Source organism: Stenella coeruleoalba, assembly GCF_951394435.1.
Source record: "Stenella coeruleoalba genome assembly, chromosome: 7".
Taxonomy (NCBI): domain Eukaryota; kingdom Metazoa; phylum Chordata; class Mammalia; order Artiodactyla; family Delphinidae; genus Stenella; species Stenella coeruleoalba.
In genome coordinates this window covers 11,105,787-11,177,875 of record NC_137153.1, presented here as the reverse complement: position 1 = coordinate 11,177,875, position 72,089 = coordinate 11,105,787, and the positions used below count along the sequence as shown (strand labels likewise).

Here is a 72,089-nt window from a genome sequence, read left to right as displayed (position 1 = left end):
TTTCTTGTTTCAGTGTGCATCCCTAAGACGAGCATCTTTTGCTGTCTTCCTACTCTCATACGTCAGTCATGTCAATTTCCTGACTTTAACACGCTCATCACCGTTATTTGAGGACTGTGAGAAACAAAAAACCCTGCTGTGTTCTTCCTCTCGCTTTCCACAAGAGCGGCCTAAAAAACCCCGTGCCTTGACTGCCATCTAGAGAAGGCTGGAGATACTGAAATTAAACAAGCTAATCTAGTATCTTGGTAGGTTTACTTTTCTCTAACCCTTTGACGAAAAACCATAAGGAAAAGTCTTTTAAACAAGACGTGAAGAAAATATTTTAATGTTATATTGTGGCTTGGGATGGTGTCATTCACCTGTTTTTTACAAAAATATATGCAGCAACTGTATTGTTCCCAGGGAGAAATGATACTGTTAGTGAGAGCCATCTGCTGGCCTTTGAATTTATTTTATGGAGTCCTTGTGGAAATACACATCAAGGTAATGCAATTATTGTATCTGCACATTTGTAATGCTGTAATTAAAACTGAGAGGTTGTTCTCATTAAGTTCTCCAGATTGTTGGTGGCTTCTTTCCTGCTGGCATATGAATTTTCATCTCAAAACAGACTCCAGACCTCTCTATGCTGTTCCTATCATATTAATACTGATATCGCTAGACAAAAAAACTTATCCAGCTTTGTAAAATGTCTTTTGAGCAACTGTATCATGAAATGGCTTTAAGAAAACTTAAAGACATGGGGAATTTAAAAATGATTTTGCCAAAGTTTCCTCTGTTCATATACAACAAATCTGTTGATTTTCTGTGGGCTTCTATTACCTAGAAATCTAAAGGAATTGGTGGTGTTCCTTTTCTTTTACATCACCCTAGGAAACAGCTGTTATTCTAGTGCCAAGAAGTCAACACTTGAGCTCATCGAGATTCTCAACCATTTTCACAACGGGGTTGTTATTTGTCACAGCTTGCAAATAATGGTGATGGGAGTGTTAATGTCAGGAAATTGGCAAACTGAAACGTAATATGATGAGTTACAGTGAATGAGGCACACCTGAAGGCTACACAATGAAACAAGAAGGAAAGAAACATGAAGAGTCCACAGAGTATTAATTTAAAAGCCACAGACTAAATTTTGATCCCATTCCACGTTGCCAGGTATCACCTTTTTGTGCGTACCGCATCCTCTTTGAAGATTTCAGATTTAAAAACTGAGACCAATTGAGTTTCTGTGAAAGAAAATGCAATTTGGAAGCCGATGGATGCAAATTCGGGGCAACAGAAAGTCCAGAGAGTATGACTACTCCATTCTTAGTCTTCTATATTCAAAGGACTTTGACTTATTTCAAAATAGGACTAAAGTGTCATTAATGCAATATTGGTTTTGCAAAGCTCTAGTGCAATACAACGTATTTTAGGATTGCGTCCAGGTAAGTATAGATGAAGGCTGGATGCTCCCAACCGGGGCCAGGAAACTTTTTCTTGAAGGTCAGGCAGTAAACATTTTTTTACTTTCCAGACCACAGAGTCACGATCTCCACTGTAGCATAAGAGAGGCCAGGGACAGTATGTCAACAAATGAGTGTGGCCGTGTCCCAGGAAAACTCTACTTATAAAAACAGGCCAGCCCCTGTGTCAGAACAGGACCTTGGGTTTGCCCGATGGAAACGACTCTCAGACGGCGGAGCCTGGAATCATCGATACTCAAGTGTCCAAGGAATCATCGATACTCAAGTGTCAAAACTTCACGTAGGAGCCTAAGCCCAGCTGACACCAGCTCCAACCTCCTGGAACTAGTGCCTTTTTTTTTTTTTCCATATAACTGGTACATCTTCTACAATAGGGGTCCCCAACCCCTGGGCCACAGACCGGTACCGGTCCACAGCCTGTTAGGAACCAGGCTGCACAGCAAGAGGCGAGCGGCCAGCGAGTGAGCGAAGCTTCATCTGCCGCTCCCCGCTGCTCCCTATCGCTCGCGTTACCGCCTGAACTACCCACTCCACACAAACCTCCCCCCGGTCCGCGGAGAAACTGTCTTCCACAAAACCAGTCCCTGGTGCCAGAAAGGTTGGGGACCACTGTTCTACAATATCAAACTTAAAATACTCTCAAGAATAATAACTTTTTCTCAGATAGCAAAGAATTCAACACACAAACTCAGGCAGACACACACACACACGGTTTTCTCAGATTAATAATGGAAGCAGAAGGCGAAAGACAAGCAAACTGGGGGCAGATGAATTTTTATGTATTTTGTATGTTTTGACGCCTGTTTTAGATTGCCATGTCACCCTAGGATGGGATTCCACAGGAGGTATCAGATGCATTTTCATTTTAAAATGTAGCTTCTATTTCATGATTGGTGTTCTCCTAAAAGTCATGCCTGTAAAAAGGACCGCGGGAAAGAATCTTTGCCGTGAAAATCTAAAACGTAGCTGTACTGCACGGGGAATTTCCATGTAATTCTGTGTCCTCGCATCTGAAGAGCTGTTGATATTAGATGGAGCACATTGGAAGAGGCGAGCTGTGGAGAAATAGAAATCCAGCAGAGTCTGAGATGTTCTAATCAAGCACGAATGTTTTTCCACTTCTTTCAGTCTATTTCACCATCTCAAGGAGAATGTTTGATCTCCATTTCGATACATTATCATTTTCACCTTTAGTTTTCCGAGTACTCTTTTTGTAATGACTTCCTCGCCCACAAAGACACATGACCATGAACTCCCATAATCATTCACTGCCCTCGTGCTTTTTTTCCTTCTGCCTATGAGTGGCCCATGCAGGGGGCAGACAGAGCATGGGCTGGAAAGACGGACCTGAGTTGAAATCACGGCTTCTACTCACTCTGGCCCCGAGACCCTGGGGATGTTACTCAACCACTCTGAGACCCAGTCTCCTCCATATAAAATAGAGGTAACACCAGGTATATTGCAGTACTGTTGTCACAATTAAAAGAGGACATCTGTGTGGGGTCTTGCATGTCGCTCAGTAAATGTTAGTTCATCTCTTCTCTCTCTCCCCGCCCCTTCTCTAAGACGCAGACTGCAAAGTCGGGAACTGATTCATCCACATCCCACCTCCCTACAGTGCTTGCCGCTGGATTAGACACAGGGGCTGCATATGTGTTTCTGGAATGAGCAGTGGGTTCCCACGTTTTCCTTCGTTATTGAAGATCTTACCTTTTTTTTTTTTTTTTTGCAATACACGGGCCTCTCACTGCTGCGGCCTCTCCCGCGCAGAGCAGGACGCGCAGGCTCAGCGGCCATGGCTCAAGGGCCCAGCCGCTCCGCGGCATAGTGAGATCTTCCCAGACCGGGGCACGAACCCGCATCCCCTGCATCGGCAGGCGGACTCTCAACCACTGCGCCACCAGGGAAGCCCGAAGATCTTACCTTTTAAAATTGCTATGAGGATGAGCCAAACGTGTTCTCTGAGTCATGAAAAGAAAATGTTTCATAAATTAAAAAAACAGAAGAACCCACTCATGTTAACATATCACACTACTATGTACAGAATAGATAACCAATAAGGAACTACTGTATAGCACAGGGAACTATAACTATTACCTTATAGGTTAATATCTTGTAATAACCTATAAGGGAAAAGAATCTGCAAAAGAATACATATATATATTCTTTTTGTGTGTATATATATATACGTGTATATATGTATAGCTGAATCATTTTGCTGTATACCTGAAACTAACACAACACCGTAAATCAACTATACTTCAATAAAAAAATACAATTAAAAAAAGAAGGACCCACCCATGACATTGGAATGCTACACATCAAGAAAGCATTCAGGGCTTCCCTGGTGGCGCAGTGGTTGAGAGTCCGCATGCCGATGCAGGGGACGCGGGTTCGTGCCCCGGTCCGGGAAGATCCCACATGCCGCGGAGCGGCTGGGCCCGTGAGCCATGGCCACCGAGCCTGCGCGTCCGGAGCCTGTGCTCCACAACGGGAGAGGCCACAACAGTGAGAGGACCGCGTACCGCAAAAAAAAAAAAAGAAAGAAAGCACTCAAGTATCTGCTGGAAAATAAGGACCCACAAGTGTGTGAACCACATTCAAGAGATACGGTCACGATATTACACTCTGCTCTTGAGGGAGATGATTTGACTCACAATGATATTCAAATGGTGGAAAAACAAGGTGCTTTATCACAAGGTTTTATTACTATTGTTAAGTCCTGTGATTCTCATCACGATTCATCAGTCAGACTTAGACACTTCTTAGCACTGCCCAGGGAAGAATCTTGCTGTCAAAACAAGCTTCACATTTTAATGTTTTAAACCAAACAGAGCACTGCCTGCTGATAACCGCATGGAACTGTCATTCAGGGAATCATCAAGATTAGATGTGACTAATTCGGAGTCACCCAGGCAAAGGCGTTTTAATCAGAAGAGGAAATAAACTAACAAATCATCTGTAGGGGATAACAGTGGAAAGAGGACATGGCAGTTACTTAAGGGCTTTGAGGAAAAGAAATAGAGTTAGTGAGAATGCTAAAAAAAAAAAAAAATCATGGGGGACATAAACAGAGCAGATAAGATGCCAGTAAAAACAAAATGGGATTCGTGAAATACCAAAAGGGTACATACAAAGAAGCCAATTAGATAGGATGTCTCCTTTGTTGTTCTGTATCCGTTCTGGCTCTGAAGGGGTAGGCGCTACAGAGTTGTTCCTCCCCTTTGTTCTATAAGACACAGGACAGGTAATTATGCTGAGATTTAAATTTTTATTAGTCACTTTCAAAACTAGAATTTTCCTCATGAAACATAACTACTGCCCATTCTACCTATCATGGCACCTATGATGTCCTAGAATATATGAGCGTGACAAGAAGGCAAGCTGTCATATGTGTTCTGATTATATCACCAGACCTACAGAACTTGTATAATGCATGCTGTACAATGTCCCTGATAAGTTATCAGTCAGTCTGGCCGTAAAAGCCCGCAGATGTCTGCAAGAGTGATTTCACTTATCAACAAGTAAATATCATTGCATCGGTTTTAAAGATCAATGTTTGTAAGGATATTTATGTACACAGGAAGGAAGTCTCCACTCTAGCCAGGGAAAAATCCTAACTGTTCCTGCATCTCCCTACCCAGCTATGAGTCATTGTGCCGGTGAGAGCTGACCCACCCGGTAAAAATCTCATCCTCTTCCATCATTTAAAAACTAACTAACACTGACAACTCTGCTTAGGAGTAGTGATTGTTCCAGAGAAGCAAAATTCCATTTATGCAGCCAAAGACAGTCATCCGAGATTTGTTAATGGTACAAGATTCTTCTGAACAACTTGATGCACCTGCACAGTTCTCATCTAAGATGATAAGAGCTAACACTTACAAGTGTGAACCATGTGTCAGGCACTGTTGGCTTTTTGTTTTTGTTTTTTTTGCGGTATGTGGGCCTCTCACTGTTGTGGCCTCTCCCATTTGCGGAGCACAGGCTCCGGACGCGCAGGCTCAGCGGCCATGGCTCACGGGCCCAGCCGCTCCGCGGCATGTGGGATCCTCCCGGACTGGGGCACGAACCCGCGTCCCCTGCATCGACATGCGGACCCTCAACCACTGTGCCACCAGGGAAGCCCAGGCACTGTTTTAAACACTTTGCATATCATTAAATCATCCAGTCCTCGCAACAATGATGTTATAATGAAACAGGAGGGAAGGGGGCAGGGCACAACGTTTGAAAGAATGACATAACCCGAGGACATGACATAAACTGATTAGAACCAAATGGGTCCAAGACGAAAGACAAGTCGACTTCCACTAGACCTTGAGCCTCGGTATAGGCTCATTGTAACACATCAGCTAAATGACACACCCACAGGTGCCATGACAGTTCCAAGGCTGACCCTAAAGGTCAAAAAGCAGGCGGTGGCTCAATTCCTGGAAATCCCCACCCCTCTCCCCAGATAGCTGGAATACTCCTCCACTCATTAGCCTATGAAATTACCCACCCTATAAAAACTGACAACTCCATGCCCTGGTGCCGCTCTTGCCTTCTGAGATGGCCCACACTCTTATCTGTGGAGTGTGTTTCTCTCTAAATAAATCCACTTCTTACCTATCACTTTGTCTCTCACTGAATTCTTTCTGTGATAGGACATCAAGAACCTGAGCTTCATTATTAGGTCCTGAAACCAGGCGTGTGATCTCAGTTGGAAGAGCATGGGTTTTGTCTGGGTCTGAGTCCCGGCCGCGTGGGTTCAATTCCCAATCTGAGGTGCACGGTTTCAGTATTACTATCCTCACTTTTGCACATGTGGAAATGGGGGCAAAATGGTTAAGCGGCTCATAGAAGGACACACAGCTGGTAACAGAGCCAGGTTCTAACCCTCGCCGCCTGGCTCCGAAGTTCACATTCTTAACACTATGGTCCCAGGCAGCCTGCTGAGGCGGGATCTAAGACTTAGATTCTTAGAAAATGGTTTAGTATAACCTACTTATTATCTTAAAAAAAAAAAAAAAAACAGCAAGTTAGCTAGATGGAACGTGTCTCTTCCATGGTCCTATAGAGAAAGAGCCGTGAGTGGATGGAAGGGGCAATAGCCCTTATCACAAAGACCCTAAGAATACACACCCACACTTCCCCCAAAGCCTGTGCATATTTTGCTCCAAGGAAGCAAAGTCAAACGTCTGTGTTTCTTTAGGTTAATCTATGACTCAACATAATAGAAAACAGAACACAATTCAGCGTCCTTAATAACAAAACATTAACCAAAAACACAGAAAGAGAAACTCTACATATGGCTTAAGCAATGCAAGAAACGTTTGAACTGAGAGGGTTACAATTAACCAAAGGCCTTAACTCATATCAGTTAATCAGCAACTGTAAAGCTTTTTTAAGTAAAGAATCATGAGTACAAAAGAGTAAATCATGGGGAATGGTATATCTGCCGTTCTCGGTCAGGCATGAAACCAGTGTTACATAAATTTTTTTCAACCAGTTCACCAAGAATTTAAAGAAAGAACTCAGGCAGGACAACAGAATGTATTTCCCAATTTCATCATTTTGAAGAGCTACACCTCAGTCATAGGTTCTGTTTTTCATTTACGCCCTCTTCTTGTAACAGGTGATATCTTTTTAGGAAACGACTGCATGCAATGTTCCAACAATAATGATCTTGGATTGCCTTGAAACCCTAAATGATATTTTTGGTCTTGTTCACTACCGTCTTCCAAGTGAATCGTATTCTGGGTGGTCACACAACGAGAAGGCAGGGCAGTTGACCCCATGGAAGCCACACAACCCCGCGATGCCCTGACCTGGGGCTTGCTGTCAGATTGAACTCTACTAACTCCAAGAAAACAATCCTTTGAGCAAAAAACTTGGCTGGATTTCCCCTTCCTGCAGAATGAAGTCAAACTCCTCCTCTTGGTCTTCATGGGATACCAGGATCCCTCATTCAAGTTCAATTTCCATCAATCCCTTCCTCGCTCCCTTCACGCCAATCAAAGGAAACAATAATTTTCTACACGCACCCTGTTTTTTTCACATTTCCATCCTTATTTTCACGCTGTGCCTTCCATTTCAAATATTCATACTCATCTCTTCCTTCAAAGCTCATCTCAAATACAATTTCTTACACACATACACACGTTTCTCTCAACTATTTTTATGTGTGACGGTTAATTTTCTATGTAAGCTTGTCTAGGCCATGGTACTCAGTGTTGTTAGGTCAAAGAGCAGTCAAGATATTGCTGCAAAAGAATTTTTAGATGAGATTAACATTTAGATCAACAGACTTCAAGTAAAGCAGATTACCTTCCATAATGTATGTGGGCCTCATCTAATCAGTTGAAGGAAGGCCTTAAGAGAAAAGACTGTGGTCTCCCGACTCAAGATGCAAAATCAGGTTTTCCTGAGTCTCCAAGCTATTGGCCTGTCCTGCAGACTTCAGACTTGCCAGCCCCCAGAATCATGTGAGCCAATTCCTTAAATTAAATCAGTAGATAGATAGATATAGATTCTCCGGAGAACCCTAACTAGTACAGTATGATGTCTGATTTCCCTACTGGACTGTAAGCCCCTCAAAAGCAATCCTTGTCTTTCTAATCCTCAAAGAACAATGCTTTAAAAATGGAGTGTGTTTAATAAATATTAAATGAATGACTGAATTTTGGGTCCATGAATGAATAAATCTTTCATCAGATCCACCTGGGAAATAACTCAACTTATATTTTTATTCTCTCTTTCCTTTGTCAGTACTGTAGTTCACACACTTACCCCCTCTGTCTATACTATTTCAGATTGCTAATGGGTGTCTCTGCTTCCAGACCCTTCCAATCCCTGCCCAAGTGCTTCTTTCACATTGCCACGTGGATTTCTCCACAAACCGCACACACACACACACACACACACACACACACACACACACACACTTCAGAGAACTGCACCGAAACCTGTAATGACTCCCCGTTGCCCAGAGCCCCTTTACAGCCATCATCTGTATCCACTTTGCCTTCGTGGCAAGTATTACCACACTAATCTCTCTTACAAAAATGCTCCTAAGAGGTTACTTGGTTAGAAACAAGTTTTCTGTGTGTATTACTTATCTTTTAACTATCAAAGGTAACTGAAGAAAAAAATGATTTTAAAGTTTCAAGCTATTTCTACTTTCCAGAAGATGGCCTTTATTATATAGGGTCAAGAGGCTGGGCATTTGGGCTGCGTGCCCTGGCATCTTGGGACCTCTATCTGCCTGACGACTGCTCACTTATCTTTGAGGCTCAGAGGTCACCTCCTCTGTACAAGTTTCCTCTCCCCCCCAGTCAGGCAGTCGTTCCTCCACCTCCCATACATATCTCCACGTATTTTGGGTGTGTTTGTCTGTATCATTAGAACTTGAGTTCCTCCCCGGCTGTGTTCTTATCTCATTCATCTCGTGCTCCCAGACATCTAACCGTTGCCTGAGATCCCCAGCCTCTCTCTAAAGTACACTTTTATGTTTTATAGGTAGGCATGCGGGACACTGTTGAAGTCAGCAGCAAAGCATAAATTATTGGCTTTTCTTTGGAAATTCTTTCCTAAAACCAGGGGGAAAAGAAAACAAAAAAAACAGGCACCATGAAGCAGAAACTGACGCTGTACTCTAACAGACACTGCTTTCCCTTTTTCATCTGGGCATTTCGACATGGCACAGAGCCAGCTGGTCATTCTGAAATTACAACCTCTGGGCTGCCCAGGGTTACCCCTGCAAGAAGCCAAGTACTGCCTGGTTTGAACCTAAGACGAAGGGCTATTAGTCCTACACAAAGTTTCAGGAGTTGTCTGTGGTACCATCCAGGCAGTAGCCATGAGTCTGCCAAGTGACTAGTTTACATCACCATTCGTTAGAAGCTCTGCATTGACTCTGTTGACGGCTGCCTAACTTGGAAGACAGCTGAGCACAAACAAAGCTGGGGGGGGCTTCCCTGGTGGCGCAGTGGTTGAGAGTCCGCCTGCCGATGCAAGGGACGCGGGTTCGTGCCCCGGTCCGGGAGGATCCCACATGCTGCGTTGCGGCGAGAGGCCACAGGAGTGAGAGGCCCGTGTACCGCGAAAAAAAAAACAAAAAAAAAAAACAAAGCTGGGGCAAAGCTGAAACCTTTTGCTAAACGTTGAGCTGCCGTTAGAATGCTGTTCATAGACTGTAGGGTACAGACGTCATTGTTCTCACCAAAGAAGCAATTGCTTCCTCTGAACACACTGACAGGCCTGCATGCGTCCATAGACTATCACCGCCCTAGAACACTTTACCATGTTTTAAATCTGTTGAAGAATGAAAAAAAAAAATCAAATGTGCTTCACAAAACTGGATCATAAAAATGAAATTGGCTAGAGCTGGCTTTGATGGAAGATTTCAAATCATGCCCTAGACAAATCAAAGAAATAAAAAAAAAAAGATTGGGAAGTTAGCTGAGACATCATTGCAGAAATGCTAAATACAGCAGGGTGTTAAGGGCAGGAAGACTTGACTTCCTGCCCTTAACAGGAAACTAATGCAAAATTAAACTTAAGGGAAGAAGAAACTAATGCAAAATTAAACTTAACCTTTGGAAAAAAATTGCTGTACAACAATATCTGTGTAAATTAATACATATTTGAATATTATATACACTAAAGACAAATGATTGGGGCTTCCCTGGTGATGCAGTGGTTGAGAGTCCGCCTGCCGATGCAGGGGACACGGGTTCGTGCACTGGTCTGGGAAGATCCCACATGGCACGGAGCGGCTGGGCCCATGAGCCATGGCCGCTGAGCCTGTGCATCCGGAGCCTGTGCTCCGCAACGGGAGAGGCCACGAAAGTGAGAGGCCCGCGTACAGCAAGAAAACAAAAAAAAAAAGACAAATGATTAATTACTTATTTTCGTTCCATATGCAAAAAGAGATCTCTTAACTGCCTGCTGCTTTACCTACTCACTCAAATACCTGAGCTGTATTTTCTTGTTAGAGCAGGCTGACTGCCCATGACACATGGGTGTTTCCCAACTGTATCCCCTAGACTTTTCCTTTCATCCACCACTGCTTACCCATTTCATTGGTTCACAAAATTATATGTGTCACTAGACCTTGTTATAACTAACATTTTATTAAACATTATGTGAACCAATAACATGAAAATGTAAAAGGAAAGGGTTTCTTCTCTCATTGAAAGCCAAGCTGAGCATAAGAAAAATCAGTAGAATTGAAGCCCTAAACATGCTATTATTTGATACCTGGCGGAGGCCACTGACAGGGGCTCCACTCCACTTCGCTGTACGGTAGAACGTAACACAACACTGTAAAACAACTCTACCCCAACAAAAATCAATTAATTAACTAATTTTTTAAAAAGCCAAACCAAACAAGCTGGCTGCCAAGGTGCAGAAAGGGCAGGACTGCAGCCCTGCCCAGTCGCAGTGCTGTGTTCAGGGTGTTAACTCTGCCCCCATCCTCCACCAGCTGAGCTGTTCATGACTAATCTTTCAACTGCTCCCTCAAAACTATGCAAAACCTGCTCTGAGGGCCTCCTCACCTAATTTCCCATCAAAGAAATAGAACTCCAGCCACTTGACTAACTTCTCAATCTATTGAATCTTGAGACATCAGAGTTGCTTCATGTATCTGCAATACTCAGGGAAATAAAACAGCTCACACTCGGTCATATTTGATGTTTCTATTAACAGCCCTTCTATTTTTAACATAATTCATGTCTTTGGTTGCTATCTGATTTCCTCTGGTCTTACTTCGGAGACCAGGATTTCTCTTTTTTTTTAACCTAAAAAATTAACCCACTATGACAATTCCAAGTATATCAAAGTGTAAAATTAATGCCAACCTCATTTACTGGGGGGTGGGGGGAGGTGTATGTTTGTATATGTGTATTATGTTTCTGGTTCAAATTTGAATTTTGCTGGGTGTTGTTTTGACAGTTTTGGAATTTGTGGGGTTTCCCAGCGATTTCTGTATAATTATGCTTATGAAAAAACCCTTAAAACACTGCAGATTCACAATCATAGATCCTGTTATTTCTGAAATGGAAGAAACCTACTATCCTTACACTTGGGGAAAAGGAACCAAATGGGACTTGGTGAGTACACGTCACTTGATGACATGGCTATGGGAAAGAGGAACCAGGGCAGGAAGGGAATCATGGTCGATGGGGTCCACGTCACACATCCACAGTATTGAAAGAAGAGAGTGTGGCTTCCTTAACTTGGGTCTACGAAGAAATAATGCATTTCTGATAACAGACTGGGCACATCTAACATAAATTGAAAGAGGTATTTGCCTAGAGACTCAATAATCTACTCAAGGAACTCAAGGTAGATTTTAAGATGAAAAAGGAGAAACAGAGACTGGGTCACAAAAGAGCTGGGATTTGTACTCAGACAACTCAGCTCCAGGGTCTGTGCCTGTAACCACGAAACTAAGCTGCACAGAAACATAGGGCCTGGTAAGTAACAAAGTAAGACCATAAGCGCCATTTCAGAAACCCCATAGTTCAAGGAGAAGAGGTATCAAGAATAACACCAGGAATCCAGACAGGCTTCTTTCCCCAGAGAAATTACAGGCAGACCTTGTCTTATTGTGCTTTTGCTTTACTGCACTTGGCAGATACCGTGTTTTTTACAAACTGAAGGTTTGTGGCAACCCTGCATTGAGCAAGTCTATCTGCACCATTTTTCCAACAGCACTTGTTCACTTTCTGTCTCCGGGTCACACTTTGGTAATCCTCACAATATTTCATACTTTACCATTATTATTATAAGTGTTATGGTATCTGTGATCAGTGATCTTTGATGTTACTACTACGACTCGCTGAAGGCTCAGATGATGGTTCGCATTGCTTAGCAAGAAAGTATAATTAAGGTCTATGTATTGTTTTTTGAGACATAATGCTGTTGCACACTTAGACTACGGTATAGTGTAAACGTGACTTTTACATGCATTGGGAAACCAACAATTGCATGTGACGCGCTTTATTGCGATACTTGTTTTACTGCGGTATCTGGCACTGAACCTGCAGTGTCTCTGAGGTCGGCCTGTACTAAGCCCACACCCACACCTGGTCCATCACAGAGCACTTACCTGGGCTCAGGAACATAAAGTAGCTGAACCCATGATGACTGCCATGGCTTGAGAAGAACGTTCAAAACCATAAATCCTGACGCCAGAATCTGGAGAGTTTTCAGGTAACAGTCCCCAGAAAGGTTGTACAGAACTTCTCTGACGTCACAGAGACCACACAGCAAGGCAGTTCCCAGCCGGAACCTGCAGTCCCGAGTGATCCCGGCACACAGCACACCGGGAAAAGGCTAAGGGTAGAAGTGGGAAAGCTCAGGCGCCCATTTCTTTGTTTCTCCAAACTCACGGAGAGAAGTGAGCATCACAGCCTGCCTGCAGGTCATAGCTGCACATGTACGTTATTTACTCCCAGCCTGCTTACCTTTGTGGATTTTCTTTCATCACCCTTTGCAAATCCTCTACGGCCTGCAACGCTCACCTTAACTGAGATCCTTACCTCTGGGAATCTGCACTGGACACCCTCACCTAAACTTCCTACTTATATTCGTCTGTCCAGTTCCCACCCAGCCTTCAAGGAGAGTTTCAAATTCTCTCCCATCTCAAAGTCGTTTATGATAATTCTGGAAGTGATTCTATGGACTTAGAATCAAATGGACTTAATCAAATTAGCGGTGGACCACATCTGACTCTATACGTGACTTATGACGTTTAATCACGTACCTCATAGGGTAGTTGTAAAAATTACATGTGTTGGTTAAAATAATTCATGTAAACTGTTTAGCACAGTTTGTGGCATATAGCAAGTGTTCAGTGTTAGCTATTATTATGATTATTTCTGATTTTTTATCATTATTACATTATTTTATGCTATTATGAAACCATATTTTATTTAATTTCATTCAACGTATCCTTGGCCTTTCCACCAAGGATAAAGGCAATGTTATATCTAGTTCACCCCAAATTCCAGAAACTCCTAACCCTGTACTAAACATAGAATGTATTGCCAGTAAATACTTAGATGATTAAAAACGGGGCCCTAAAATTGTTAACAAATACTGCCTTTTTACACTCTGCAGTTTCTGAATCACGTTCAGGTAGTAAAACAGGTGGGACCATTCTTACCAAAGATTTACAGGACAAATAGTTGTTAAAAATCTCTGTCAAGGCAATCTGTCACTCTAAGAAAAAAACGAGGTGGTCTTGACCCCAAGATCTCAGGTGAGCTGTAAATTCTCGGGAGAAGATGGCTTATAGCCGACCATCAATGTGCAGACACGTTTCCACATACATTTCAGAAGCTTGTGTCAGCTCACAGATCTCCTCGTCAGGTGCAGCCCAGAAGATTCCAAAACCCTAAGTTAGCAGATCCATTCGACAATGTATATATTTGTGTTTGAGAAACGTCACCCTGGAAGCAGCTGAGAAGGAATGAGTTGCATGTGACGGGTGAAACAAGGGTCGAATTAGAGGCTGCAACCAAGGCCAGAGGAGGAAACTGCAGACCTGATGGAAGCCACGCAGGGGAGGACCCAGAGGTCCGGTACAGCCGCCCGCTACGACTTCCCCAGGGCTAGCTTCTCTGTGCTCAGCCCCCTCCTGCATGAAGCCCTCCAGTCTCTGGATTCTTCAAATGCAGTGAATTCTACCACCATGGAGGTTGCATGCCTCCTATCACAGATCTCACAATTTTTCTCACAGCTTACAAATTAATTTCTCAAACCTAGAGTTCGTCGTTATTACTCAAAGCACAATTCAGCAGCCTGAGAATTTCCATTTGATCTCTTCTCTCTTTACATTTTCAGCCTAGATTTCTCTTTTATTTTCATTTATTCTTTCTCAGAAGGCAAGATAAAATTAATTTATAAATAAACGTACGAGGAAAATATTCCATGCTGCTAGTAATCGAACAATTTGAGGTATCATTTAGGTGTGGAGCAAAAAGACAATTCTTTTCCAAATGACAACCAGTACTTCCAAAGGTGAAGTAAAGCTGCTAAGTTCGCAGCGGCTGAAGGCACTGCAAGTTGATATAAACATTTTGGAAAACAGGTTAGAAAAAGCTATTAGGAGCCCACCGCCCCCCCCAAAAAAGAACTAAGCAGCATGTCCTTTGACCTTGTAATCCCACCTGTAGAAAATTATCCTTAAGAAATAATCAAAATGGAGGGAAAACATTCACAGAATATGTTCACTGCAACATCATTTAAAATAGGCAAATATTGGGAGAAATTTTAATGATTAGTTGAATTACCTGTTTCATGATAAAATAGCACCTGTGTTTTCCCTGACATCTCTAACTAAATATCTATATAAAATTTTCAAAGTAAAAATGATCAAGACAATGAAAAAATAAGTAAAAACAGATGTGTAGTGAACAAGACGCATGTGAACCCAAGTGTAATTGCTGTTGCTGAAGATGACATTGCACAATCCAAGATAAATTAATGGTACGTGTAGAACCCAGAGCTATGCCGCAGCTTGTCTGCTCCAGAGGCCGGGTGTTCAACCACTTCTTTCTACTGCCCACCCATTATATGCCTTCAAATTGTTCCCTATTTTAAAACATGACAGCTCAGTGTGATTCTAGATGCCAGACAGAAATCCCCATATACTGAGGTGGAAGTACAAAGTTTAAAACGTTTCTAGAAAGTAATATTTATCAAGATCCATATTGTTCAAGCAGTGAACATTCGCCTCTAAAAATCTACTTTCTAAAAGAAGTATCACATACTGAGGAACTATGGCTAATTTTTTTAGGTGTGATATGATACAGTTGCCACAATTTTTAAAGAGTCCTTCCTTTTCAGCAGCACCTCCTGGCGTGTTAATGATGTCTGGGATTTGTTTCAAAACAACCCAGGGACGAGAGCGTGCAGATAAAACAGGATGGGCCGTGAGTTTTTAATTGCTGAAGCTGGTGATGGGAGAAGAAGATTCCTGTAGTCAAATATTCTCCCCTCTGTTGTATCTATTTGACACTTTGCATAATAAAATGTTAAAAACTCATCAGAGATGCACTGACGGTGCAAGGATGAGAACTGCTGGGCTACGTGAAATAGTCACTGCTGCCAGTAACTAAAATACCCAGCCACAGGGAAATCATCATGTGAATTATAGCGTATCTATAGGTTCAAATATTATGCATCCATTAAGAATTCCTGTTTCCAAGGGCAAATTCATGATATTACAAAAATGTTCATGATATACTAAGTGGGAAAATCTTGTATGAACACTAAAAACCAAGTACAATATGGTTTTTGTAGGGAGGACTCCTCAAAATCTGGGGGGAAGACCTTTTCCCAGAGAAGAAAGTTGGAAAGAAATTGTTATTAGAATATTAACAATGGTTATCCCTTTGTAGTCTTGGGTGGTTTTTATTTTCTTTAAAATTTTTTTTTCCTTTTCCAGTATTTCTACCATGACAATGAATTATTTTTATATTCAGCAAAAAGTCAGCGTTTTCAGGAACTTAAAAAGCAAAATGAAACCTGAGTTTGCGCAGAGAGTAAAAGACTCTTGACCGGTGACACCCCATCTTGGGTCACTGGTCAACCACTAGAGCCCTTGCGGTGGAGGCCCATGACCTCCCTGGCTGACGGGGCTGGTAGCCACTCACCCATGGGCATTCTGGAAGCCGGGGCTCAGAGGCACAAATTGGACCCTCATCTATATCCCTCCCACATGTGGGAAGACATGCACAGTGGAGTAATTATAAGAAGAAGAACTATAAAGAGAAATGAACAACTGAGCAAAGTCATGAAACACAGAGGGGTATTACATGCTGTGTACAGAGGTAACAGCAGAGGTAAGTCGTGCTGATTCCAGGTGTCCCCAGGTAAAATAGAAAAACAATTTGAAATGCGCCAAAAAACCCCACAACTTAGGTAGAAGATTTAGTAATTGTCCAAGGGTCATTATGAATTTTCCATTAGTGTAAAAATTCTTGAAACAAACAAAATTAAAGAAGTCTCAAATAAATGGAAAGATATCTTGTGTTCATGGATCAGGAGAATTAATATTGTTAAAATATCCTTACTATCCGAAGCCATGTACAGAGACAATGCAATCCCTATCAAAATTCCACGGCATTTCTCACAGAAACGGAAAAAAAGCAATCCTAAAATTCACATGGAACCACAAAAGACCCTGAATAGACAAAGCAATCTTGAGAACAAAGCTGGAGGTACCACATGTCCTAATTACAAACTATGCTGCAGACTAACCCCTGTATTTACAGTCAACTAATATTTGATGCAGAAGCCAAGAATACTCAATGGGGAAAGAGTAATCTCTTCAATAAATGGTCTTGGGAAAGCTGGATAATCGCATGCAAAAGAATGAAGCTGGACCCCATCTTACGTCACCCCCAAAAAATAACTTGAAATGGATTAAAGACTTTAAATGAAGAACCTGAAACTGTAAAACTCCTAGAAGAAAGCATAGGAAAACAAATCTTTCTTGACTTTTTTTGGATAGAACGCCAAAAGCACAGGCAACAAAATCAAACATCAACAAGTAGAACTACATCAACAAAAAAGCTTCTTCACAGAAAAAGAAACAACTGACAAATGAAAAGGAAACCTGTGGAATGGGAGAAATATTTGCAAACCATATATCTGATCAGGGATTAATATCTAAAATGTATAAGGAACTCGTTTAACTCAGGAGCAAAAGGACAAGCTAATTTAAAAATGGGCCGAGGACTTGAATAGATGTTTTCCTAAAAGAGACATTCAGATGGCCAACAGGTACATGAAAGCATGCTCAACCTCACTCATCACTAAGAAAATGCAAATCGAAACCACAATGAGACATCACCTCCCACCTGTCAGAATGGCTGTTATATGGAGGTTCCTTAAAAAACTAAAAATAGAATTACCATATGACCCAGCAATCCCACTACTGGGCATGTACCCTGAGAAAATTATAATTCAAAAAGAGTCATGTACCACAATGTTCTTTGCATTTCTATTTACAATAGCCAGAATATGGAAGCAACCTAAGTGTCCATCGACAGATGAATAGATAACGATGTGGCACATATATACAATGCAATATTACTCAGCCATAAAAAGAAACAAAATTGAGTTATTTGCAGTGAGGTGGATGGAACTAGAGTCACTCATACAGAGTGAAGTAAGTCAGAAAGAGAAAAACAAATACCATATGCTAACACATATATATGGAATCTAAAAGAAAAAAAAAAAAAGGTTCTGAAGAACCTAGGGGCAGTACAGGAATAAAGACACGGACGTAGAGAATGGACTTGAGGACACGGGGAGGTGGAAGGGTAAGCTGGGACAAAGTGAGAGAGTGTCATGTACATATATACCCTACCAAATGTAAAATAGATAGCTAGTGGGAAGCAGCCGCATAGCACAGGGAGATCAGCTTCGTGCTTTGTGACCACCTAGAGAGCTGGGATAGGGAGGGTGGGAGGGAGACGCGAGAGGGAAGAGATATGGGTATATATGTATATGTATAGCTGATTCATTTTGTTATAAAGCAGAAACTAGCATACTATTGTAAAGCAATTATACTCCAATAAAATGTTAAAAAAAAAAAACAAAAAACAACAACAAATAACAAACGCTGGTGAGGGCGTGGAGAAAAGGGAACCCTTGTGCACTGCTGGTGGGAATGTAAATTGGTGCGGTCACTGTGGAGAACAATATGGAGGTTCCTCAAAAAAATTAAAAATAGAACTACTGTATGATCCAGCAATCCCATTTCTATATATATATATACCACATACAATGAAATATTATCCAGCCATGAGAAAGAAGGAAATCCTGCCATTTGTGGCAACACAGGTGGATCCTGAGGGCATTATGCTGAGTGGAGTAAGTCAGGCAGAAAAAGACAAACACTGAACGATCTCAGTTGTATGTGGAATCTAAACAAGCAGAACTCATAGAAACGGAGAATAGAGTGATGGTAGCCAGGGGCTGGGGGCAGAAGAAATGGGGAGAGGCTGGTCAAAGGTTATGAACTTCCAGTTATATAAGATGAATGAGTTCTGGGGATCTGATGTACCACATGGTGCCTCTAACCAATAATACTGCATTATCTACTTGACGGGGGCTAAGAGAGTAGATCTTAAAAGTTCTCACCATGAAAAATAATAATAATAATTATGTGAGTTATGGAGGTGTTAACTAACCCTCCCATAGTGATCACTTCACAATATATACGTGTATCAACTTATCACATTGTATACCTTAAACTTATAAAATGTTGCATGTCAATTATATCTCAATAAAGCTGGGAAATAAGTAAATAAATAGGTCTCTAATGCCGGGGGAAAAAGACAGCTCAGGCTGAAGACAGTAACCGACACAAGAACAATGTCAGTTTCCTACCAGCTTAAAAATTCCCCGTCCAAAATCTTCGTCATTCATCTTCACTTCCGTTCATAAGCACATCAAATGGAAGCTCCTTGCCAGGGTCCAGGTGACGGGGCTCATCTGATTGTCGTGCTACCAGGAAGGACACCACGCACGGAGTTGTTCGCACGCACCCTTGCTTGGGCATTAACTCTCAGACAACGTGAGTATTTGCTAATGCTGGATGCATCCTTGGACTTAAAGTGCATGAAAAAGTCCTTGATCCAAATGATTCTCTGGCCTATGAACATGTGAACTCAGCCAAAAGTTTTTTAAGTCTAATCTCAAAACAGTAGCTTTCTTAAGAGCGTGGACTTCACAATCCGTCTCTTGCTAGGTGTGAAAAACTTCACAGTGTCCCCACCAAACAGAAACAGCTCCTCCTTGTATATCAGTGCCTCGGCCCCTCAGAACACACTCAAGTCACATCCACAAACCATCTGGAATCACGAGAGGTAAAAAGTATTCTTAGCTTTCCTGATTCCTCAGCTTACAATCTTGATGTCTTATCATCTTTCTTTGATTTTTTGGTCAAAAACATGTAACATCCCTATGCATTTTTCTCACCTGCTTTATAAAACTTCTAGTTCAATAAATTCTGATCTTCAAGGAACATTTCCATCTCCTATGCTCCTCAGGGAGCTACTGTCCAACGGTGCACATGATAATACAAGCGTGCACACTTCTGAAGAATGAAGCTTTAACTCCCCTATTGGCTGCTGTCTGTATGCATCTGTAGCAAATATAGCCCCAAAATATATTTATTTTTACCAAATGTCTTCAAATGGAATAATCTCAGTTTGCAGGTGATGTTTTTAATCTTGAAGGCTTTCTACGAGAAGAAAAAAGAGAGGAAAAAACCTACCTAATTATGGTTAACCTTTGAAGTAAAAATGAGAATTCTAGAATTCTAAAATAAACATCCTTCTTAGTCACATGTGTGAGTTCCAGGAAAATTTTAAAAAAGAAACAGATATCTGAATCAGTAAATGAGTCAGAAATGCCCAGAAATATGCTTCACGTCATAATACCCAGCACCTTTGGAAATCATGAACACCTGTGCCACAGAAGATTTATATATTAAAGTTCACACTGTAACTAGAGTTTCCCTACAATATCAGTTTCAAATGACAGCCTGAGGTTTTTTGCAACAGCATTTGTCAGAAGAAGTCAGCTCATTTCTTATTATTAATTCCATTTGTACTATAGTGTATTCGCTGGAAACTTCATTGATCCTTGCTCCATCTAATTTTGGCTTTCACAACACAGGCGACAAAACTTTAGTTTGCAAGAGAAATCAGTATTATAACCTACTCACTGCTAACGGTGACGACATTGACAAAATCATGGCTGGAGAGCTGCGGAACTGAGGCCAGCTGAAAAGAATTCCTGTTTCAGAATTAAAATGTCATCTCTTAGGTACACATACTCACATCTCCATAGGCAAGTGGGGCGCTTGGGACACGTCAGTATACACGACTTGCAGGAGGCCCTGCCCTCGGTCAGCTTACAGTCTCCCGGACCTTTCTTTGGAAGTAACAGCCTCCCAAAATTGCCCAAAACTTAACAGCCTTCTCCGTCCAAATGTGAGAATGGCAGCCCACCTTCTACACCTAACTAAACAGAATCTGTATTCTTTGGACAATCCCATTAGCCCATTCTGCCTCCTGGCACGTGGTGGCCGACACCCCTGGTCCCAGTTCCATGGATGGTGTTGCTACTGAGTCTGACTTTGATGCTGGTCAGCTGAGCTGATACGTATTCAGTTCCCGCACAGACCCAGGGGGCTCTTAAGGAGGATAACCCAACTCCCTCCAAATTAGAACGAGCCAGGACAGCCTATCCACTGCCTGGACTCCCACTGTTGCCAACCTCAGCTTGCCCCAAGGGGGCAAACCCAGGAATGCTAGGCTGAGGCTGAGGCCTCCTATAGACCTTGAGCCACCACCCCTCTGCCCTTCTAAGACATCCACATCCCCAGACACCAGGAAGCCGCTCCCTTTTCACCTGGGGACCCAGAGTCTGAGTATACCTCTCTACTTAGAAATCAGAAGGACCCTCTCCAATCTCCGGAAGGCATTACACTATTCATTCACTCTTTCATTCACTTTCCAAACACTCACTGACGACCTACTCTGTGTCAGGCTCTACCCTCAGCACCAACTGCCCCCAGGAAGGCTCTCTGTGGAGGAAGCTGCCTTCAGACCTGCAAAGGGTGACAACATGACTTTCTGACAGTTCCCTCCCTAGAATAAAAGGGGGAAGAACCACCATAAATGGTACACTCAGCTGGGCATCCTATCACATATCACACACACACACACACACACATACACACACACACATATACACATATGTATTATAAATTTTTAAAAATCCAGGTGATAATGAACACAGTGATGATGGAAATTACCATCAATTCCTTTATAAGAAACATTTCCACTAAAATTATTTTAGAAAGAAAATACACCTGAATTCTGAAACAAGCCAGTTCTGCAGCTGTTTTGTTTTGTTATTTTCTTTTCTAAAATCCTTGGTAAATAATTTTCTACTGACATGATCTAATCAGGTATGTATGTCTTAAGAAAACTTTCTGCTTAGGACAAATCATTGACTCAGAAGGTTAGAAGAGTCCACCCCACTCTCAGCCCTCGACCCCGTGTCTCCCAAGTGGCCATCAGCCTATGAAGATGCCTCCAAGTTCACGGCACTCCCTCTTGAGTCGCCCTTACCCGGGTCTCAGCAGCTCTGGCAGGAACGAGCATGCAGGCTGCATCAGACTATCTGTCTCCCTCTAGCTTCAAGCTGTTGGTACTGTTATATTTTTGAGTCATAGAATTCCTCTTTGTGACAGACCCTGAAATATGTGAAGCTTTGAATCCCCATTTTTTTTCCTCTTGCAATGATTTTCAATTATTCTCTTGCAACTGTTCTCAAATGGCATTGTTTCTAGTCCCTTCAAGAAACAGTCACTCTCTTCTGAACACACTTCATTTGTCCGTGTACCTCTTAAAGAATGATAGCAAAACCCTTGTTATCTGGTATTTACACTTCTAAGAGTTTTCTTGAAGGAAATGATCAGGTATATGAACAAATATTTGTCTATCATAATGTTCATCACAGCACTACTTACAGTTTTCAAAAATTAGAGTATGTATAGTATACCTACATAATAAAATTTGAAAGTACGTTGAAGAAGTAACTGAATGGCATTCAAATGTTTACTATGTTGTCCAGTAGAAGGAAAAGGAGATTACCAAAAATCGTGTCATGAGATCATTTGTGTATACATTATCTGTGTATGTTCATAAACCAGGAAGAATATATGATGAAATATTAACTGTAGCTCCTTCCAGCCGATGGGATCAGAGATGACTTTTACTTGATGTATTTTTCTGTACTTTCCAGATTTTCTGCAGTGAAAATATACTACTTTTTAATAAAAGCAAATAATAAATGTTATTTTTAAAAGAAGGTTGTATTGCTGAAAACTAAAATCAAAAAACTGAAAGGCGTGAACTGATCGACTCACAGGATATGGATTCCAACTCCCTCACTCTGATCCACTTCCATTAAAACCACAGGACACACAGGTGAGTCTGCAGCCACATTACACAGTCGATTTGTTGAGAAGATTCTTCTTGATAACCTGTGAAACATTTTCGCAAATATTATTGCTCTCTCATTTTGTAGTTAAACATTAGCTTGTTTTTTGTTTTCTTTTGTTGCAATTCATGAAAATTTTTATTCTTAAAATAAGTGACCTCCATTCCCACCGCCTTGTGCCCCACCTGTCCCATGGCCTCCGCCAAGCCCAGCACGGCTCAGCTCAGCAGCAGCTAAGCCAGGATCTGTCCCGGAAACTGGTGAAGAGGTGGGTCTGGGTCTGAGCAAGGTGACCACCAAGGAGTTCAGCAACCAGGTTGCCAGTGTAGAGACTGTGAAAGTGTAAGTGTAAGTGTAAGAAGCTGTGTGTGTCTCATGGAGTGACTATGAGGAAATGAGGATGACTCAGGGGAACCTCTCATCATAATCGACACTTCCAAAACTGCAAATATTTTCTCCCATTCAACAGAGGTTAACATCCAAAATATATAAACATCCAATACAGCTCAATATCAAAAAAAAAACTGATTAAAAAATGGGCAGAAGACTTGAATAAACATTTTTCCAAACAAGATATACAGATGCTCAACATCACTACTCATCAGGGAAATGCAAATCAAAACCACAGTGAGATAACACCTCACACCTGTCAGAAAGACCATCCTCAAAAGAACACAAATAGCGAAAGTTGGAGAGGGTGTGGAGGAAAGGAAACTCTCATATACTACTGGTGGGAAGGTAAACTGATACAGCCACCATGGAAGACAGTGTGGAGGTTCCTCAAGAAACTAAAAATAGAACTACCACTGTCTGAGTGGAAATGAAATAAAGGAAAACACTAACTCAAAAAGATATAGGCACCCTCATGTTCACTGCAGCACTATTTACTATAACCAAGATATGGAAGCAACCTAAGTGTCCATCAACAGATGAATGGATAAGGAAGATGTGGTGTACATACACACAAACACACACACACATATATACACACACATACATATATATACACACACACATACATACACATATATACACACATACATATATATACACACACATATATACATACATACACACATACAGACACATATATATACACATACATATATATACACACATATATACACACACATACATATATATACACACATGCACATATATACACACATATACACACACACATATATATACACACACACATATATATACACACACACATATATATACACACACACATATATATACACACGTACACACACACATATATATACACACACACATACACACACATACATATATATACACATATACACACACATATACATATATACACACACACACACATATACATGTACACACACACACACACACACACACACATATATATACACACGATGGAATGCTACTCAGCCAAAAAAGAGAATGAAATAATGCCATTTGCAACCACGTGGTCGGACCTAAAGCTATTACGCTTAGTAAAATAACTGAGACAGAGAAAGACAAATACTGTTATCACTTACATGTGGAATCTAAAAAATACAACAAACCTGTGAATATAACGAAACAGAAGCAGACTCATAGATGTAGAGAACAAACTAGTGGTTACCAGCGGTGAGAGAGAAGGGGGAAGGGACAATGTAGAGGAAGGAGATTAAGAGATACAAACTACTCTGTACAAGATAAATAAGCAGCAAAAATATATTGTACAGCACAGGGAAATATAATGATTATTCTGTGATAACTTTAAATGGAGTATAATCTATAAAAATGTTGAATCGCTATGTTGTACACCTGAAACTAATACCATATTGCAAATCAACCACACTTCAATTAAAAAGAAAAAAGAACAAAGAAACAAACACCAAAACGTGACCCATGCTCTAATTTCTACAAAACTCGTAACCAGTATGATTTCAGTAACTGGGGCAGATACACACTTCTCAGATACAGGTATTTTTAAAATGCTCCTGTGGAGAGTTTACATGCAGAACCCACAGTCTCCAGTGGATTTGAGAAACTACTGCACAGTGGAAGAAATGCATCATTGCATCGTCTCAGGCAAGTGGTTCCAAAAGTGTTACCTAACTGCAGATGGATTCAATGCTGAAGTTACGTCGATTCACAAAGAGAGAAAGAAAGTCAATGGCAGGGGCAGGGCAGTTTTGTTTGGTGATGTTTACAAGTGTGTGACTGTCCCCGTGAATGACAAGACTGACATTTGCAACTGTCATGCTGCTGCAGACAAGCTACTCCAGGCTGGAAGCAGGGAAGTTTAAGATATTCTTACTCATGCAGGCTTCCCTGGCCAGCTATTTTCAGAACCAATAAGGCTGGTTTTGAGGCTGTGGTCACCAAAACGCAATTCTCAAAGAGGACAAAATCCAATAGTCCTCCAAGATTCAGGCCGTTGCTATTTGAATGACTGGTGAGCTAGAACACACAAAGGAGAATCAGTGTCTCATCTATTTAGCCATGTCCCTCTGCAAAATATTGTGTTTTGAACTATAATATTAATATAATTATACAATTATATGTGTTTTAATAGTATAGTTATATGTGTTCATAAATATATGTGTTTGGACTATTATGCCCTGGTATTTTTTTTGCTTGTTTTTGTTTTATTATGCTTCTAAAGTTAAGATTCAACAATACTAAAGCAAAAAAAAAAAATCACATAGCGCTTGGTATTTATTCCTATCAAACTTCTGTAAAAGTTTGCTTCATCTCTCTGTCATATTAAGACCTCTTTCATCATCTGATTCTGTCATTTCGTTTCTTTATTAAGCCTCTTAACTCTGCATCATGATAAGTGTGTCCCCCATATCTTTATCCAAATCTCTGATGAATGTATCCAACAGAATATGATCCAGGATAAAGCCAGGATACTTACCAGCAGAAAGCTGTCATCAGATTAATACCTTCTGGGTGCAGGTGTTCAACTAGAAACCCATCAAGCTAGCAGCCCATAATTCTCCCTCTGTGTAATATCATATGAAATCAACAAAAGACTTTACAGAGTATATTTGACTTTTCCAAGAAATTTAGAAAATGACCTTTTTGTTTCACACATATCCTAAGAGCTCAGACAGGTCAAAAATGTATTAAAACAGAGTTGAGCCCTATCTGAAGAGGGAAGAGACCTGCAAAATCTTAGTTGCAACGATTGTCTCAAGCAGTGCATCCACTCCCTGACCTGACACTGTACTGTGAACCCACCCTATTTCTTCTGCCCCATAAACAGGAGTCAAACAGAAGGGTCAAGTCTTATTCCTCTCCTTTTATTCCACAGTGCCGAGTACACAGCTCACACATGATACTGTGGTGTCTGCTCCCGGCAAAACGGAAGCTCTTGTCGCTGTTCATCCCATAAGTCGAGGGGTCACACGACCTTCCTATCTCCCCTGGTGTTGTAGAGAGGAGCATGTGTGGAGGTTAGTCAAAATATGTGTCACACTCAAGGCGTGGGGTGTAACACTGACTCCTCGCTAAACAGATGATGGAGTAATTGGCTCAAAACATTTCTAGGTGTACGCAGGGCGATGAAGCTCCAACATGCAGTCACCATCTTAGTTGTGGTCATTAGCTGTAGAGGGCTTGGGATGAAGCATAATAATGCCTCCATTTAGTTACTATAGGGACCCCTTCCCTGACAGCTGCCCAGCCAGGTCATCCCAGAGCCACAGGTCTTGGACTCACGAATGGGATGTCCATTCCCGGTGACGGATCCCTCGGGGGAAGGACCCGGCACTGCCTAGCCAAGCCCATCCTTTGCTGGCTTCTGTTCTCCTGCAGTGGTCTCTTGCTGCTCTGGCCACACTCCCATCATCCCACACAAAAGTCCTCATTCTCCTTCTTTTTCTCTCTCAATAGACGTCAATGTGTCCCCACTCCCCAGAGCACTAGCAACACAGAATGCAGTTATCCTTTCCGAAGGTAGAGAATGCATATTTTTTTAATTGTCCAGCATACACACTCTGGTGGGTAAAGAGATCCTTTCCTATGTCCTGGGGAATTTCCATTTTCTCCAGAGTCTTCTAAACGCACCAGGAATAAAACCTTGTGTTTTCCCACCAAAGCGTCAGAATGAGCCTAAGCCACACACAGAACACGAACTCGAGAAACGTTCGCTCAGTGAATGAGTCAGCGACTTAACGTGCATCCTATGAGATATTCTGGATGGAGCGGGTTAAGAGGACTGGGTGGACATCAAGGAACGAGACAGTGCAGGACGCTTCTTAGAAAAGAAGAGCAAAAGTGTGGGAACCTGGAAAGCAGTGACCTGGAGAGAACCGGGGCGGGGGTTGAGGCAGGAAGGAGGTTGGAGCAGAGTCACGGGTCAGTGGGAGGCGGGCACAGACATCAGAGAAGAACGTTTCAGTGCAGGGGACAGACTCAGAAGAATCAGACATCAAGTGCAGGTCGCAGCGCAAAGCAGCCTGGTGAGTCCGGGCTGAAAGCCAGCGCGGAGAGACGCCTCGTGTCCAGCGCTCAGCACGCACACCTCCATCACCACGCAGGGGTCTGGGGAAGTTACCACGGCACTTTCACCCACACCTCCGTGAACCGGGGCCAGTCAACTCACCCCCCGACAGCAACATGGACCAGGGGGCCTGGAGAAGGTGAGACGCCCCCAGGGAAAGCCCTAGTGCCGCAGACTGCACACGACGGAGTAGAAAGCAGATCTACCGGTCACTGAGTCCTTTGGACATGATGCACACTCCACCCAGGACCCTTACAGAAGCCCTGAAATTCAGACGTTATTATAGATACATAAATTCTGTGAAAGGAAACCTCAAAGCACATGAGTCATTCACACAGACGCACGGCTAAATGGCAGACCGGAACCCAGGTCTGTCTCCCCAAAGCTCAGGGGCCTCCAGCTGTGCCCTACGGCCTGCCCCTCTGCCCTATTTCAGTGCAAGGGTGAAACTGGTGTAAAAGAAACATGTCACGACGAACACTGCATTATCTCTTTATACGAGAGGCGTGTTTGTCTCTGAGTCACTGCACTTATTTTTTTATCCTCCAAATCGGTACATATCAAACATCATTTTAACAATTGTTACAATTTTACGAGCATGTATTTTGATACTCACTTTCAAATAAAATACTCAGTATTTCTTCTCAATGAAGACTCCCTAATTTTCCGAAGAGGAATTCATTCATTCACACCACCTGAAGTCACAAAGCCTGTAAGGTACGTGACCAGGCCAAAAATACAATTCACCCCGCACGCTGCTGCCCACGTTTTTCCACGGACCGTGACTCTTGGGTGACTTTTCTGTCTAAGGCTCTAAGTTTCTCTTTGATGGGGTCTGCCCTACCTATGTGACCCAGCTGTTATTTTACAGCGTAAAATAGTTATTCATTTATTCCAGAAGTGGTTATGTATTACTCAGAGGCCCCAAGCACCAAGAAAGCAGTCCGTTCTGGAAACAACAGGAAAGGAATAAGAAAAGGGTGGCTCCCGTCAAGGAATTTCCCAGCTGCGGGAGCGAGGCAGACCTATAAGTAATGTAACAGACTCTGTGATAAACCTGCAAAGGTGAAGGGTAGGAGGTGGTAACTTCAACCCAGGAAGGACAGGAGGATAAGCTTCAAAGAGGTAGGTGAACTGTGAGATAAGTCATCATGCACGTGTCCTTTGCTCCAGTAAGCCATGTTTCCGGGTCACCTCGCCACACGTACTTCTCGTCCACCTCCTTACACAAGCATCTCCCTCCTCTCCTCCGGCTCACACACATCCTGCCCATCTGTGTGCAATGAACTGCCGCCGTCATACTGGATAGTCTAAGACATTCCCCAGCACCTCTGATCTCCATCTTTAACCCCACACTACTGAGGGGGAACCTGTCCCCCTGGATGAACGCCACGCTCGCACCACCCGTTTTAATCTCCACTGTTGCTTACACACAAACTCACTGAGGAGATGCACAATAAACAAACAGGTCATCCTGCCTTTTTTTAATTTTATGATAATAAAATTCACAATATGCACTTCTGTCCTGCTCCTCACAGATGTTCTTAAAGCATTACCTTTTTAAAATACTTTATTCCAGGTTTTAGCATTTTTTTTCCTACATTAGCTAAGCAAGCTGTTTTTCAGCATCGAACCTGAAAGTTCAGCCAAACACTACGAATCCACGTGACCAAGTCTGATATCTCGTAAAATAACAGAACTGTAAATGGTTAACTCAGATGTTGGCCAACCCTCTCCTAATCAGCACACAGCGTTTTCTTCTGCTAAAAAAAAGGGGCATGCCTCATAAATATCTTTTGCACACATAATTCTATTTCTTCCCAACTTTATTTCGATAAAATTGGCACATGACATTGTATAAGTTTAAGGTGTACAGTGTCATTAGTTGATATACATATATATTGCAGAATGATTACCACAGTAAGGTTAGTTATATCCGTCACCTCATGTAGTTACCTTTTGGGTTTTTTGTTTAGGTTTTGGGGTCTTTTTTGTTTTGGGGTTTTTTTTTATGAGAACTTTAAAGATCTATTCTCTTAGCAACTTTTAAGTATACAATACAGTATTGTTAACTGTAGTCACCCTGCTGTACACTACATCCCCAGATCTTATTCATTTAATAACTAGAGGTTGGTACATTTTAACCACTTCCACCCATTTCCACCAGCTCCACCCTGGCAACCACCAATCTAATCTGTTCCTAGGAGTTCAATGTTTTTAGATTCTGCATGTAAGTCATACAATATTTGTCTTTCTCAGTCTGACTTATTTCACTGAGCATAAAACCCACAAGATTCATCCATGTTGTCACAAACAGCAGGATTTTCTTCTTTCTGTGGCTGAATAATATTCCATTGTGTACATATACCATGTTTTCTTTATCGATTCATCCATCAGTGGATAATTAGGTTGTTTCTGTATCTTGACCATATAAATAATGCTGCAATGAACATGGGGATACAGGTATAATTTTTGTGTCCTTCAGATAAATACCAAGAAGTGGGATTGCTGGATCACATGATAGCTCTACTTTTAATTTTTTGAGGAACCTCAATAGTGTTTTCCATAGGGGCATTCCCACCAACAGTGCACAAGGGTTTCCTTTTCTTCACATCCTGGCCAACACTTTCCTTCTCTTGTCTTTTTGATAATAGCAGGTGTGAGGTGATATCTCATTGTGGTTTTGACTTGCATTTCCCTGATAATTAGTGATATTGAGCATGTTTTCATGTACCTGTTGGCCATCTGAATGTCTTTTTTGGGAAAATGTCTATTCAAGTCCTTGACTTGTTTTTCTTTTTGTTTTTTTTAATGTCTTTATTGGAGTATAATTGCTTTATAATGGTGTGTTAGTTTGTGCTGTATAACAAAGTGAATCAGCTATACGTATACATATATCCCCATATCTCCTCCCTCTTGTGTCTCCCTCCCACCCTCCCTATCCCACCCTTCTAGGTGGTCACAGAGCACCGAGCTGACCTCCCTGTGCTATGCGGCTGCTTCCCAATAGCTATCTATTTTACATTTGGTGGTGTATATATGTCCATACCACTCTCTCACTTCATCCCAGCTTCCCCTTCCCCCTCCCCGTGTCCTCAAGCCCATTCTCTATGTCTACATCTTTATTCCTGTCCTGCCCCTAGGTTTTTCAGAACCTTTTTTTTTTAGATTCCACATATATGTGTTAGCATACGGTATTTGTCTTTCTCTTTCTGACTTACTTCACTCTGTATGACAGACTCTAGGTCCATCCACCTCACAACAAATAACTCAATTTTGTTCCTTTTTATGGCTGAGTAATATTCCATTGTATATATGTGCCACATCTTCTTTATCCATTCATCTGCCTTGACCAGTTTTTTAATTGGCTTGTTCTTTTACTCCTGAGTTGCTTGAGTTCCTTATATATTTTGGATATTAATCCCTTATCAAACATATGGTTTACAAATATTTTATCCCATTATGTAGGGCTTCTTTTCATTTTGTTGATTCTTTCTTTTTCTGTGCTGAAGCTTTTTCGTCGATGTAGTTCCACTTGCTGATTTTTGGTTTTGTTGCTTGTGCTTTTGTTGCCATATCTAAAGACTTGCTGCCAAGACCAAGTCAAGGAGCATTTTCACTTGTTTCCTTCTAGGAGTTTTAAAGTTTCAGGCCTTACAATCAGGTCTTTAATCCATTTCAAGTTATTTTTTGTGGGTGATATAAGACAGGGGTCCAGCTTCATTCTTCTGCATGTGATTATCCAGTTTTCCCAGCACCATTTATGGAAGAGACTATTCTTTCCCCATTGAGGGCAGTTGCCTCCCTTGTCTAATATCGGTTGACTGTTAATGCAGGGCCTTATTTCTGGGCTCTCTGTTCTGTTCCATTGGTCTATGTGTTTTTAAGCCAGTATACTATTTTGATTACTATAGCTTTGTAATATAGTTTGAAATCAGGACATGTGATGCCTCCAGCTTTGTTCTTCTTTCCGTGATTGCTTTGGTTGCTCAGCGTCTTCTGTGGTTCCATACAAATTTTAGGATTGTTTTTCTATTTTTGTGAAAAATGCCATTGGAATTTTGAAAGGGATTGCATTGACTCTATTGACAGCTTTGGGAAACTTGGGCATTTAAACAATATTAATTCTTCTGATCTATGAACACAGGATGTCTTTCCATTTATCTGTGTCTTCTTCAACTTCTTTCATCAGTGGCTTATAGTTTTCAGTGGAGAGATATTTCACTTCCTTGGTTAAATTTATTCTTAAGTATTTCCTTGTTATTGATGCTATTGTGAATGAGACTGTTTTCTTTATTTCTTTGTCAGATGTTTCACTGTTAACATATAGGTAGACAATTGATTTCTGTATGTTTACTTTGTATCCTGCAGATATACTGAATGCATTTTTAGGTGTAAGAGTTTTTGGTGGAGTCTTTAGGGTTTTCTACAAGTAACACTTTGTCATCTGCAAATGGGAACAATTTATTTCACTTCTTTCATTATTTGGATGCCTCCTATTTCTTCTTCTCGCCTGATTGCTCTGGCTTGGAATTCCAGTACTATGTTGTGGTTACCCTCACTTACATAAAATACCTTATAGTTATAACATCCAATTGTAAGTTGATAACTACTTAACTTCAATAGCATACAGAAACCTTATGCTTTTACTTCTCCCCCTTCCTCACATTTTACGTTATTGATGTTACACTTTACATCTTGTTTACATTGTGTATCCAATAACGAACTATTATTATTATATTTTTTAATCCATTTGTTTTTTAACTTTTAAGCTAGAGTTGTAAGTGAATTATGAACCACCATTGCAATATTAAAGAATCTGACTTTGATTATATTTTATCATTACCAATGTGTTTTACACATTCGTACATTTTTACAATGTTAATTAACTTTATTTCCACTTGAAGAACACCCTTAGCATTTCCTGTAAGGTAGGTCTAGTGGTGAGGAGCTCCCTTAGCTTTTGTTTGCACAAGTATCTCTCACTCATTTCTGAAGGACAGCTTTGCTGGGTAGAGTATTCTCCACTGATGATGGTTACTCTATGGCCCTTTCTGTCTTTACCAGAGATTGATGGCTATTTTGTGCCCCCAAGTTAAATTCTGAGGTCTCTAATATATGTGCTTCTTCTGGTATATATTGCCCACGGGCAGGGCTGTCCACATTAACTCAAAGAATTTTTCCTGGAACAGATGCCATTTAAAGATAGAAATCTTTCAAGTTACTAAGTATGTGATCTCATGATTATTCCCAGGTGAGGTGTGGGCTAGCATTAGAACTCAAATAGTCTGAACAGCAATTGGGATTGACTCTTACTGGTTAGTGGGAAAATGACTTAATATGTTCCCATCCATCATCCCACCCCAGAAACGTAATGATGATGGTAGAGTCTTTGATTTTATCTGGGTTCCTGGCCACACCATCTCTCTCTTTGGTTACTCATCAAAGTAGAAAATTTACCCTGAACAGACGTTTCATCTCTACCCAGCCATCATCTGCTCCACGCTCATCATGATATCGACATATTGTGCTAGATACAGCAGCAACTCAGATTGATATCTTTGTGCAAGTTTACATACTGGAAAGTTTGCATTTGCCTAGAAAAACACAACAAATAATATGACAAAAGGTATCTGCCAGGGTGGTTAAGCACAGGCTCTGAATCAGACTGTCTGGATTCAAATCTCAGCTCTGTTACATGTGAGCTTCTATGTCTCAATTTCCCAGTTTATGAAATGATACTAATAATTGTACCTACCTCACAGAGTTGAGGCTTCAACCCTGATTTTTAACTGGGTCTAAATATTTCCGTCATCTAAACCATGTTCTTAGGAGCACCTCAACACATAAGGCAACTGCTAACAGCTATAAAAGAGGAAATCGACAGTAACACAATAATAGTGGGGGACTTTAACACCTCACTTACACCAATGGACAGATCATCCAAAATGAAAATAAATAAGGAAACAGAAGCTTTAAATGACACAATAGACCAGATAGATTTAATTGATATCTATAGGACATTCCATCCCAAAACAGCAGATTACACTTTCTTCTCAAGTGCACACAGAACATTTTCCAGGATAGACCACATCTTGGGCCACAAATCAAGCCTCAGTAAATTTAAGAAAATTGAAATCATATCAAGCATCTTTTTGGACCACAACGCTATGAGATTATAAATGAATTACAGGGAAAAAAACGTAAAAAACACAAACACATGGAGGCTAAACAATACGTTACTAAGTAACCAAGAGATCACTGAAGAAATTAAAGCGGAAATCAAAAAATACCTAGAGACAAATGACAATGAAAACACGATGATCCAAAACCTATGGGATGCAGCAAAAGCAGTCCTAAGAGGGAAGTTTATAGCTATACAAGCCTACCTCAAGAAACAAGAAAAATCTCAAGTAAACAATCTAACCTTACACCTAAAGGAACTAGAGAAAGAAGAATAAGCAAAACCCAAAGTTAGCAGAAGGAAAGAAATCATAAAGATCAGAGCAGAAATAAATGAAATAGAAACAAAGAAAACAATAACAAAGCTCAAAACTATAAGCTGGTTCTTTGAGAAGATAAAGAAAACTGATAAACCATTAGACAGACTTATCAAGAAAAAGAGGGAGAAGACTCAAATCAATAAAATTAGAAGTGAAAAAGGAGAAGTTACAACAGATACCGCGGAAATACAAAGCATCTTAAGAGACTACTACAAGCAACTCTATGCCAATAAAATGGACAACTTGGAAGAAATGGACAAATTCTTAGAAAAGTATAACCTTCCAAGACTGAATCAGGAAGAAACAGAAAATATGAACAGACCAATCACAAGGAATGAAATTGAAACTGTGATTAAAAATCTTCCAACAAGGGCTTCCCTGGTGGCACAGTGGTTGAGAGTCTGCCTGCCGATGCAGGGGACACGGGTTCGTGCCCCAGTCCGGGAGGATCCCACGTGCCGCAGAGCGGCTGAGCCCATGAGCCATGGCCGCTGAGCCTGCGCGTCCGGAGCTTGTGCTCCGCAATGGGAGAGGCCACAACAGTGAGAGACCCGCGTACCGAAAAAAAAAAAAAAAAAATCTTCCAACAAACAAAAGTCCAGGACCAGATGGCTTCACAGGTGAATTCTATCAAACAGTTAGAGAAGAGCTAACACCCACCCTTCTCAAACTCTTCCAAAAAATTGCAGAGGAAGGAACACCCCCAACCTCATTCTATGAGGCCACCATCACCCTCATACCAAAACCAGACAAAGATACTACAAAAAAGAAAATTACAGGCCAATATCACTGATGAACATAGATGCGAAAATCCTCAACAAAATACTGGCAAACTGAATCCAACAACACATTAAAAGAATCATACACCATGATCAAGTGGGATTTATCCCAGGGATGCAAGGATTCTTCAATATCCACAATGCAATCAGTGTGATAAACCACATCAACAAATTAAAGAATAAAAACCATATTATCATTTCAATAGATGCAGAAAAAGTTTTTGACAAGGATGTCACCACCACAGAAGCTGGGGGGAGTAAGGAAAGCTTCTGCCTAAGCCTTTGGAGGGGGCGCAGCCCTGCTCACATCCGGATTTTGACCTCAAGCCTCCGGAACTGTGAGAGGATAAATTTCTGTTGTTTCTGCCCAGTTTGTGGTAATTTGTTATAGCAGCAACAGGAAATTAACACACTGATTCACCCACTGTGGCTGCCCCCCTGCATGCCCATCCATCACAAACCCTGGTTCTACCCTCTGAGTGACCCTCACACCCTGTGTTTCCTCCCTTCCCCTCCCGCCTCTCATATCCTTACTGTGCAAGCACCTAACTGGCTCCCCCTGTTGATTTTTGCTCTTCTCCCGTGCATTCCTACTCAGTAGCAAGGGTAACCGTTAAAGACACATATCTGAAGGGGCCACTTCCTTGAACAAAGCACAGCTACCACAAAGAGGATAAAGTCCAACAGCTTCAACATGGGTGACAATCCCTTCAGGGACCTCCCGCCACCTTCCTCACTGCTCTCTCTGCCCCATGGTGGCTTCATCAGGTTCCTCCGCCCCGCCATGCTGCCCCCTCTCTGTACTCCCCTTCTGGTGCCCCACATGCTTAGTCATGTCTCTAACACGTAAATCCCTCCATCACATCCACCAGCACGTGACCAGCACCAAATGTGTCCCTGGAAGATACCAAGTGCTCAGTAAACACTCTTTGAAATAATGATACAATGTAATCAGATTTCCTCAAGTCACATCAGACCAAATGTGATCAGATACATCTTTTCAGGAATCCAAGTTTCCACTCAGAATCCATTTTAAGAGAAATAATGTTTGAAACATCCAGTCACCATTCAGAACATTGTTTCCAGGGGGACAAAATGTTGTTTCGTTCAATCAGCCAAAAGATGAACTCCGGCCCACAATCTCTTTAAAATTAGGAACTTGCTCACCTCAACGCTTGTTCGTTAATCGCCACTTGCCTTTCCTCAAGCCAAATCTTCAAGCAAAACATGCACCCACATGTGCTCTGGGGATGCCAGGGGGAACCACAGGTCCCAACCCTTCCTGAGAGAGGCTGCCACACCCAGAGAGAGTAACGACAGGAAGGACAAGGGAAAGAAAATCAATATTCTCTGCCTGCCCGGGGACCCCTCTACTCCATCTCCCCTTCCTCCCATTCAGCCAGGAGCTGCGCACAAGCCCAATGCCCGCTGGTAGCCTTGAGGACAAGTTCATCTCTGCAGTTGAATGTGGTCACACTCCTCCTCTTCTTTACCACCCCCATTCTAGGACTTGCCCAAATTAGCAACAAAAACCAATGGAAATCCACTTCTACCTTCTCCCCCAATCCATTCAATACATTTGTGATTGCAGTGTCCACCACCATTCTTTCCTCTGGGACACTGATTTATGTAAAACTAATAGGAGTCCTGTCATTCCTTCTAGACCCACAATCGTCCCACCTGAATCTAAGCCTCTTCCCATGATCCCTACCTCAGTAAACAGCACCACTGTCCACCTACCTCTGCCAACCAGAAACCTAGGAATCACTTTTGTCACTTCCTTCTCGCTGGAACCCATTTCCAATCCATCAAGTACTGTCAGTTTTACCTCCTAGTTTGTCCATTCCTCTCAATTTCCACCATCATAATTAATTCTCATCTAGATTATTATCGTAACCTCCTAATTGGTCTCCCTTCACCCACTTTTGCTTCTTCTAATTCATCCTGCGTGTCAAAGGCAAAAGGCACTTTCTGCAGCCCCAGCCCACCGCCATCCTAACCTGTATCCTTCAACTTGAACCTTTCAATAGCTCCCTTATTCTTGGGATAAGAATGAAGATGTTGTCTGTAGCCAACAAGGACAGTATTATTTGGCCTCTGCTCTTTCCTAGTTTCATCTCTTCTCACTCAGCTCTTCAGCCTCTAGCCTCCCTTCCCCTCCGTGAATTCACCGTGTTTCCTTCATCTGGGAAATCTTTGCACATTCTGTTCCTGCTGCTGGAAGTGCTCTCCCCTCATCCACTCTGTCTGCACCGACTTCTACTCAGCCTTTCGACCTCAGTGGAAAGATATCTTCCTCGGAGGACTATACCCCCCAAGACTGCACCCCTGTGTCATCCTATATCCTCAGGCACTGAGTGCCTTTCTGCTCAGCTCTCACCACTGCATCTCAAAGCACCAAACATAGGAAACGTAAAACAAACCTTATCCAATTCAGTCTTTGCCCTGGAGGCTTCAACTTGCCAAGAAGAATAATACCTTGCTGCCCATCTTGAATCTTGTTTCCACTGCCACCTGCATACTTCTTCTTGCCCTTTCAACCCCCCACCCCCCCAAAAAAAGGCAACGGTAGGTGAGATAGTATCACATACCGCCCTTTACTACAGATATTAAGCCCAGAATGCTCACCAATAAGCTTGGTTGTCTAAAACTTAAATCTCTCTCAGATCATGGATAGATTCTGGGATAAACATGTTGGTGAGAAACAAGGATCTCTTTTAAAATTAAGCACTTGACCTTTGTGCTTTATATGTGCACTATGCTCAGACAATTTATACATTTCACTTTGTTCTCTCATTATTTTTTGACTTTTGGAAACCACACATATATTTACTCATCAATAATAGGAATTGTGTGTTATTTGTCTTAGTAAAATCAGTCCACAGTTTGCACTTGGTAAACATTTAATTATCATTTTTAATATAATGGATTTAGTCCCCTTAAGCTTGAGGGAAGAGTTTGAGATACATCCTTCTTAAGTAGGATTTCTCAGAATATTCTGAGTTTCCCCTTTTATCATTATTAATATTGCTGATAAGAATGAAAACACCTGACATTTATTAGCACTTATATATCAGACACTGCAAAGCATATTATGCATTTAATATTCATAATAAGCCTATGAAATAGGTAACATTTTTCACCTATTTTACATTCTAGGTGATATAAAGAGGTTAAGTAATTTGTCTAAGGACACACAGAGTGTAAGTGATAAAGCTAAGATTTGAAACCAGGCAGTCTGATTCCAAAGCCGTGATCACTCACCACACCACACTGCCTTCTATCACTTTAAAAAGGCCACCACCATAGTTTTCCACTTTGGATAAAACCAACTATGCTCTTAGCTGACCCAAACTTCCTACAGATAACAAATATGAGTACTGTCCAAAGTACAAAAGAGAAAGACGGAAGGAAGGAAGGGAGGGAGGGAGGTGAATTCTACCAAACATTTAGAGAAGAGTTAACACTTATCCTTCTGAAATTATTCCAAAAACTGCAGAGGAAGAAGCACTTTCAAACTCATTCTATGAGGCCACCATCACCCTGACCCCAAAATCAAACAAAGATATGAAAAAAAGAAGAAAACTACAGGCTAACATCACTGATGAACACAGATGCAAAAATTCTCAACAAAATACTAGCAAATCAACTCCAACAATACATGAAAAAGATTGTACACCATGATCAAGTGGATTTATCCCAGGGATCCTAGGATTTTCAATATCTGGAAATCAATCAATGTGATATATCACATTAACAAATTGAAGAATAAAAACCATATGATCACCTCAATAAATGCAGAAAAAGTTTTTGATAAAATTCAATATACATTTATGAGAAACACTCTTCAGAAAATGGACATAGAGTGAACACACCTCAACATAATAAAGGCCATATAGGACAAACCCACAGCTAACATCATACTCAATGCTGAAAAGCTGAAAGCATTTCCTCTAAGATCAGGAACAAGACAAGGATGCCCACTCTTGCCACATTTATTCAACATAGTTTTGGAAGTTTTAGCCACAGCAATCAGAGAAGAAAAAGAAATAAAAGGAATCCAAATTGGAAAAGAAGAAATAAACCTGTCACTCCTTGCAGCTGACATGTTACTATAAGTAGAAAATCCAAAAGATGCTACCAGAAAACTACTACAGTTCATCAATTAATTCAGCAAAGTTGATGGATACAAAATTAATATACAAAAATCTGTTTAATTTCTATACACTAACAACAAAATATTGGAAAGAGTAATTAAGGAAACAATCCCATTTACCACTCCATCAAAAAGATTAAGATACCTATCAATAAACCTACTAAGGAGACAAAAACCTCTACTCTGAACACTTTAAGATGCTGATGAAAGAAACTGAAGATGACACAAACAGATGGAAAGATACACCAGATTCTTGTTTTGGAAGCATCAATGTTATTAAAATGATCATACCATCCAAGGCAATCTACAGATTCAATGCAATCTCTATCAACTTACCAATGGCATTTTCACAGAACCAGAACAAAAAATTTTTTAATTTATATGGAAACACAAAAGACCTCAAATAGCCAAAAGAATCTTGAGAAAGAAGAATGAAGCTGAAGGACTCACGCTCCCTGACTTCAAACTACATTACAAAGCTACAGTCATCAAAAAAGTATGGTACTGGCAGAAAAACAGACATATAGATCAATGGAACAGAATAGAAAACCAGAAATAAACCCACTCACTTATGGTCAATTAATCTATGACAAAGGAAGCAAGAATACACAATGGAGAAAAGACAGTCTCTTCAACATGTGGTGCTGGGAAACCTGGACAGCTACATGTAAAAGAATGAAATTAGAGCATTCTCTAACACCATATATAGAAATAAACTCAAAGGCACATGAAAAGATGCTCAACATAGCTAATTATTAGAGAAATGCAAACCAAAACTACAATGAGGTATCACCTCACAACCGTCAGACTGGCCACCATAAAATGTCTACAAATAATAAATGCTGGAGAGGGTGTGGAGAAAAGGAAATCCTCCTACACTGTTGGTGGGAATGTGAATTGGTGCAGCCACTATGGAGAACAGTATGGAGGTTCCTTAAGAAACTAAAAGTAGAGCTACCATATGATCCAGCAATCCCACTACTGGACATATATCCAGAGAAAACCTAATTTGGAAAGATACATGCATCCCAATCTTCACAACAACACAATTTCCAATAGCCAAAACATGGAGGCAACCTAAGTGTCCATTGATGGATGAATGGATAAAGAAGATATTATATATATATATATATATATATATATATATATATATATATATATACACACACACACACAATGGAATATTACTCAGCCATAAAAAAGAATGGAATAATTCCATTTGCAGTAACACAGATGCACCTGGAGATTATCATACTAAGTGAAATAAGTCAGACAGTGGATGACAAATATTATATGATATCACTTTATGTGGCATCTTTAAAAATTACACAAATGAACTTATTTACAAAACTGAAATAGACTCAGAGACATGGAAAACAAACTTATGCTTACCAAAGCAGATAGCAGGGGCATAGATTAGGAGTTTGGGATTAAAATATATACACTACTGTATATAAAATAAGTTCCTACTGTATAGCACAAGGATCTATACTCAATATTTTTTAAAACCTATAATGGAAAAGAATCTGAAAAGAATATATATGTTTAACTGAATCACTTTGCTGCACACTTGAAACTACCCAAAATTGCAAATTAACTATACTTCAATTTTAAAAAAAGATACTTTGGAGTCTTAACTCCCAGTACCTAGGAATGTGACCTTCTTTGACGATAGAGTCCTTGCAGAGGTAACCAAGTTAACATGAGGCAATGAAGGTGAGCCCTCGTCTAATGTGACTGGTGTTCGTATAAAAAAACAGAAGTTTGAAAACAGGGACCTGCACACAACAGGGAGATGCCAAGTGAAGATGAAGACAGAGATCAGGGTGATGCAACACAAGCCAAGGAACACTAAAAATTACCAATGGGCTTCCCTGGTGGCGCAGTGGTTAAGAATCCGCCTGCCAATGCTTCTTGAGCTAATTTCTAGGAAAATTCAGAGGCAACACTTTTTAAAATAGATAAACTCACAAAGATTCTTAATTGTGTACACGAATTAACTAAGGACATAATTTGCCTTAAAAATTTCCATTTGGAGGCTGAGTCCTTAAGTTTTGCTAAGAACATTGTTACTATTTGTAACAACAGCTAACAGTCACTGAATGCTTTTACAGTGAGCAGGTCACTGTGCTGAGAAGCTTCAGAGATTCTCTGATTTAATCCTGCCCACGGCCCTGTAAGCAAACGGATGCCCAGAAAGATTAAGTACCTTGTGCAAAATACCCAGCTGGCAAATCATTAAGCGGGATTTAAAACAGCGGTCCCCAAACTTTTTGGCACCAGAGACAGGTTTCGTGGAAGACAGTTTTTCCACAGAGTGTGGAGTGGGGTGGGAATTGTTTGGGGATGAATCAAGTGCATCACATTTATTGTGCACTTTATTTCTACTATTATTACATTGTAATATATAATGAAATAATTATACAACTCACCATAACGCAGAATCAGTGGGAGCCCTGAGCTTGTTTTCCTGCAACTAGGTGGTCCCACCTGGGGCTGATGGGAGACACTGACACCCGAAGTGTGCTGTTTATGTCCAGTCTACTCCACGATCTCATTTTGGTTGCTGTCACTGCAGAAAACCCCGCTTCTCAAGGATAGGGTGCTGGAAATGGAAGCAGGCTTTTGTGGCCATCTCAGGATACCCCACCTTGACTTTAATCCAGAACATATGGAGATTTGACATTGTCTCAAACACACTTTTAAGGCCACCGTCACTTGCGATCTCAAGCAGTTGATCCTCTTCTAGCACGGACAAAGTCGATTCACCTGGCTTATTCACAAATGGGTCGCGGATCCAGTCCTTCCCAGTTCAGGGGTCTTTTGTGGTTGGGAGGTAAGGCTCAAACTCTTCTGAAAGCTGAGATCGGTGATCACGCACCAGGTGGGAGAAAGAAGGTCCTGGATCAGTCTCTTTCAAAATCTCCGCTCATGTTTGAAACATGTCAAAAATCCCAGTGTTCACTCGCCGCCCCCATAATTCCAGCTGGGCTTTGAATGCAGCCACTTTATCTGCTGACTTGAACACAGTTGTCGTTCTCCCCTGAAGTGACAGATTGATGTCGTTGAGCAGGTGGAATATGTCACACGAGTAAGCAAGTTTTCCGACCCATTCTGTGTCACTGAAATGTGCTGCCAGTGGTGACTGTTCTTCAAAAGAAATCTCTGGAGTGGCTCTCGTAACTCAGAAACTCTGGCCAGTGACCTACTTTTAGAAACCATCTCACTTCTGTGTATAAGAGAAGACGTGTGTGCTCTGTGTTCAAATCCTCACAGAGCTGCGCGAACAGACATGAGTTAAGGGCATGTACTTTAACGTGGTTGATAATTTTAATCACATCCTGCAAAACGTTGTTAAATTAAGGTGACATTTTTTAGCTAGCCGGCATTTCTCTACGATGACACGGTGTGTGGACTCACATTCAGAAGTGACCTCTTTGACCCAAGTAGTGAAACCAGAAAGCTGTCCAGTCATGGCAGCCGCTCTGTCCGTACATATACCGATGCAAAATGACCCAATCAGTTTTCCTGATATGTAATCATTCAAAGACTTGACTAGTTCTGCAGCTGTGCTGTGGTGTCGGTAGGCAACAAAAGTGCACATAACACATCCTCAGGCACATCCTCCTGAAAAATACATCACACAAAAGCAAGCATTGTTGCCTTGTCAACAGCGGTAGACTCGTCAACCTGGATTGCGCACCACGGTGACTCACTGATCCTCTCTAACAATTGTGCCTCAATATCCTCTGCTATTTCATCAATTCGTCTAGTTACGGTGCTAGCCGAAAGAGGAACACGTGCCACCTTTTGAACTGCAGCCTCTCCTTAAAGTTCACGACAAATGCCCTTAGCAGCAGGCAGGATCGACTCTTCACCAACAGTAAGGGGCTTCTTAGCTTTAGCAATGTGGTTAGCCACTAAGAATGATGGTCTCAGGGCAGACACATGTGATGAAGTGGTGGCCTTCAGTAATTGCTTCTGTTCTTCATGTTCATGTTTTTTCCTTTTGAAAAACTCCAAAGCCTTGTCTTTTAATGCAGGGCTCTTGGTCTCCATGTGGTGAACCAGTTTTGAAGGTTTCATGGCTTTGTTGGATAGCCAGTCATCATATATTACACAAAACGGGCTTGGAGAATGTGAATCGCCTGTTGCGATGAACCCGTAATGTAAGTAGGACTCTTGGTATTTTCTTTTAAATGCAGCTTTCTTTTTGTTGGCAGTCTTAGAGTCTTCTGCTGTCTCATCATCGGTTCTTTCCCCCTTTTCAAAGAAGCTCTCCCGCAACGTTTGTTTTTTACTCATTTTGGCTAGGATTAGCTTGTGGGCTTACCAAAACTCTGACTGAGACGAGTGCGCAGTGCAGGAAAGAGGCACGGATGGAAGTGGTAAATAAAATAATGGGCGGGCCACACACGGACTAAAATAAGTGTCGGATTCTGACTTAAAGCCTGCCACCAGACGCAGCTGAACAACTGAAGTACATCAACTCACCTGCCACTATAAAGCCTGCCACCAGATGCAGCTTGTCACTTGCCACTCACTAATAGGGTTGTGACCGGAGTCTGCAGTTGATGGTCTCTGTGCAGTCAAACCTCTCTGCTAATGATAATCTGTATTTGCAGCCACTCCCCAGCGCTAGCATCACCGCCTCAGCTCCACCTCAGATCATCAGGCATTAGATTCTCATAAGGAGCGCGCAACCTACATCCCCCGCATGCGCAGTTCACAGTAGGGTTCGCGCTCCTGTGAGAATCTAGTGCCACCACCGATCTGACAGAGGCGGAGCTCAGGCGGCAATGAGAGCAATGGGGAGCGGCTGTAACTACAGATGGAGCTTCACTCGCTGGCCCGCCGCTCACCTCCTGCTGTTCCTAACAGTCCATGGACCGGTACTGGCCCGTAGGGAGTTGGGGACCCCTGATTTAAACCACTTGAAGTCTCTGAATCCAGAACTCCATCCCCGCTTGGGTTTCTAGTAGCTTTACTAATGATATTCCCTGTGTTCCTCAGCTGGGGGCATAAAGATTTCCCTGGGTTATCTTATCCTGTGGTTGCCAGGACCTACTAAGGGCAGAAGTGTCTCCACGACCAAATTATTTATGTCTAAGAAAGCCCTTGGCCGAGGGTCAATACTCACTCGTGCAGGACCGAACGAATGAATCCAGGGTGGAACCTGGTGAAAAGAAATGATTCTTTAATACCCATTTAAGAATTAAAAAAGAGAGACTATCTCCAAATCTTCTCTCATTCAGGGCTCACGTGGAACGCTGTGCATTCCATTTGGATTCAGGAAGGAGAAATCGCGGCTAAAACTGGTGGGAGTCTGAGGAAAAGGATTATTCTGTGAGAAACGGGGACAAGGCGCTATTAGCCCCAAAGACAGGCATCTGTTTGGATGGACACTTGCAACCTAAATCTACACTGAGTGGTCAAAAAAACCCAAGCGGAGGAAAGACGCTAAAATGTGAGGAGAGCCTCAGAGTGATTCTCCCAAAATTTCTATCAGCACTCCATCCTCACTCTAAAACGCTCAGATCTCGAAAACAGGGGCGCTGGAAATCACCCGCGACGCTTTGGTGACTCCCCAGGAGACTGTCTATAATGATCCTTCTGAGAGGAGAGTTTTGCGCCCTGTTGCGCAGGCACCCAGGCCGTGCGGCTGGCCCTCGAGGACCTGGGCACAGAGGACTCAGGCCCCTCCACCAGCTCCTCAGGGAGATCCCCGCCGGCGCCCCGGCCAACCCGATGCTTTCCTGCGGCGACTCCAGCTGCAGGGTCAGGAGTCAGACCGGGTTTTGAATTGCCTCAGGCCCTGGTTCAGGCAGGCGGCCAGCCTCCCCGCACCTCCTGTGCCAAGACGGATAGCCAGGTTGGAGGCTCGTGGCCAGGTCTCCAGGCTGATCCGAGGCCTGGGGCGGAGACCAGTCTGCAGGCGTGGAGGGCGGGGCGAGCCGTGAGGCGCTGCTGGGGGCGGGGACGCACTGGATGCCAGGCCGGGGGTGGGGATCGGCCAGGAGGGCCGAGGCCAGTGGGTGTGCTGAAGGGCCTTGGAGGCGTGGTCACAGGGCTGGAAACCCGCCGGAGGGGCGGCCGGTGGCCATAGGCCGCGTTGCGCAGGGCCGGAGGGGCTCGCATCCTAACCTGCCAGTGGACTTTGCCAGTCCTGCTACGCGCCAGGCCGGATCCTACCCAGGCTCTCGCGCAGCCAATAGCCGGGCCTTCGGCGGCCTCTCCTACCTCCGCGCGCCAGACCACACGCGGGGGACACCAGAGGTGGCCTTTCCAGGGCAGGGATTAGGGGGCAGGATTGACGCGGATCCTTGGTTTTCCCAGGCTTCAACCACATAAGGCGGGGCTTGCCGCTTGGAATCCGAGAATGAATTACACACGGTTCATCACGGCTGTGAGCGCGGCCAGAAAGCCTTCTGCCATTCGAGTCATGAGTGAGTGCGGGCCCTGCTCTCCCACTGGAGGGGGCGGTCCCCGCAGAGCTGCTCCGGGCGGCCTGAGCCCAGCTCTGCGCAGACCTGGCACAGAAGGCGCGCTGGAACGGGCACGAGTGTGGGCCATCAGCAGTAGAGAGAGGGCAGGCCGCTGTGGACACGTCCTGCTTAGGCTCCAGAGGGCTCTTCCGGCCACAGGAGTCGGGGTTCGGCTCAGCGTGCGGGCGCGTGCGGAGTGGGGAGGGCGGGTTCGCCGGAGAGAGAGGGGTGCGCGCGGAGCCGGGCACGGACGGGCCGAGTGGAAGCCCGTCTTCTCCTACTGTGACCCTTGGCTTGTCTGCCTGATCACTCCGCCTTCTTAGATGCACGTGTCTATTCCTTAGTTCCTCCACCGGTGAGGTCGGCCCACAAAAAAGGCATCTTCTGTGTTTCTTTCGGACTAGCATTCTATCACTAGAAATCGTTACACTTTAAAGTTTTACTGACTTTAATGCAGCATGCTGAACCATCTCTGTTTAGGAAGGTCTTCACTGAAAGTGTTTCTTCTCCTCCTTATTTGTTGTAGCTGAGATATTGGGCAAGTCATCGAAATCTGTCCTCTCCCTGGCGACTGGAGCACCAAACCCCAACACGTTCCCTTTCAAGACTGCGGTTATCACCACAGACAACGGAGAGACCATCCAATTTGATGAAAAGATGATGAAGAGAGCACTACAGTATTCTCAGAGTGCTGGGTACTGATCAGTAGATAATGTAACCTTGTTGGTTCATCTTCATGAGCAATATTCTACAACCCGCTGATAGAGTGACGTGTGTGTTTTTTAACTGGGTATTCAGCAGTAAGGAAGGTTTGGGGAAGAGCTTTAGAAGAAAAAATAATTGCAGCAATGATACTGAATGCCTAAGATGCCAGGGACTGCTTCTCAACCTTACACGACTAGGAGAGGGAGAGAAGGCTTTTGAAAGTAGGTACCATTTGAGCTGAGACTGGAATAAAAGAGAGAGAGAGAATATAGCTAGGTGAAGAAGCAGGGTAGGAGAAAGGAGGAAAAGGATGACCCAGGAAGCAGCCAGTTTAGGTCCTGGGGAATTTTTTTAATGATTATGTTCCCTTTCTAAACAGGCAGCTATGTAAGCATGTTGCCCTCAGTTCAGATGTGTTTAATTTCATAAAGGCAACTGGAACACATATTCTAAGGCTTTCTTCAGCTGGTCTTCTTCCAGTGATAAAGGGTAACTTGCAGAGTGTCTATGAATTATACTTTATTAAAGCCTGTTTGCTCTGTGATTGAAGAATAATGCATGTTGGGTGCATAAAAATTGTACTGTATATAATGTATACCTAGGCTTTTCTTTCCATGATGCAAAGAACTTACTGAACCTGCACTTCTAGGTATCCTACAGAAATCTCCCTAAGGGAAACAAAAACTGAATTACGCAGTGAGAGCTCTAATGTAAAAGAAGAAGTACAGGCTTTGGAATGAGAAAGCTGTAGATTCAAATCTCAGCTCTTTTAATCACCAACTGATTAACATATGTGGATTTCTTAATCTCTAAGTCTGTTGCCTTGTCTTTAAAGTAAAGATATTAATACTGGCAAAAAGCATTTGAGGACCTTTACAGTGCCCGCTATAAAGCCACCATCTAGTCCCTGTCCACTGTTATCATGACCTTCACTACTGTCAATTTCTAAATGCATTTTATGCTTTAGACTCCCAGAGCTGTTATCCTGGCTAAAACAGTTACAAGTAAAATTGCATAATCCTCCCACCATCCATTATCCACCCAGCCAAGGACAAATGGACGTGTGTGTCACCTGTGGCAGCCAAGAAGGTCTCTGTAAGGTAAGACTGGAAGGAAAGGCACCCGCGGGAAGAATCCAATACTACGTTCACCCATACAGCCATCTCTCCCTTAGCCACAGAGCATCATGTTCTGTGGGTTATGAAGTCTTCCTTGTCTTCACCTAGAATCATAAATGGAACGTAAAGACATTCACCAACCTGATTTCTCTTAAACAGAGATCCCACCATCCATGACCCGGAGCTCTGAGTCATTAGGTCAAGATTCCCATTCAGGGAGAACTCAACCCCTACCTGCAGCTTAGTGAGCGCTGCTTACTTTCATCTAGCTCGGAGATTCAGGCTACATTTCAGTTATGTTCGTGGTTATGATATTTCAACGCATGACTTTTAAATTCTTTGAGGGTGTATCCTGATACTCCTGAGATGAAACGTCATTCCTTTGTGTGTCTGCTGGTGTCATCGTCTGTGCCGGCTGCCCCTTGTGCCCTGACTCCCTCTTGGCTGTGCTCCTCCACGTCTACGTATATGTCTGTGTCTGTGGCTGACTTCTCCTCTGGGTTACTTTCTCTCTCTCTTTCCCTCTCTCTCTCTCTCTGCCTCTCTCCTGGGTTCCAGGAACTCCACAGAGGTAACCACCACTGGGGGGTCTCCAGATAAAGAGACTGCATATATGGTTCTCAGTTTCATCTGTTTGTTTCTTTTCTTTTTCATGAATAATTAGTCCTGGATAAGGAAGCTCTACATTCAGTCCTCACACCTAGATGAAAGTATGACTCTTGTTTATCTCAAAGCAGAGTAGCTTTCTTGCTCTTCTTTTTTATGTAAATGTGAAAGCTGGTTAGTTTTCATGAATTTCCATTAAATTATTATTACATAATAATGTATTAAAGTAATAAGACTATAATTTTCCTCCCTCTATTTGGACTTAATTAGGAAAAACAAAGGGATTAGCTGCTGTTTCAGTTTTATTGTTGAAGAGAAATATTTGTGATGCCCCAGACAAGTAGGGAAAAAAAAGGACTTCAGTGAATTTCTTTGCTTAGGTGCCTTTTTTTTTTTTTTCCAGAAAGATGCACAAGAAAGTTTCTTCTTTGTCTCTTGCAACATCAGTCATATCAAAGAGGAAGAGAGCATAGATGGCCAAATGCATCAGTAACTCACTGGCTTATAGCCATGCTTGTTCCAGAGGCCTCCTGGGAATCCGGTTTACTATTTCTCCCACTTTGTTCCCCAGGATGGATATGATTTTAGGTGTCCGTGTCTCAAATAATAAACAGCCCTCCCTCCTCATTTAGGATATTTGACTTTCTCATGTCCCCTAATTGACATGGGAAATGAATGTGATGAGGTTTTCATCTGATCCACAGATGATACACAAGCCACCTCAGTGATCTGTTTGGTCCTAGGATGTCCTGTAAATCCTGAACCAATGAACTTGTCAGAGGAAGATACTGGTTGTCAAAAGGCCAAAAGCCCATAAGGAAAAGTAAATCGAACGTCCTAGTCCAAATTGGAAAAAGATGTCACATCTTCTGTCTCAATGGATAATGGCCGTGCTGTGTGTCAAGAGCTCTAGTTTGTTAAAATGATACAGGGAGGAGAGGCTTGACCTGGGGACTGTGAGATGTCACAGGCTGGGAAAGGATTATTCTCTGACTCGTGTAAGATTTAGTCAGAATGGACCCCTCTGATTTAGGCTGGAAAAATCTCTTGTGTGGCTCTACTGATGTCACGAGGCACCATACTGTCCTCAAGACCCCCCGAGACTTGTGGGCCTTGTCCTCCCTGACCTCTGAGTCTCCTTTACCCTTGCTGAGCCCCCCTCCTTTCTGGAATGCTCCCCTTCCCCCTTGCCCTGCCCCACTTGCAGTGTCCCTTATGTATGGGAGCCCCGTGAGGCTGGGCCCCCAAACCTCTTTCCCCTTCACACACACACACCTTCCCTGGGCATCACACCTGGGCGATCACGTCCATGCCATTAACTCCAGGCTCCCTGCACATCCACACGTCCACCAATCCACCTGATCCATCCCAGGCTGTTTCAAAGGCACCTCACGCCAAAACATACTCATCAGCTTCTCCCTCAGAACAGACAGCGTTGGGGGTGTTTTTCAGTCAGTGGCACTCCTCCCACCACCTCCCCACCTGCACAGCCAGAAATCCAGGGGTCCCTCCTGACACCTCTCCTTCCTCGCGCCCCCTCAGTCCACAGTTAGGTCTGCTGGTTCTGATTTCCTAAATGCCGCTCAGTTCTCTCCAGCCCCACCATCATCAACCCATCCAGACCACCCTTACCTTTCCCAAGGACTGCAGCAAATACCTCCCAAATGAGCCTGAAAACTTCCCAGACTCCACCTGTACTCTCATTCCTTTTTGATACTTTGAGTTTGCAGCCAGAATGACTTTCTCAAATGCCTGTCTGGTCACCTGACTCCCCGGTCCCGCCCTCTACTTAAAATTCTCCCTGGGCTCACTTGGCCCAAAGGCCTCCCTGGGATGCTCTCTGCCCACTTCCCTCTGAGTCCTTCCACTCTCCTCTTCACACTCCACCTCAAGCCACAGGATTCTTTCAGTTTCTCAAATTGTGTACGTATTGTCACCCCTCCTCCTACTCGTCACTTCCTCAGGGAAGCCCTCCCTGAATGCTCTAAGTTCCCTGAGTGCCCAAGTCCTCCTACAATGAGCACGTAGAGCCTTGGCATCTATACGTAATAGCGCGTATCACCGATTTTACATATGCATTTATCTGAGTAGCTATTTGATTAGAATCTAGCTTTCAATGAACTAGCACCTCCACGAGGATAAAAACCATCCCACTATACTCATCAGTTTGTCTCCATAGGTCCTGGCTTATAGCAAAGATTTTTAAATTATTCAAAGAAGGAATACATGAATTTTAGGAGCCAAACCAGTTATGTGTATATATATATATTTTTTAAACCTAGAACGGAGGTTTGCAAACTGTGGCTTGAGAGCCAAGCCAGCCCTTGTCTGATTCTGTAAATAGAGTTTTATTGGAACTCAGCCACACCATCGGCTGACGTATTGTCTACAGCTTTCTCACCATAGAGGCAGAGATGAGTAGTTGCAATGGAGACACCAGGGCTCACAACATACGTCCCATCTGGCATTTACAGAAAACTTGCCAACTCCTTCTCTAGAATCCTAGTGAGCCCAAACTAAAAAAAAAAGGGGGGGGGGGTGTTTTCTAAGAATGGAAACCAGACTAACGAAGTTAACCTATGCTTCTTTTGTTAGGTATTTGAAATGATCGTTAATCCTGGAGATAATATCCTCGTAAATGAACCTATTTATTCAGGAACAATTCATGCTGTGAGTACACATGTCTACAAAAGGCAACTCTCTTTCTTATAACAAATAAGAAACCACTGCACCTTGAGAACTCTCTGTCCACTGAAACATAAAATAGCATCTTTCTTCTTAAACAGGAGAATCATTAATATATGCAAAATATGTGAAATGTACCCTCTGCTTTATACATTTCTCCTTACAAGGTCTAAATGCAGAGGTGCTAAAATTGGGTTGTGCAAAATCATGTCCAGATTTGTTAATATTCCACCTGAAATGTGACTTAATTTACAAAGACATTTTTTCACTACCATCTATATTACCACATGCCTGCTCTGCTGTGCCCTGGTCAGAACACACCACTGTCGGGGGCACAATACTTTTGGGTCGATGTGAATACAGGCTGGAGCACAGTCGGAGAAAAGCGACCAGAGTGAACAAAGAAATGGAAATAATACCATAGGTTGAATTGTTTTAGGAACTATGCTCTTTTCCGCAGAGAGACAAGACTCCACGGGGGCGTGAGAATTGTCCTCAAGTACATTAAAGCTAGCCACGTGACAGAGGAGGTAGATTTGTCTGTGCACGTCCTCAGGTTCATAGAACTTTAGCCAAAGGGTGGAAACTACAGGGAAACAATTTCAACTCAATGTAACAACTGTCTAACCATCAGCCTTCCCAGCTCTCTGAGGAGTAAAGCACTGCCCATCACTGCAGGGGCTCAAAGAAAGAAGCCAGACACAAAAGGACAAATATTGTATGATTCCACTGGTACTAAATACCAAAAATAGGCAAATTCATAGAGACAGGAAGTTGATGAGAGGTTACCAGGGCCTGGGGGAGGGGGAAATGGGGAGTTGTTGCTTAATGACTACAGGGTTTCTGTTTAGAGTGATGAAAAGGTTTTGGAAATTGATAGTGAGAGATGCACACATTATGAACGTAATTAATGCCACTGAATCCCACACGTTAAAATGGCAGATTTTTTGTTATATATATTTTACCACAATTTTAAAAACTAAAGTAAAATAATGGCCTTAATCATTGGATACTAATTATGCATTATTTTCCTGAACTCCAAAGATGTAAGATTACGCAATGCCTGTAAATGTGAAACTTGTATCTATGTAAATAGCACGATTAACACACGTTTTCACATGCCCAAACAGAAACCAGTGCCACGCTGTGAGGGAATACGCCGACGGTCTTGGGTGTTTATCTCGTGGCCCAAGATGAACTTGCTTTATTCATGTACATGTGTTTTTAAAGTCTAAGGCCTTTTAAATTTGCCACAAGTAGGGTCTGGATTATTCTCACTTAGTGCATAAGTCTACGTTTGATGACTAATATGAGTGTTTGCATATTCTTTGAAAAATCTTTTTCTGAGAACTTCACTCAATTATTGGGTTTTTTTTTCTTAATTTTTATTGAAATATAGTTTACTTACAATGTCATGTTAGTTTCAGGTATACAGCAAAGTGATTCAGATATATATATATATCTGTTCTTTTTTACATTCTTTTCCATGATAGGTTATTACAGGATATTGAGTATACACTTCCCTGTGCTATACAGTAGGAACGTGCTGTTTATTTATTTTATATATTGTAGTGTGTACATGTTAATCCCAAACTCCTAATTTATCCCTCCCCACCTTTCCCCTTTAGTAACCGTAAGTTTGTTTTCTATGTCTGTGAGTTTGTTTGTTTTGTAAATAAGTTCATTTGTATCCTTGTCTTAGACTCCACATATAAGTGCTATCATATGATGTTTGTCTTTGTCTGAGTTACCTCACTTAGTATGATAATCTCTAGGTCCATCCATGTTGCTGCAAATGGCATTATTTCATTCTTTTTTATGTCTGAGTAATATTCCATTGTATATATGGACCATATTTTCTTTATCCATTCATCTGTTGATGGACATTTTAAGTTGCTTCCATGTCTTAACTATTGTCAATAGTGCTGCTATGAACATTAGGGTGCATGTATCTTTTTGAATTATACTTTTCTCCATATATATGCCCAGGAGTGGGATCACTGAATCATATGGTAACTCCACTTCTGGTCTTTTAAGAACCTCCATACTGTCTGTTCTCCATAGTGGCTACACCAATTTACACTCCCACCAACAATGTCAGAGGCCCTTTCCTCCACACCCTCTCCAGCATTTATTATTTGTAGACTTTCTGATGATGGGCATTCTGACTCATCTGAGGTGGTACCTCATTGTAGTTTTCATTTGCATTTCTCTAATAATTAGGGATGTTGAACATCTTGTCATGTGCCTGTCGGCCATCTGTATGTCTTCTTTGGAGAAATGTCTACTTCAGTCTTCTGTCCATTTTTTGATTGGGTTGTTTTTTTTTTGTTTTTTGATATTGAGCTGTATGAGCTGTTTGTATACTTTGGAAATCAATCACTTGTCAGTTGCACTGTTGGCAAACATTTTCTCCCAGTCTGTAGGTTGTCTTTTCATTGTGTTGATGGTTTCCTTTGCTTGTTATTAATAAGTCCCAATTTTTTCTTTATGAACATAAAACATAAAAACACAAGACTTTTATAAAACTATGTCTATAAGCAAGGCCACTACTTTCAACTTCAACCTCTGCAATTGGTACAGTATTGAAACACTTCCACATGCCTTGATGAGCCACTGCCACTATGCTCCCTGGCTCCTCTCCTAAGACCACCCTGAACCCCGCATGGTACAGAGCTAATGCTGACCTGGCATGGGGCCCACAGGATGCACCTGAAGTGCCCGTGCTACACCACCTGTCCAATATTTTGAATATCACCTCTGCTTATAACTATTTTATGTATTAGCGTCACAGATGCTGTATGTGATGAATTTACTTTGTAAAAAAATTCCTTAATAAACTCCTATTTTATGAAGCAGTCCTAACCATAATTATAAAGATGATACAGTCAGAAGAGGCTGGGTTATGCTGTGGAATAGCTGACTCCTTATCTCGCTGGCCTATGGCTGCAAAGTCCTGTCTTTCTCTCACACGCCGTGTCCACGGTCAGGCCACCAAGCTCTGTGCCATGCCATCTTCATCCCAGGCCCCAGAGTGACAGAAGCAGCCTCATCTGGACCGCTGCCAGTCTTAGAGCAGAGGGAACAGGGAACGAGAGACCCAAGCTAGGATTTAAAGCTTCTGCTTGGAAGGAACACCCATCACTTTTGCACGCAATTTATTGACCAAAGCCAGACCCCTGGCCAAGCCTGACATATATGAGCAGGGATGTCTACCCTTCCTCTAGGAATTGACAGGGAATATTTTTGAACCATAATGGAAGCTTAACCGGGGCAACAGTGGAATCAGAAAATACCACCTCAGCCCTTGGGTGTAGGGCTGAGTGCAGGTTTGTGTTTAAGGGTATAAATGGTAACATTTTCGTTACTGTAAGAACCAGTGACTATGATATTCGGTATCATGTCTGAGTCTTGGGTTTTCTTTTCTCCTGTCCTCCACAGGTGCAACCACTGGGCTGCAACATTATTAACATTTCCAGTGATGAGCACGGGATTATTCCAGACTCCCTCAGAGAAATACTTTCCAAATGGAAACCAGAAGATTCAAAGAACCCCAAGAAAAACACCCCCAAATTTCTTTATACTGTCCCAAATGGCAACAACCCTGCCGGGAACTCATTAACAACTAACCGCAAAAAGGAAATCTACGAGGTATTTTCAAAGATTGTGTTCCGTGGCTGTGTTCTTGTTTCTTTCTGACCCTTTAGAAGAGTGCTCTCAAGTTCCTTCTCTGATTAGCCTCTTGCTCTCAAGGAAGATGATTTTTTTATTTTATTTTATTTTTTGCGGTACGCGGGCGTCTCACTGTTGTGGCCTCTCCCGTTGCGGAGCACAGGCTCCGGACGCGCAGGCCCAGCAGCCATGGCTCACGGGCCCAGCCGCTCCGCGGCATGTGGGATCCTCCCGGACCGGGGCACGAACCCGTGTCCCCTGCATCGGCAGGCGGACTCTCAACCATTCGCTACCAGGGAAGCCCAAGGAAGATGATTTTTAATAAAAGGGTCCCCATAAATTTAAACTCAAGAAACTATTACGCTCTTGCTATGAGGTTTTCCTTTCCCTTTAATTGATATTTTGGTTGAAAGAGACGTTACTGTTGGTGTAGTGTTAAACTCACCTCTTCCTCCCCTCTCTTCCTTCTGTCTTCCCCTCACCCCCACCTCCAATGCATCCCGTGGCTCCCACCACCAACGTTATCCAAACCCACCGTCTCCTTGGCCGCCCGCCCGCCCTCCCGGACCCCGTGACTGCCCCCCTCCTCACAGCTCCCGCCCCCGGCTCGTGGCGTCCTTCCTGCTCAAGTGTAGATCTACAACCCCTCCTCCAGCTGCTTCCCTGCACTTAAAACAAGATCAGAGTCCTTCACCTGCCACGCACAGTTATGCGACCTGGGCCTCGGTTCTCAGGTCTCTCACATCCTTCTTGTTGCAGCTACAGAGCCTTCCTTCTGTCCCTGACACACCTATGCCTTCTATAAACGTCTATCCCTTAAACACGCCAAGTATTTTCTCACCCCCAGGGCCTTTGCTCCTGGTCCCTCAGTCTAAAATCTTCTGCCCTGTCATCTGCACGCCCGGTCCTTCCTGCCGGCCTGAGCTCTCCTGGAGCTTCCATGTCACTCTCTCGCTCTCAGACATCCACCCTCTTTAACCTTCTGCCCAGCCCTCAAAACCTCCCTCCTGACCCTCTGTTCACCATCCACTGGCTCACGTTCCTTCTGTCTTTCCCACCAGATCGTAGGTTCCCTGAGGACAGAGCTTTTAGGGCTGGCTCCTGTCCTCCTAGGACACGGAGCCCTCAGTAGCTTCTTGGATGAATGAATGAATGAGTACAAAGAACTGTGATTCCAAGTGACTTTCATCTTCGAGCGCTCTGAAGAAATAAATATGCTCCTTTAACCTTTTTTAGCTCGCAAGAAAATACGACTTCCTCATCATAGAAGACGATCCTTACTATTTTATGCAGTTCAGCAAGGTAAGTGCAGTGTCAACTCAGCCCACAATCAGTAGACAAGTGGCTGTAAGTTACTCTGCTGATGTGAGTTTAGCCGGGCTGCCGAGCATTTTCATCTCTGGTATTACTGCTCTTTCCAGAAATTCCTTTCCTTTAGAATAGCGGCTGGCTCTCTGTGCCAGGCACGTGGAGGGTCGAGTGAGTCAAGGGTGAGGGTCGTCTGGACTCCAAATCCAGGTCGTGGCTCCTTAGACATCGTGCCAGGGTTACGGAGTGGGTGTCTCCTTGGATGTCAACCTCAGTCTCTCGGGGGTGGCTGACGGGCGGAGGACTTGGGAGGCGTGACCAGGCGGAAGGAGCAGGACGGCCGCGCTCGGTCATGAGGCGGTGGTGGGCAGAGGAGGGGCGTGCCTAGCATCATGCTGCCCGCTCGCCATCCCTGTCACTTAGGGTCGGGGACTTTCCTGCAGAATCATGGGCTTTCAGATCCTTTCCCACTATATATGTACACCACTGTCCACGAGCACGGTTTCCCAGGAGACAGCAGTAGTGGTACAGACTCCCAATGGCCAACTCCGCAAAATCCAACACTGTATTTGCTCTCAGGGCTGCACAGGACAAACACACGCACTCAGTCCCCACTCTATATCTACGGAGAAGAAACAGAACTCTTGGCTTTTTATCTAGTTTGCCTGAATACCATGTCTGCCTGCCGCCCACCTTCAACACGACCATGGCCCCCTTTCTTGTTGGCATTTACGTTTGAAGTAAATATGGAAGTTTCAGCATTGCAGACCGACTACTCTGCTCGTCTTCCCTTGCACCTTTGTTGTGTTTCTAGTTGGTCTAAGGCTCAGCATCTCTTCCTAAACAGCCCTGAATGCTGACGGCCCTCTTCGCTTTGGTCTTTTCCAAACTAGTTTTTCTTGAATCCTTCCTCGAAATCTGTTCATCCTGGATCTCAAGTCGTGGGACGAGGAGGTCCTGTGTGAGGTTCCTCTAAACTCACGGGAGTGGCAGCATGAGCAAGTGCGAGGACGTGTGTGTGTGTTTGGCAGAAAAGCTGTGAAGATCAGCAGATACGAATAGAAGAACGTGCATCTCTGGTTCTTACTCCATTTCAAAGGGCTGAGATGAAGACAAGGAAAAGGATGTTTGTCCTACTGTTCTCCAAATCCATTCCTCCCCAGTCTCTGCACAAAGTAGGGATACGGGCTCTAACAGACTTCCCAAACCAACAGTATTTTTCTTCCATTTCAAGCCCTGGGCACCGACTTTTCTCTCCATGGACGTTGATGGGCGTGTCATCCGAGCTGACTCTTTTTCCAAAGTCCTGTCCTCTGGGTAAGGCCCTGGCTGTGCCTGCAGGCTGCAACTAAAGGTGACAGAGGCTGCACCTCAGCTAACAGTTCTCATTTAAGATACCTGTATTCCCGTTTGATTTTATCTATTAATACCAGGCTTTTCTCCCAATCTGTCCCCAGTGGTCAAAGATAGTTGGCCATTAAATTTACAGCTGTAGGGGGACTGGTCAGGTTTTTGGTTGCATATATGAAAGAGCACATTTAGAAATACATGGTCTATTTTAAGTGTACAATTAAGTTTAAATGTGTATTTTAAATAAGTAGTTTTATTAGAATGTGTTAACTAAGTGTGTTTGTCCCCAGGTCACAACTTTCTTCCCCATGAAATCACTAACAAGGTATTAATTGTTAATGCAGGGTTGGTATTGTGCCTTTTCTCTCTTTGTGCAGGTTGCGAATAGGGTTTATAACTGGTCCAAAGCCCTTGATTGAGAGAATTGTTTTACACATACAAGTTTCAACAATGCACCCCAGCACTTTTGCCCAGGTATGGACAACTTAGGAAATAGGAATTTTTTTGACTCAGATCATAAAACAAAATAGATGTTGGCAAATAAGACTGAGTGAACATGACAGGGAGAGAAATCACTGATTGCATTTCTAGTTCCGCATGCACCGAATTAGGAGACCACGCACAGCAGATGTTTGCTCTAAAAGCCAAAAGAGATTTGAATGGACCTGGTACTGTTTCACAGTGTAGACCAAACTCCTTGAGGGTCAGAGATCTTACTCAGCTGTGTCCTGGCATCTAGCCCAGGAATCCCATGAAAACTGTGTTGGACTCGACAGAAGAGTTTTGGTGAAGTAACACACCGTTAGCTTCGCTGTCCTGGAATCTGAGAGCAAGGGTTCCAAACCCACATCGTGGCCCGATCTCTCCCTTCGCTGCCCATGTGCTAAGCTCCCTACAAACAGCGGCTGGAATGTATTTTAATTAAATACAGTAAAATTATTTGTGGCGAATGTATAAATTTCTTCACAAGCTTTGAGAAATGATTGGAGCCATCCCTAAGGCAATCTTGAGAACCAACCATGAGGACAGGACTGCTACCTAACGACTCAAAAGGGGTAGTTTATGTAGAAGGGACATCTCTTTGACATTATGCATTCCACAAGGTGCACGTGTCCCCGTGTTTCATCAAGTTGGGGACTTTCCCATATTTCCTGTATCTGTTATCAAGCAAATTTCACTATCCATGTACATTTAGAACTTCCATTTTGGATAGAAAATCTCTGAATATATTGTATAACTTCATGTATCGACTGTACATGGGGGGGGTTGTTTATTTTTTTGTCAATTTATCTCTTTATTTTGATCATAACATTTGTTCAATTTCTGGAACTAATTTTTTTTTTAATATCTTTATTGGAGTATACTTGCTTTACAATGTTGTATTAGTTTCTGCTGTATAGCAAAGTGAATCGGCTATATGCATACGTATATCCCCATATCCCCTTCCTCTTATATCTCCCTCCCACCCTCCCTATCCCACCCCTCTAGATGGACACAAAGCACCGAGCTGATCTTCCTGTGCTATGCGGCTGCTTCCCACTAGCTATCTATTTTACATTTGGTAGTGTATATATGTCCATACCACTCTCTCACTTCGTCCCAGCTTACCCTTCCCCCTCCCCACGTCCTCATGTCCATTCTCTATGTCTCCATCTTTATTCCTGTCTTGCCCCAAGGTTCTTCGGAGCCTTTTTTTTTTTTAGATTCCATATATATGTGTTAGCATACGATATTTGTTTTTCTCTTTCTGACTTACTTCACTCTATATGACAGACGCTAGGTCCATCCATCTCACTACAAACAACTCAATTTCATTTCTTTTCATGGCTGAGTAATATTCCATTGTATATATGTGCCACATCTTCTTTATCCATTCATCTGTCGATGGACACTTAGGTTGCTTCCATGTCCTGGCTATTGTAAATGAGCTGCAATGAACATTGTGGTACATGTCTTTTTGAATTATGGTTTTCTCAGGGTATATGCCCAGTAGTGGGATTGCTGGGTCATATGGTAGTTCTACTTTTAGTTTTTTAAGCAACCTCCATACTGTTCTCCACAGTGGCTGTATCAATTTACATTCCCACCAACAGTGCAAGAGGGTTCCCTTTTCTCCACACCCTCTCCAGCATTTATTGTTTGGAGATTTTTTGATGATGGCCATTCTCACTGGTGTGAGGTGATACCTCATTATAGTTTTGATTTGCATTTCTCTAATGATTAGTGATGTTGAACATACTTTCATGTGTTTGCTGGCCATCTGTATATCTTCTTTGGAGAAGTGTCTATTTAGGTCTTCAGCCCATTTTAGGATTGGGTTGTTTGTGGGGGTTTTTTGATATTGAGCTGCATTAGCTGCTTGTATATTTGGAGATTAATCCTTTGTCAGTTGCTTCATTTGCCAATATTTTCTCCCATTCTGAGGGTTGTCTTTTTGTCTTGTTTATGATTTCCTTTGCTGTGCAAAAGCTTTAAGTTTCATTAGGTCCCATTTGTTTATTTTTGTTTTTATTTCCATTCCTCTAGGAGGTGGGTCAAAAAGGATCTTGCTGTGATTTATGTCAAACAGTGTTCTTCCTATGTTTTCCTCTAAGAGTTTTATAGTGTCTGGCCTTACATTTAGGTCTTTAATCCATTTTGAGTTTATTTTTGTGTATGGTGTTAGGAAGTGTTCTAATTTCATTCTTTTACATGTAGCTGTCCAGTTTTCCCAGCACCACTTACTGAAGAGGCTGTCTTTTCTCCACTGTATACTCTTGCCTCCTTTGTCAAAGATAAGGTGTCATATGTGCATAGGTTTATCTCTGGGCTTTCTATCCTGGTCCATTGATCTATATTTCTGTTTTTGTACCAGTACCATACTGTCTTGATTACTGTAGTTTTGTAGTAGAGTCTGAAGTCAGGGAGCCTGATTCCTCCAGCTCCGTTTTTCGTTCTCAAGATTGCTTTGGCTATTCAGGGTCTTTTGTATTTCCATACACATTGCGAAATTTTTTGTTCTAGTTCTGTGAAAAATGCCATTGGTAGTTTGATAGGGATTGCATTGAATCTGTAGATTGCTTTGGGTAGTGTAGTCACTTTCACAATGTTGATTCTTCCAATCTAAGAACATGGTATATCTCTCCATCTGTCTGTATCACCTTGAATTTCTTTCATCACTGTCTTATAGCTTTCTGCATACAGGTCTTTTGTCTCCTTAGGTTGGTTTATTCCTAGGAGTGTAAATTGGAGTGTTTCTTTAATTTCTCTTTCAAATTTTTCATCATTAGTGCATTGGAATGCAAGAGATTTCTGTGCATTAATTTTGTATCCTGCTACTTTACCAAATTCATTGATTAGCTCTGGTAGTTTTTTGGTAGCATCTTTAGGATTCTCTATGTATAGTATCATGTCATCTGCAAACAGTGACAGCTTTACTTCTTCTTTTCCGATTTGGATTCCTTTTATTTCTTTTTCTTCTCTGATTGCTGTGGCTAAAACTTCCAAAACTATGTTGAATAATAGTGGTGAGAGTGGGCATCCTTGTCTTGTTCCTGATTTTAGAGGAAATGGTTTCAGTTTTTCACCATTGAGAATGATGTTGGCTGTGGGTTTGTCATATATGGCCTTTATTATGTTGAGGAAAGTTCCCTCTATGCCTACTTTCTGGAGAGTTTTTATCATAAATTGCTGCTGAATTTTGTTGAAAGCTTTTTCTGCATCTATTGAGATGATCATATGGTTTTTCTCCTTCAGTTTGTTAATATGGTTTATCACATTGATTGATTTGCGTATATTGAAGAATCCTTGCATTCCTGGTATAAACCCCACTTGATCATGGTGTATGATCATTTTAATGTTCTGTTGGGTTCTGTTTGCTAGTATTTTGTTGAGGATTTTTGCATCTATGTTCATCAGTGATATTGACCTTTAGTTTTCTTTCTTTGTGACATCCTTGTCTTGTTTTGGTATCAGGGTGATGGTGGCCTCGTAGAATGAGTTTGGGAGTGTTCCTCCCTCTGCTGTATTTTGGAAGAGTTTGAGAAGGATAGGTGTTAGCTCTTCTCTAAATGTTTGAAAGAAGTCGCCTGTGAAGCCATATGGTCCTGGGCTTTTGTTTGTTGGAAGATTTTTAATCACAGTTTCAATTTCAGTGCTTGTGATTGGTCTGTTCATATTTTCTATTTCTTCCTGGTTCAGTCTCAGAAGGTGGTGCTTTTCTAAGAATTTGTCCATTTCTTCCAGGTTGTCCATTTTATTGGCATAGAGTTGCTTGTAGTAGTCTGTTAAGATGCTTGTATTTCTGCGCTGTCTGTTGTAACTTCTCCCTTTTCATTTCTAATTTTATTGAGTCCTCTCCCTCTTCTCCTTGATAAGTCTGGCTAATGGTTTATCAATTTTGTTTATCTTCTCAAAGAACCAGCTTTTAGTTTTATTGATCTTTGCTATTCTTTTTTTCTTGTTTACTTGAGATTTTTCTTGTTTCTTGAGGTGAGACTGAACTTAGGCAGCCTCTCTGCTAATGGGAGGGGTTGTGCCCCTGTCTTTCTAGTTGTTTGGCATGGGGCATCCAGCACTAGAGCTTGCTGGCCATTGGGTGGAGGTGGGTCTTAGCATTGAGACAGAGATCTCTGAGAGAGCTCTTGCCAATTGATATTACATGCAGCCAGGAAGTCTCTGGTGGTCCAATGACCTGAACTTGACTCTCCCACCTCAGAGGCTCAGGCCTGACAACAGGCCGGAGCACCAAGACCCTGTCAGCCACACAGCTTAGGGAAGGCTTCAGCCAAACAGAAACATGGTGAACGGAGCACATGCCTGTAGAAACCCTCTGCGACTGTATGTGTTGTATATTTAGAGACCATCCAGGGCAGCAGTTATTGGGTGGATCTCGGACTGGACAGTCTGACTTAAGTCCAGGCTCTTTGAGGAGCAGTGACCTCAAGAAAGTTAACTTCATCTCGTGCCTCAGTCTCTTCCTCAGTATATTAGAAATCATGACCTGCCTAATAAGGGTATTACGAAGATCAACTTAGCTTAAATACGTTCATATGGTACAGCAGTTTCCGGCACATAGCAAGGACCACATAAATACTTTGTTATTTTTACTATTATTCTTGTCATGGTTAATAATCAATCTTATTATAAATTGCTGGCTCTACAAAGCTTGGTACAGCCTGTAGCATCCTCTTAGGGTGGTTTGCACATGATCAAGAGTGGTTTGCTTTTACGTTTGGGCAAAAAACACATTTCAGAGGATGAATGATGACCTTATTACTGTCTCATCCCGTTTAGCTCCTGGTATCACAGCTTCTGTACCAATGGGGAGAAGAGGGCTTCCTGGCTCATGTAGACAGGTATTGTATTTTAGGTTCCATACTTTACACAGAAATGGACTTCACTCTATTAATTTTCATTTTTGAATTATTCCAAAATAATGGAAAAACCACAATGGTAAAAAGTTTACCACCCAACAGGTCAAATAAATATGCTCTATTCCCTCATCAAGAATTCAACATTTTGGGCTTCCCTGGTGGCCCAGTGGTTGAGAGTCCGCCTGCCGATGCAGGGGACACGGGTTCGTGCCCCGTTCTGGGAAGATCCCACATGCCGCGGAGCGGCTGGGCCCGTGAGCCATGGCCGCTGAGCCTGCGCGTCCGGAGCCTGTGCTCCGCAATGGGGGAGGCCACAACAGTGAGAGGCCCGCGTACCACAAAAAAAAAAAAAAAAAAAAGAATTCAACATTTTCATTAAGATAGGAAATAGATATTCTTACAGACTGGACTTCAGAGCCTTTTAATTTCTGCAATCAATGTACTAAACACATCCTTTGCATTTTATTGTTCTTCTAGGGTTACTGATTTCTATAGGAAGCAGAGGGATGCTTTATTGGCAGCTGCAGACAAGTGGCTAAGTGGTGAGTGGAACTTACATCCTGTCCTGGGATGAACAGTAGCCCTTATATGAGTGAGTGATACACACCACAGAGTATTGTTAATAACCCTGGGGAAGGAAACAGGGTCCAGGAGTATTCTTGTCAAGAAAATGTTACCTTATAAATAATCTCAGAAGTAAGAGCACAAACCCTGGCACAACTCTACGTATTCCTACTATACTTGACTGCTACAAAGAATCTGTGGTTTAAAGAAAAATGGCCAATTAGTCTAACACCAGCAATAATCTACTTAAAGCTAAATAATATCTGTACTCAAAAGGTTTTCAAAATTTTGCTCCAAATAGAAGAGGAATTGTGACATAACATATTCCTTTTCTAACTAGACTCTATAAAGACAAAACAGTACAATAGTACAAACTAAGTACAGTCTAAGGTGGATTTCTCATTACAGATGATTTGCCTTTTAATCATGAACCTCATTAATCAGTAGTATTTCTATTGCTAATTTGATTTCAAAATGCTTTAGATTTTTTTTTTACTATTTGTTTTTTTTAATTTTTAAATTACTCTTTTTTTTGTTAGTTTCTGCTTTATAACAAAGTGAATCAGTTATACATATACATACATTCCCATAACTCCTCCCTCTTGTGTCTCCCTCCCTCTCATCCTCCCTATCCCACCCCTCCAGGCGGTCACAAAGCACCGAGCTGATCTCCCTGTGCTATGTGGCTGCTTCCCACTAGCTATCTACCTTACGTTTGGTAGTGTATATATGTCCATGCCTCTCTCTCGCTTTGTCACAGCTTACCCTTCTATTAAGGAAGAAAGTAAAATGAATTACCCGGCTTTAATTACACCACTAAAAATGCCTTTTGTAGGAATAATAGTAAATACAAAGTATTCACTTCTTATTTCCCTCATATCTTGTTCCCTATGTCGTCCTGGTAAAAACACAATTACTACCTTTTTGATAAGAGTACTATACTACCATTTCCTATAGTGAAGTTGAAAAAAAGGTTTTAATCAACATCAAGGTTTTTTTTTTTAAAGGTAAAAATCAAAATAACTCTTGTTCCTTCTTGGTTTCTCTATCCTTATGTTCAATGAAATATAAAGCCTACAAATACACCAGGAATTCCTGAATTTTAAGTACTTCTTAACTACATTGCAATAAAAACTTCAATTCATTGGACTTCTGAACGATTATGTAAACGACAGGATTTATTGAAACACTAGAAGGCTCTAGAAAGGGTGGAGGAATCCTCTTCTAAAATTGAAAGAGCCGCGTTTGGCTTAGGGACAGATCTAAGAAAGGGAGGTGGGCATGGCACTGGATTTCCTGCACTGCCCTGAGACCCACTAAAATCAGAAATATACACGAGTCCCCTCTCTCCCTTTCAAACCCTCCTCTCACTTTTTAAAATGAAACTCAGAACACCAATTTTCATGACTCCTAAAACTATATTTTTAAAAAATGCTATCACCAAAGGAACTTTTTTGGAAATACTAGTTAACTGCAATTTGTCATTTCAGCGATATAGCTGACATCATCAAAAATGGTCTCGGGAAACATTTCTTCTCTTCTTTTGTTTGTAGGTTTGGCAGAATGGCATGTTCCTACTGCTGGAATGTTTTTATGGATTAAAATTAAGGGCCTTCATGATGTAAGAAAACTGATTGAAGAGAAAGCCTTTAAGAAAGAGGTAAAACAGGAAGAAAACCTATATTTTTTCTTTAAAGTAATATCTTAATAAAAATGGCAAGAGATGTTTATCACTGCCCGCCAACCCAAGGCATAATGTTTGCCTATCAGATACATGAACTCCTTACTAAGAACAGAATAGATTTTGGGTTACGGAATTAGTCTCCTGGTCTAAACCAGGGGAAATACAGTCATTCAGCTCAGCTACTGATTAGCTTAGTGGCTAAGAGCACAGTCTCTGGAGCCACGTCCTTGGGTGTGAATCCCAGCTCCAGCCCTGCCCCGATATGTGGCACTGGATGAGCTGCCCTTCCTGAGTTTCATCTGGAAAATGCAGATAATAAGAATCCCTCCCTCTTAGGGTTGGTATGATGAAAGCAGTCAATATGGATAAAGCACTTAGACTAATACCTGGCACATAGTAAATGCTTGATAAATATAAGCCATTAGTATTTACAATAGAAGGATTTTTTTTCCTGATTATGAAAGTAAAGCATACTCATGATAGCATTATACTTCAGTAAAGCATAATGAAAAAATTTTAAATAGCCCATAATTTTACCACCCAGATTTTATGACCACTTGTGATACATTTTCTTGAAGAGGTTGTATACATCTAGTATTTTGGCTATGAAATTATTTTTTTATTAAAGCATAGTTGATTTACAATATTACATTAGTTTCAGGTATACAACATAGTGATTCAGTATTTTTAAAGATTAGACTCCATTTAAAGTTATTATAAAATATTGGCTGTATTCCCTGTGCTGTATAATAAATCCTGTATCTTCTTTATTTTATACATAATAGTTTGTACCTCTTAATCCTCTACCCTTATTTTGTCCTTCCTCCCTTCCCTCTTCCCACTGGTAACAACCAGTTTGTTCTGTATTATCTGTGAGCCTGTTTCTTTTTGTTGTATTTATTCATTTTATTTTTTTAGATTTTGCATATATGTGATAACATGTTATTTCTCTTTTTCTGACTTATTTCACGAGGCATAATACCCCTCAAGTCCATTCATGTCACAAATGGCAGGACTTCATTCTTTTTTATGGCTGAGTAGTATTCCATTGTGTGTGTGTGTGTGTGCGCGCACACGCGCGCGCGCGCGTGTGTGTGTGTGTGTGTGTGTGTGTGTGTATACACACATACCACATCTTCTTTATCCATTCATCTGTTGATGGACACTTCGGTTGTTTCTATATCTTGGCTATTATAAATAATGCTGAAATGCATATTGGGGTGCATGTATCTGTTCAAATTAGTGTTTTCTTTTTTCCGGATATATACCAGGAGTGGATTGCTGCATCATATGGTAGCTCTAGTTTTAGATTTTTAGGAACCTCAATATTGTTTTCAATAGTGGCTGCACCAATTTGCACTCCCACCAACAGCGGAGGAGGGTTCCCTATTCTCCACATCCTCGCCAACACTTGCTATTTGTGTTCTTTTTGTTAATATCCATACTTACAGGTAAGAGGTGATATCTCTTTGTTTTGATTTGCATTTCCCTGTTGATTAGTGATGTTTAGCATCTTTTCATGTACCTGTTGTTCATCTGCATTTCTTCTCTGGAAAAACATCTATTCAGGTCTTCTACCCATTTTTTAGTCTGGGTTTTTTTTAAATAATGCTCTGCAATTATGTTACATGATTAAAATTACACAGAAAAGTTTATATCCTGTTTTTTTCACTTAAAATTAATCCGCAAGGATTTCTTCTAGGTTTTTTTTCTCCTTTTGTACTTAAATCATGTCTACTTAGATTTCATTCAGAGGCACTAATTAAGCTGAGACGTCTAAATATGCTTCTGTGTCGCTTTCCAATTTACAAAATCAATCAACCGTTTGCCATTAATTAATTCCTTTATCATGTTAGTCACTCTTTTGTAAACACCAAGTTCTGTTTCTAGTACCACTTCTGTCTTGAGGCAGTGAGTACAAAGAACAGATCCTGTTGTTGTTGGCAAACTCCTGTGCTAGAGCATAAGAGACAGTCTAGAGGTCAGAACTGGGAACTGGCTGCCTGGACCCAAGAGCCAATCCACTCCCTGGGAAAGTCACTCATTCCCTGTAATCATCATACTTGACCTCAGGACTCATGCTTTATTAATTGTTTTAATGCTAATAACAGCACATAGAAAGTGCTTAATAAATACTTAAATGACTTAACTCATATAAGTGCATTTTAGTGCAATAAATCAATTTTATTACTTTTTTATTTTTGCTTTCTTATCAATGCCATTATTCTCCAGAACATTTGATGTGTGTATCCCTGAACTAGGAGCTAAGGATACAGACTTCATATTTATTGTCATTTTTTTTCAGTCCCTTTCTTTTACTCCATATACGCTGTTGCACATACCTTTCTTTACCTTTTCTAAGTAATCTCTAACACTGCTGCCTTAGCCCAAATTTTGGTTATCTTGCAAGGAGATTATTACCATCCCCTCCTTCTCTACAGAAACTTGCTTCTGGCACATCCCTAAGCTGTTCCACAATATTGGTAGAAATTATGGTTTTCATTTCATTGTTAATCAGGACAAAAAAAACCAACTCATCTTCTGCCTTGAAATTTTCTCCCCAGAATGCCCCCAAATCATTTCATTCCCAGCTCACCTAACTTCAACAACCAGGGGCCAGATTTACACCATGAAAAAAAAAGCAGTTTCTTACAGTTCTGAATGTCATGATTTTACTACACAACAATCTCAAAGACTTAACACAACCCAGCTTAGTTCTGACTCATGCACGGTTTTCAAAGACGTGGTCTATAACCTCTTCTGCTCCTGCCGTGAGTCAGGGACCCAAGTTCCATTTTAGTTTCATTGATCTTTTCTATTGTTTTCTTAGTCTCTATTTATTTCTGCTCTGATCTTTATGATTTCTTTCCTTCTACTAACTATGGGTTTGGTTTGTTCTTCTTTCTCTATTTGCTTTAGGTGTAAGGTTAGGTTATTTATTTGAGATTTTTTGTTTCCCAAGGTATGACTGTATTACTATAAACTTCCCTCTTAGAACTACTTTTGCTGCATCCCACAGGTTTTGGATCATCATGTTTTCATTTTCATTTCTCTCTAGGTATTTTTTGATTTTCTCTTTAATTTCTTCCATGATTCACTGGTTGTTTAGTAGCATATTGTTTAGCCTCCACATGTTTGTATTTTTTGCAGTTTTTTTTCAATATCCACAAATCAATCTGTGTGACACACCACGTTAACAAATTGAAGAATAAAAACCATATGATCATCTCAATAGAGACAAAAAAGCTTTTGATAAAATTCAACATTTATGATAAAAACTCTCCAGATAGCGGGTACAGAGGGAATACACCTTAACATAATAATGGCTATATATGAAAAACCCACAGCTAACATCATACTCAACAGTGAAAATCTGAAAGTATTTCCTCTAAGATTGGGAGCAAGACAAGGATGCCCACACTCACCACTTTTATTCAACAAAGTTTTGGAAGACCTAGACACAGCAATCACAGAAGAAAAAGAAATAGAAGGAATCGAAAGTGGAAAAGAAGAAGTAAAACTGTCACTGTTTGCAGATGATGCTATACATAGAAACTCCTAAAGATACTACCAGAAAACTACTAGAGCTCATCAATGAATTCAGTAAAGTTGAATGATACAAAATAAATACACAGAAATTTGTTGCATTTCTATATACTAACAACAAAAGATCAGAAAGAGAAATTAAGGAAAAAATCCCATTTACCATCACATCTAAAAGAATAAAATACCTAGGAATAAACCTACCTAAAAAGGCAAAAGACCTGTAATCGGAAACCTATAAAATGCCAATGAAAGAAATTGAAGACAACACAAACTGATGGAAAGATACACCATGTTCTTGGATTGGAAGAATCAATTTTGTCAAAATGACTTTACTATCCAAGGCCAATTACAGGTTCAGTGCAATCCCTATCAAATTACCAAGGTCATTTTTCACAGAACTAGAACAAATAATTTTAAAATCTGTATGGAAACACAAAAGTCCCCTAACAGCCAAAGTAGTCTTGAGAAAGAAGAACGGAGCTGGAGGAGTCACATTCCCTGACTTCAGACTACACTACAAAGCTGCAGTAATCCAAACAGTATTGTAGTGGCACAAAAACAGAAATATAGATCAATGGAACAGTATAGAGAGCCCAGAAATAAACCCACACACCTATGGTCAATTAATCTATGACAAAGGAGCAAGAATATACCATGGAGAAAAGACAGTCTCTACAATAAAGGATGCTAGGAAAACAGTACAGCTACATGTCAAAGAATGAAATTAGAACATTCTCAAAGATCATATACAACAATAAACTCAAAATGGTTTACAGACCTAAATATAAGACTGGATATTATAAAACTCCTACAGTAAAACAGTCAGAACACTCTTTGACATAAATCATAGCAATATCATTTTTGCTCTGTCTCCTAGAGTAATGGAAATAAAAACAAAAATAAAGAAATGGGACCTAGTTAAACTTAAAAGCTTTTGCACAGCAAATGAAACCATAAAGAAAACAAAAAGGCAACCTACGGAATGGGAACAAATATTTGCAAATGATGTGACAGACAAAGGATTAATTTCCAAAGTATAGAAACAGCTCATACAGCGCAATATAAAGAAAAAAAAAAACACAAATAACCCAATCCAAAATTGGGCAGAAGACCTAAAAAGACATTTCTCCAAAGAAGACATACAGATGGTCAACAGGCGCATGAAAGGATTTTCAATATCACTAATTATTAGAGAAAATCAAATCAAAACTACAACGAGGTATCACCTCATAGCAGACAGAATGCCCATCATCAAAAAGTCTACAAATAATAAATGCTGGAGAGGGTGTGGAGAAAAGGGAACCCTCGTACACTATTGGTGGGAATTTTAATTGGTGCAACCAGTATGGAGGTTCATTAAGAAACTAAAAATAGAGTTACCATATGATCCAGGGATCCCACTCCTGGGAATATATATATGGAGAAAGGTATAATTCAAAAAGATACATGCACCCCAATGTTTCATTGCAGCACTATTTACAATAGCCAAGACATGGAAGCAAACTAAATGTTCATCAAAAAATGAATAGATAAAGAAGATGTGGTACATATATCCAATGGAATATTATTCAGCCATAAACAAAGAATGAAATAATACCATTTGCAGCAACATGGATAGACCTAGAGATTACCACACAAAGTGAAGTCAGACAGAAAAAAAACAAATATCATATGATATCACTATATGTGGAATCTAAAAAAATTATACAAATGAACTTATTGACAAAATGGAAATAGACCCACAGACATAGAAAACAAACTTATGGTTACCAAAGGGGAAAGGGGAGAAGGGATATATTAGGAGTTTGGGATTAACATGTATACACTACTATGTATAACATAGATAACCAACAAGGTCCTACTGTATAGCACAGGGAACTATACTCAGTATTTTATAATAACCTATAAGGGAAAAGAATATGAAAAAGAAAAGATAGATAGATTGATATATATATACATATACACATATGTATAACTGAATCACTATTCTGTATACCCGAAACTAACACAACATAGTAAATCAGCTATAGTTTAACTTAAAAAAATGAAATAAAATAAATTTTTTTAATGATATTTCATTGTTTGGATTTATATTACACTCTAGTTATGTTAAACATTTATTCATGTTTATTACCATTTCTATTTCTTGAATAAGCTGTCCTTGTCCATTTTAAAGTTTTTCCTCTGTTTCTGTGCATTTTTTATAATATATGGAGAAGAAGTAGAATTGCTGTATTTATTGTAAACACTGATTTCTATGCTTTTAGTTTTATTGTACGACATGCAGTAATTTTATATAAATTGATTTTTCTCTTGTGATTTCTTTCATTGCTTTTTAAGTTTAAAAGTCATCCTCCACTCTTAGATTAGATTCACCTATATTTTCTTTTAGTTTTCTTTAATGGTACATCACCTGTTTTCCATAAACTCTCTTAGATATTCATGCTTCCTGGATATCATTTCTACCTTGATAGTTCAGCTCCTTGCCCCTACTTCAGAGCATCCTTCTCTTTAGCTTCTCCAGAGCAGATGGACATGGTGAGTACAATATTCTCTTTAGAGTAAAAGTAGATATCCATTTATTTTTTGTGTTCATTCTGTGAGTTACAACATTATTTGATATCTTCTTGGGTTTCTGCAAAATGGGTATTGGTTGGAAAGTCACAAACTACCATTCAGAGAAGTTGCCAGGCTTCTATAGACAAATGATGCGACCAAATTGGAGTTGAATTTTATTGCTTTCATGAATACATGACAGACCTGTTCAACAGTGTTGGCAAATTATCAACACGTTAAAAAGAGAACCTCTTTCGCTCCTTCATGGAATTAACATGAGCCATAGTACAAATTCATGAAGCCATCCATCTCTATCTCTGGTGGAAGGGTCAAATAGAATAATATGAATGATTGGAGTTCAGTAATTGCTTAATCACAAAGTCCAGCTTTAACCAGGATTACAGGAAACCAAGAAGCAAGTTCCTAAGAACTGTGTGTCGGGAACCCACAGAAGAGCCATAAACTGAAGAGTCCAGGAAGTGTAAGAAGAGTGTATACTTATCCCTGGAGATGGGTTGTCTCCGGCTGTGTTCTTGATTGACTTCCTTTCTCATGTCATTAAATATGCTTTTCATAAGTTATATATGCATAGAGCTGGACAACTGAAACTATACAGAAGGCATGTGCAGGTGAGAGAGTATATGAAAAAAATAATTCGTGTTCTGGGAGAAGATGATGATCTTGAGGGAATAAGGATTTGAAAAATTTCCTGGGCCTCTGATGTGCTTTCGTCTACGTATATTAGTGGACATGACGGCCTCTGACCCAGATAAAACTGAGGTTAATCCTGACTTTTCACTGTCTGATCTCAACCTAAGATGGATACTCTTTGTTTAAATTTCTCAAGTTATGACAGACTTTTCCTAAACAGCATCCTAATTTTATTAATTCTTCTCTCTGTTCGCTTTTAGGCCTTCCAGGGATTAGCCCAACTTATAAAGGAATCTTTATGAAGAAATCGAACTCTTCATAGCACTCACGGTTTTCAGATAAATTATTTCTATGTTTTAGCAGGAAGAAATGATTGTTGGTGTCAGACTTACAGATTGGGTTTCACCAAATACGTCATATCTGTAGTAATTTAACTAGACAACTTTTAAAGTGCCCTTGAATGCATCAGATGGCCAAAATATATTTATAATCCACATATACATGTTGATAAATTTTCAATCCACAAAAAAATATTTTTATCCTGGATTTTATTGTAAAGATTTTTGTAGTTGCTTTATCATTTCCCATAAATTTTCTTTGAAAATAACATTTTTACAGTAAATTATTTGTAAGCAAACAATCATGTTCAAAATGGTATGTAATGTGAACTTCTCCTATTTTGAAGAAAATGTAATGAGAGCTTGTTGCAAAAATTGTTAGAATTTGACCGTTATACATAATTTTTGGTAAGAGTATCACAGACATTATGTTATGGCACAGAAATCTATTTAAAATAAAATTCTGAATCTAAACATACCTAAACGTCTGCCTATTAATTCTAAGTAAGGAGGAGAGATTAAGGACTGAGAAAAAGGTACTACATTGTATTTTTATGAAACTACACAACTTTCAAAAGCACGTTCTTATCAGTTACGTAATTTCAATCTACTAGACTCCTTTGAGGTACTTAGGATATACTTTTAATGATTTTCTTTCTCACCTTTAAGATCTTTATTTTCCCCATCTGATTATTAAATATATGCTCACTTAATTTTTTTCAAACAACCCAATAAGTATAAGGAATAAAGTAAAAGCCACTGGGTGTCTCACCCCCAACATTCAGATCCATCCTTATAGATGTTTTCTATGCATGTACAGGTAATATGTACAAGGATGGGATCTCATTAGGACAGTATCATAAATACCCTGTATCCATTTTCTATTGCTGTATAACAATTTACCAGCATTCCAAGCCCCATCCTTGTAAGGTCATCAGGTCCTTTAAGGAACTAGGAAGTTTATGTCACTGTCATTCTCACCATCCTTGTGTATGTAAACATTTCCATCACAGTTAGTATTTTCCCAGCATATGAATGAGCTGCAGTGTTTGG

General features: G+C 41.4%; 1 protein-coding gene across 1 annotated transcript; it reads left to right on the top strand.

Annotated features, from left to right (window-relative positions):
• Positions 1 to 44,301: 44,301 nt before the first annotated feature.
• Positions 44,302 to 71,660, top strand: LOC307189088 (kynurenine/alpha-aminoadipate aminotransferase, mitochondrial). The gene is made up of 13 exons (XM_079926829.1): positions 44,302 to 44,860; positions 45,426 to 45,594; positions 46,572 to 46,704; positions 49,924 to 49,998; positions 53,455 to 53,664; positions 54,922 to 54,987; positions 56,228 to 56,310; positions 56,721 to 56,817; positions 61,618 to 61,679; positions 62,175 to 62,239; positions 63,815 to 63,921; positions 69,928 to 70,029; positions 70,959 to 71,660. The coding sequence occupies exons 1-13, from the start codon at positions 44,794 to 44,796 to the stop codon at positions 70,998 to 71,000; spliced, it is 1,278 nt and encodes a 425-aa protein (XP_079782955.1). The 5' UTR covers positions 44,302 to 44,793; the 3' UTR covers positions 71,001 to 71,660.
• The last annotated feature ends 429 nt before the right edge of the window (positions 71,661 to 72,089 follow it).

Excerpts from the sequence above, each read along its gene's own strand:
- LOC307189088 (XM_079926829.1), top strand. The coding sequence starts at position 44,794 with ATGAATTACACACGGTTCATCACGGCTGTGAGCGCGGCCAGAAAGCCT. Across the intron at positions 44,861-45,425 it reads TTCTGCCATTCGAGTCATGA|CTGAGATATTGGGCAAGTCA; the intron begins GTGAGTGCGGGC and ends TATTTGTTGTAG. Across the intron at positions 53,665-54,921 it reads GCAAAAAGGAAATCTACGAG|CTCGCAAGAAAATACGACTT; the intron begins GTATTTTCAAAG and ends AACCTTTTTTAG.